This window comes from Bufo bufo, chromosome 1 (assembly GCF_905171765.1).
Source record: "Bufo bufo chromosome 1, aBufBuf1.1, whole genome shotgun sequence".
NCBI lineage: Eukaryota > Metazoa > Chordata > Amphibia > Anura > Bufonidae > Bufo > Bufo bufo.
In genome coordinates, this window is record NC_053389.1 from 18,995,922 (window position 1) to 19,068,010 (window position 72,089).

Sequence of the window (72,089 nt, forward strand, 5' to 3'; positions counted from 1 at the left end):
GGTGGGGTAGATGGGGGGGGGGGTCGAGGGCTGGTGGGGGGAGGGGGGGGTTAGATGATCTAACCCAGCCCCCTTCCCCCATCAGCCCTTGTCCTACCAGCTCCATCTACCAATACCCCCCCCCCCATCTACCCCACAAGACATTTAGATGTTATTTATTCTGCAATTCTAATGCTACTGATCAGTAGATTGACTCAATGTCAAGCCCTCAACCCCCCCCCCCCCAGCCATTTAGATGTGTATGTTATCAATCATCATCCCCCACCCCCCACCGCTGCCTTCCTTGTAATTTGCTGGCCCCCAATATCCATTGTGAATCACAATCCATAACACTGTCATCCACAGATCCCCCCATAACAGTGTCATCCACAGATCCCCCCATAACAATGTCATCCACAGATCCCCCCATAACAGTGTCATCCACATATCCCCCCATAACACTGTCATCCACAGATCCCCCCATAACAGTGTCATCCACAGGTTCCCTCATAACAGTGTCATCCACAGGTCCCCCCATAACAGTGTCATCCACAGATCCCCCCATAACAGTGTAATCCACAGATCCCCCCATAACACTCGTCATCCACAGATCCCCCCATAACAGTGTCCTCCACAGATCCCCCCATAACAGTGTCCTCCACAGATCCCCCCATAACAGTGTCATCCACAGATCCCCCCATATACAGTGTCATCCACAGATCCCCCCATAACAGTGTCATCCACATATCCCCCCATAACACTGTCATCCACAGATCCCCCCATAACAGTGTCATCCACAGGTTCCCTCATAACAGTGTCATCCACAGGTCCCCCCATAACAGTGTCATCCACAGATCCCCCCATAACAGTGTCATCCACAGATCCCCCCATAACACTCTGTCATCCACAGATCCCCCCATAACACTCTGTCATCCACAGATCCCCCCATAACACTGTCCTCCACAGATCCCCCCATAACAGTGTCATCCACAGATCCCCCCATAACAGTGTCATCCACAGATCCCTCCATAACATGTCATCCACAGATCCCCCCATAACAGTGCCATCCACAGATCCCCCCATAACAGTGCCATCCACAGATCCCCCATAACAGTGTCATCCACAGATCCCCCATAACAATGTCATCCACCAGATCCCCCATAACAGTGTCATCCATCATATCCCCCCATAACACTGTCATCCACAGATCCCCCCATAACAGTGTCATCCACAGGTCCCCCCATAACAGTGTCATCCACAGATCCCCCATAACAGTGTCATCCACAGATCCCCCCATAACAGTGTCATCCACAGATCCCCCCATAACACTCTGTCATCCACAGATCCCCCCATAACAGTGTCCTCCACAGATCCCCCCCATAACAGTGTCCTCCACAGATCCCCCCATAACAGTGTCATCCACAGATCCCCCCCATAACAGTGTCATCCACAGTCCCCCCATAACAGTATCATCCACAGGTCCCCCCATAACAGTGTCATCCACAGATCCCCCCATAACAGTGTCCTCCACAGATCCCCCCATAACAGTGTCATCCACAGATCCCCCATAACAGTGTCATCCACAGGTCCCCCCATAACAGTGTCATCCACAAAGGATTATGTTTATTTATATTAAGATTATGTGGTTATTGTCTTATATGACTTGTTTTTGCACTTTATTTCTATCTTTATATGGATCTAAAGAGGTTGTGCATTTGTTTACAGCTATAGTTAATTGGTACATTAAACTGTGCATATTTATGTGTGATTACAACAGTAAGTATTTAGTAAAGACTCCACAAGTATATATCCTCATAGACTGATGAAGCTTCTGAACAGGTAACTATTCTGTGCTGTTAGCTTCTTATCTTTAGAACAGTTTTCTGCTCCAAATTCACTGCATGGACACAGCTACACCATATCCTTCTGACCACCTCCAGCCACCACTAGGGGGAGCTGCATGCTGCTAATTATACATCGCCCTCAATCCTGAATCAGTATTTCCAGTGAGCTCCTCCTAGTGGTGGCTGGAGGAACTAAAACCGGTATCATTTAACTATTCTATGCAGAGAATTTGAAGCTTCGTATCAGCAACCAGTCCTCAAAACCCTATGAAGATGTATCAGCAAATTCTGTATCTAGAAACGGCCAGGTGGACATTCCCTTTAAGGCTGGTAAAGGGGTAGAGAAAACATCTTGTTTCTCACAAGGAACAACCTTAATCTGACATAGAAAAGAAACAGAAAATCTTAGCAGAAACATCTCAAGGCTGCAGCGAGTCCGACTATATTGTAAACATCATACAAAACGGACTTCTTTTGATTCCGCTAAGCTTTCAAGGCCAGTCAAGCCTTCGGGCGAAATGACGTCTTGAGTGAACTAGAATTCAACTCCTTCCATCTTGTCATCTGGCGCAGTCTTATCTCCAATGCATTGAATGTCTTTTTCTTTCCTGGTCCTCATCTATTTCTTCTCTTTTTCTCTTCCAGAACCCGGTTCGGCCCCCAACCACAGCGTGATGTACACGGTATCGCCTCTCCTCCTCGCCCTCGTGTCTTTCACGTTAGTCCTCCATCTTACGTACAATCTAAACTAGAGAAGAAGAAGAAGAAAAATAAATAAATTCTGGAAATTATTCTCGAGACGGGCCGTGAAAGAATATTAAACAAAAACAACAAAACAAAAATTTACATTGCGACAAAATACAAAAACATTTAAAAAAAACAACAAAACACAAAAATTTTCATTTTTTTTTTTTTTCTAGATGGAATCCAACACTGTGAGGGAACAAATTATGCATTTAAAAAAATAAAAATAAAAAACAAGGTGTCATTGACTTTCTGCACCAGGAAAGAGAGCGGTGGATTTTACCAGTGACTTCAAAATACCTTTGAGTGGGTCAATAAAAAAAATTAAAAAAATTGGAAAAAGGAGGCTTCCCCCCCCCCCACCAAGAGCGAGAAGACTGAAGATTGCCGATCGAGATGAACCTCATTAGTGTTTTAGAAGACGTTTTAAATTTACAATTTTGCCCCTTGCGGCACTGAAGAGACTGCAACCATCTTCAGCTCTGGGAGGGCAGAAGTCTTAAGTGTAGTTGCCCAATGTACCTCATTCCTGGTCATGAATGGATCTTCTCCAGCCACCCGAGTCCATGTCCCTTGCCTGACCTTGTGTTGCCATCGCCGTGTACATGACCCTCCCAACCCCTCACCAAACCAACGCCAATTCTTCCAGTGGAGTACGTGTGGAATTTATACCCTATTTTAGCCACCGCGGTGGACATCTCAACCCAAGAGAACATGAAAGTACAGTAGATGTCCTACTGGATAAGGGTCTTCTCCATTATTTCCAGGAAGACCCTCCGCAGCTTCGCACTACAACAAGTTGGATCAAATTAAGACTTAGCGGATGATCCTCCAAAACGCGTGGACATGACTAGAGCAAACGGATCCCCCGTTAGACCATGGAGAACCACAACCATTGGTTGGGTGATGGTGTCCCACCATATCAGGGACAGCAGGGAGAGTATGCAACTAGGAACTAAACTAGGAAAACCTTGAGATACGTAAAGGGGCAACGCACAGTCCCTTCTAGTTCCATATGCCTGTCATTCATCACCGGTGTCTGTGACATTCTTGTGGGTATTATACAGACCCTACGCCCCCTTTTATAGACGAAAAAAGAAGGGGATCAAAGGGCCTTGAGTATTGTCTGACTGTTAGCTGTCTGTCTGCATGGTCCTATCACTGATTGCAAGCCCCCGGGCCCACCCTTACTCCCCACCGCGTTATGCTGACATTGGAATGGACTCAACCTGTTAATGTTCGTACTTTGCACTGTGTGGAGATCGAAGGGGCTTAGGATAGCAAAATGATCAAGCTTCTGTTGTCCATTATTTTTTTTGTGTAATTCCCTGCCGAAAATGTTCAAAAAAAAAAAAAAAAAAAAGTAGGTGGTTCCCCTCACACCCCTAAATTCTTAAAAAATGTGGGCCTGCCCCGAGCGTGTCTTTGTCCCGGCGTCTGTTCGTCCCATTCACCTCTTCTTCATTACTGATACAAAGGAGGCCGATGAGCTACACAGCGGCCCCAAGAGCTTCCAAGGTGTGCGTCTGAGCAATGCATTCGGGGATTTCACCTTCTATGTTCCTGCGTGCGTGGGGGAGGGGCGTCTTATGGCTCATCGTTGGAAATTCTAGGCATATTTTTATTTTTATTTTTTTCATTTAGCTGGAATATTTTATTTTTTTTGCAAAATGATACAAAAAAAGTACTTGTGAATATCGGCAACAAATGTATAAAGTGTTATAATATAACAGAGAGAAAACTCTACTTCAGAGCGGGCTGAGGTTTTCTTTGAAGACTCGTCTGTGTGTTATGTTTGGTGGAAACGTCTCTTGTCTAGGTCTTCACATCTGGGGTCTGAGGATGGCTGGATGAATCCATACCTCCTAATACGGGTCTGCAGAAGAGAGGAGATGGTCTCTCCATCATTTTCTTCCTTCTGGAGGAGAGCTAATTTGCAGACCTGTTCCCAGGGGGCATTGCTCTACAGCTGGATCTCCACAAGGATGATCAATGCCTTCTGAGATATGGGTCCGAATTCTAGGGTCTTCGAGAAGTCCATCCCTGGACGCCATGAGCATTGACCTTCATCCTTCCCTTACCTTCTTAGGTGATCAAAAACTTCCAATGATTGTAAGTAGCTCCTCCTGGGCTGGTCCATGACTGCTGGTTATATGTGGCCAGCTTAAGGGGCTATGCCATGATTGATACATAAATGAAAATCAGACATCATATAGAACATGGCAACCTCTTTCTAACAAAGCTAGAACCAGCCCTGGACCTCACATGGGTCCAGAGATCTCCACATTCATTGCTCCAATTGTTCTGCTAGATTTATTTCAGGCTGGCAGCTCTGGGGGCATGTCCTTTCTGCTGCAGCTCAGGTGGCGTGTCCTTTCTGCTGCAGCTCAGGTGACGTGTCCTTTCTGCTGCAGCTCAGGTGGCGTGTCCTTTCTGCTGCAACTCTCTCCTCATCAAATCTTAGGGTCCATTCACATGTCCGTAGAATGGGTCCGCATCCGTTCCGTAAATTGCGGAACGGGTGCAGACCCATTCATTCTCTATGGGGCAGGAATGGATGCGGACAGCACACAGTGTGCTGTCCGCATCCGCATTTCCGGAGCGCGCCCCCCGATCTTCCGGTCCGCGTCTCCAGAAAAAATAGAACGAATAGAGCAATTGCGGACAAGAATAGGCAGTTCTATGGGGGGAATGTCGGCCGGGTGTATTGCAGATCCGCAATACACTACGGACGTGTGAATGGATTCTTAGGGTGTGTGTCCTTTCTGCTGTAGGTCAGTCGGTGTGTCCTTTCTCAGAGGGTTTGTCCTTGCTGCTGAAGCTCTTCTAACAAACAGTGACAGTTGAAGATTGAAACTGAGCATGTGCGACCACCTCAGTAAGGAGGACAAGAAATAAGAAAAAGAACAAACAGCAGGTGGCGCTATACAGATAGATTTTATTGAATAGCTCACTAGCTAGAATACATTTTTAATTCCATGCAATTACAAAAGTCTCCAGATCCATATTTTTTGTAGCACCTGTCTGAAGACCTGTGTTCCTATGACAACACTTCCTGCTTCTGAGCTCTGGTGGCTCTGTCTTATCATACAACATTCATTGTTTTTAGACTGGTCTGTGTACGCTCCATTGTTCCTATGATAGAACTGCACAGGAAGTGTTGTCATGGGGACGCAGGCAGAGATCCACTGTTCACAGACTCATCATTTTCTCTGCACAGGAATAAGAGAGTTGAAAAAAAAAATCCCCATTTTAAAACATGATGAAGATCCTCTAGTTCTCCTGCAAGGAAGAGAAGAACCTGATAGTGGCAGGAACAATGGAATGGATCGGGATGAGACTTGTGACGGTTCCGGCTGCATCTTCAATTCCCTTTTTATTAGTTACATATTTTCTTCTCCAATCACCTGGAAAGTCACAATTATAGTAGATTCCTGACTGCAATGCATTGTGGGAGCTGATATATTTTAAAAATGGATGGAGTTCCCCTTGACGCTGAACCCGTTTGAGTTTTCTCCCATATATAAAGCTCCTCGTGACCATCCTTACAATATATCCTCAATATTCCAGTTTCACAGTGATCACTGGAGCGCACACGATAGACTGACAGTTATGGCTTTCTGCAGCCGACCTTTCAGCTTTGCTGTGTAGACAGGACCAGAGTTTGCAGAGTCATCTCATCACCAGATGGCAGGGGCTGCAGAGTCATCTCATCACCAGATGGCAGGGTCTGCAGAGTCATCTCATCACCAGATGTCAGGGTCTGCAGAGTCATCTCATTATCATTGTTACAGATCCAGAGAGTGTGAACCCATAGGGGACAAGAAATAAGAAAAAGAACAAACAGCAGGTGGCGCTATACAGATATATTTTATTGAATAGCTCACTAGCTATAATACAACTAACTGGTTTGAGTTAGGGTGACCCTAAGGGCGTTATTCTAGCATTTCCCCAGTATTCACCCTTTCACCCTTATACAGGGATCTGGACTTTGCTGTGGGTTAGCAACCAGATCCCTATCTTCTGGGATAGTCGTGCCGTAGTTGGGGTCAGGGACTCTGGTGCAATCACCTGGATCTCTGGATTTAGAAAAAGCACCAAAATGCAGGAAAAGCACAGATACAGTCTGAACTGACACCAAGGCTTGAATGCTGGTTTTAGAAATCCAGACAGCACATAGTTAACATAGACAGAGATAAGACTTGTGAGCAGGGTAGTGGTGAGGCACACACAAGGCAGGGCCGGCTGGGACAAAGAAGACAGTCTGGGTTAACTCAAACAGAAGCTGAACTTGGACTTGTAGGAAGGAACCAGATAAAGCCAGGTAAATCTCAATACCACTATCAAAAACCCTTGCTGGTTACCAGGGAACCTAAAGCTCAGGCAGCCTCTGCCTGGACCTGACATGAATCTAATATGTATGGCCAGCTTTAGCTCTATGGCAGCGGTTCTCAACCTGGGGGTCGATAGGCCCTTTCCGGGGGGTCGCCTGAGGCTTCCTATTGGGGCTGCACGATTGTAGCGTTACATTACCCTACTTCGTGAGATTTCCCTACCTCCTGACTTCCTGTCGCACTGCTAATGACGTGAGGAGGCGTTCCTGAGTTTTGACGATCTGCGCATGCGCAAACCAACAGTTTATGGAAAATCTCAGCGGAGTTCAGCTTCACACCGGGACACTGCGCATGCGCCGGATGGAGTTAGCCGCGCTTGCGCACTGGGCCGTAATATTTCCCTACTAAGGCTCTCCTGCGCATGCGCAGTGTCCCGGTGTAAAGCTGAACTCCGCTGAGATTTTCCATAAACTGTCGGTTTGCGCATGCGCAGATCGTCAAAACTCAGGAACGCCTCCTCACGTCATTAGCAGTGCGACAGGAAGTCAGGAGGTAGGGAAATCTCACAAGGTAGGGTAGTATAATGCTACAAATAGCAGAGAGATTGTTTCACACAGGAGTAACATACTTTACACGCAAAGACAGTTATGTGCGCAGTTTAAGACACATGAGATCCCCCATAACTGTCATACCCAGCCGCGTCAGCGGCTCATATGGGAAAATGTAATGGTTGGGGGTCACCACAACATGAGGAACTGTATTAAGGGGTCACGGCTTTAGAAAGGTTGAGAACCACTGCTCTATGGTAACAGCCTCAGTATGCAGCTCCCCTGCAAAGTATTAGTCTATGGACACTTCTCTGACCAATAGCTCCCATTTATTGCAGCTGGGGCGCTCCGCATAGTGACAGAGGCAGACGATCCGCCAGCTGCGCCATAGTCATATTTTATCACATTTAGGGCTCGTTCACACGACCGTATGTCTTTTTCAGTGTTTTGCGGGCCGTTTTTCCCGGATCCGTTTTTCCTCTTTTTTTTTTTCAGTAGTGTTTCCGGTTCCGTTCCATTTTTCCGTATGGCATATACAGTATACAGTAATTACATAGAAAAAATTGGGCTGGCCATAAAATTTTCAATAGATGGTTCAGCAAAAACAGAACGGATACGGAAGACATACGGAGTACATTCCGTTTTTTTTGCGGACCCATTGACTTGAATGGAGCCACGGAACGTGATTTGCGGGCAATAATAGGACAAGTTCTATCTTTCAACGGAAAAACGGAAATACGGGAAATGGAATGCCTACGGAGTACATTCCGTTTTTTTGGCGGAACCAATGAAATAAATGGTTCTGTATACGGACCGTATATGGAACGCAAAAAAAACGTTTGTGTGAACGAGCCCTTACTGTGCTGTTACCTCTATCCAGGATTAGAGCAGAAGAGGAACCCAGGACCCTCCTCATGCCGGTTCCACTGTCTGACTCTACAGGTGCAGCAGTGCCGAATATGTCATTGAACACTGCGGCCGGGCTGACTCTTTTGTGCTTCACAATAATTCACCAAGCTAAGAGAATGATGCAGCTTTGCCTGTGATCCTATGGAAAACCACAGATATCACACAGTGATGTCATCAAAACCAAGTGACAAACTCAACTTTGCTACATCTCGGTGTTTAAAATGCCACACTTTCTTTCTGGAGGTTTAATTAGTTTGCAGTTTATCAGAATTTGTAATGGACGCCAACTCTCCATGTACAGACCTTCTGCTGAGCTATCAGTCTGAACAAGCAGTGCTGCAGTGTAAAGCAGAGGCATAACTTGAAGCTGCTAAGCCCCAATGTAAAATCTATCACAGGCTCCTATGTACTGTTTATTATACTGTTGTCACCATTTATGACAAATGGGCCTTTGGTTCCCCTCATACACCGGGGCACAGGTGATTGACTACTACCTCTGTAGCCCCTGGAGTGAAGCAGTGAGATAAGAAGAGCAAACATCCTATTAAAAAAATACACAAAAAACACTGCAGATTAAGATCTGAACCAGCGACAAACTCAGGTCTGCTACATCTCTTAGTTTACACATAATCACTGCTGGTTTTGTTGCTTGCAGTTTATGATTATTCTTTCATTGCTGTAATTGAAATCAGCTTCTGAATTCTTGCTGAGCTTCTGCTTCTATACATCAGCCACTCGCAAAAAGCAGAGCTGCAGGGTAAAGCATGGGGGGGATAAGGCAGCATCCTGAGCTTCTGATGAGATGATGAGGTGGATTTAAGACTAGGGACAATATTACAACTAAAATTAGGTCACATGGGGATGATAGACATATGTATGGGCTCCTGTCTAACCAATAGGAATAGAGATTATTATAGTCCAGCCAATCAGGGCTGACCCATCCAATAACAAAATGTTTTGGGGCCCTTGTGTGTTCAGAGGAAGTCACTGGATGACATCAATGGAACTCTAACAACCCTACCCCCCTAACCGAGATTGCCCCTTGGATTCCTCCAGTTTTAGCTCGAATAAAAAGCGACAGAATAAAACATTTTTAAATATTCAAAAAACCCTCTTTTCTACTTATCATATGAAAAAATAAATAAATAAACAAACAATGGCTATTGTCACATCCAATCTACTAAAACATCATGTTATGTAAAAGAAAATCTCAACACCAGAATTCCTTTCTTTCAGTCGCCTCATCTCATGGAATAAAAAATTATCAAAAAGTTGCATGTTCCTAAACTACAGCTCGCCCTGCAAAAATAAACTAGACCCCACAAAGCTTTATAAATAAATAAAAAAAAATCTTCTGGGTGTCAGACAGAAGACGGCAGGGACGTAAAATGGTTTTCCATTTTATAAGAGTGGTAAAACATAATAAAAACCATATAAATCTGGTATCAGCGGTGGCTGTGGTTGGGGTGGTCCCAACGCTACGCTGACTCCAACGGGTGCTGTCGAGGAAGGGATGGTAAGGCGTGGTTCACCGAGAAATAAGTCCAGAGAGTCGGGGTCTGCAGTAACCAGGGGGCTTCTTTACTGGAGGAATTCAGGTACAAAACAATACAGGCGAGGCATTGTCTTCTCCAGTCTCCTCCCTGGCAGAAGAAGGGTTTGATGCTGAGGAAAAGGCTGAGCTAGCTGTCCCTCTCTCTCTTCAGAAGGCTGGTTCCCTGGTCCAAGGCTGGCGATCCAGGGTCTGTGGCAGAGTATCCCCGTCTCAGCATCTTCTCCTGGTCGCTCAGTAGTCTGGCAGAGTCTCCTCTTCCAAGCACTGGTTCCTTCCTGCAGAACACTAGGGGCTCTGACTGCTCTCCTTATAGACCATTTCTATCTAGACTGGAACCTTCTAGTGGGAGGGGTGGAGTGGAGAAACTCAGCACAAACAAATACAATGTTACAACTCCCGTCTGTCATAGACTTACATTAGAGCTTCAATGGTACAGCAGGTTTTTCCAGACAAAAACATGTTTCCAGACATAACAACAGAGCTAAAACCAGACATTCAAAGGTCAGTCTGTCTGGTTTTGGTGGTGAACAACGTCTAGATTGTTTCCTTCAAGACCTGCTCTTCTTTAAACCTGTGGAAAATGACCAGTCCCAAATGTCTCTCAGCGTCCATTAACCCTTTCCACAGTGCTGTGTAAATGAACAGGGTACTGTATATATCACACACAGTATAAGTGATCGCAAGTTAACCCTTTAAAGTGAAATAAAGTTAGAAGTTTATAACTTTGCATAGGGGGAATAGGAAAATGTCCACAAATTTCCAGACTTCACAATACCCCTGCTCCAGGGCACTACACATTATGTAAAATAAGACGTTTCATGTGTGTGTAAATTACCCTGCAAGAGTCATAGAGGCGGAGCCAAGAAGAGTCACGATGGCCCTGAACACACCCAAAGCAATTTACGTCCCTGGAACAGATTACAACATTTCACACCCGAGCAAGCAGGAGCTGTTTTTGTCTAGTTCCAGTGCATACGCAGCGGCTTCATCAGCAAGCGGTATGCGCCGGAAACCGCCAGCCTGTCAGAAAAGTATATCAGTAGTAATAAATCACAACTGGTCATCCAACTGGCTTAGAAAGACTTGCACAAGAAACCTTCGGCATTAAATACCGGTGACTCTTGCTTCAGTCAGCATAATCTGTTTCTCATAATCAACACGGGGTCATAGAACTCATGGACGTAAGATGTCGATTGCGGTTACCATGACAATCTATTATGTGTTATAAAGCTGCCTCGGGGTGGGGGTGGGGGGGTTAGAACACGTCCTTGACCTCATATTGATTATGAGTCACCAGTATTTAATGCCAGAGAATTCTTGTACAAGTCATGCTGAGAAAGTCAGCAATCTTCAAGAGAAAATATAAGTCCACTCTCTCTGACTTATTACTACTGATATGCCATGAGCTGGGAGAATGAGGACCTCCACAGACCTGTCAGGAAAGGACTTCCAGTGCAAATACATCCGACTCCGCTGCGCATGCGCTGGAACAATATTAGATTATCCTTGAGATGAAGCTATATAGGGGAGTGCTTAGGACCTAGCCGCCGTGACTCTTCAGCCTTGTGGCTCCACCTCCATGACTCCTGCATGGCAATATACATACAATGGTGGCGGTTTAGAGGAGTTCCCAGGGATCATGGCTGTCACTAAGGTGCCCGCCAAGACAGGCAGCCTCTGCTCATGAGATAAGTGGAGCTCCTGTTACATGTAAGGTTAGTGCCCGTCAGCTGCTACCTAGTCATGTCAGGGTAGGTGGTGTAAGGAAAGAGCCACAAACCCGAAGGACACCCCTTCCTTTGGTAAGAACAGGGCTCCACGAGGACCCAGAACTATAAGGTGTAAGCTACATTGACTTTAATGATCTGCTCTGCAACTTTCTACTATACTGTGTGTTTCAGTTCCTCGCCATTCTCAAGACATCTGCTTTCTGTCCTTGAATAAGGACAGTCCTGTTATCAAAATAAGTAACTGAAAACCTCTACTTACTTAATACTTCCCACCACTGAGTGTTTGGTACAATTGTATCCAGTCTTGTAAACAATCCTTCTCTGGAGTTTGGCCCTGTTTTACCTGCACTGATACATTGTAGCAAACTATCAGAAGAGCAGAGAGGTTTGTGCTGCTGATGTATTTGTATCTAGACTGGATACAATTGTAGCAAACCTCAGCTGTGAGAAGGATGAGCTCTGTGTTTGTTTTGAAGGGATCAAGAATGATTCCACTTAATAACAGCAAGCGGAGATCTTGCAAATGGTGAGACATAGAAACAGAACGTACAATGTTAGAACTGCTGGATGTTGGCAGATTTGGGTGATGGTCCCGGGTCCTCAGGGGGGGAAGGGGGGTCCTTTGCCCGTTGTGTCATCTTTGGGGACATCTTGCTGCAGGTAAGTGACATCCGACAGACGTACACACACATTATGTTTTCTGATCCTGCCAAAAAGATGTGGCAGAGCTGGGATTGCTGTTGGCACAACCTACGTCACGATTTTAAGATCAAAGTTTGTATGTAGAAGATGTAAAAGTAATGACAGCGTCAGATGTAGCAGAGCTAATTTAGTCCTTTTGCCCATCTCTTCTGATATCACAATGGGCACTTAGCACTTAGGTCCAGATATAATCAAAAGTGATTTATACCATGATGTAGCAGAGCTGAATGTGTCATTTTGCTTGTGTTATATGTCTATGTGCCATCTTAGGTCCCAACTCATTATTAGAAGTGTTTTACGTATGGATGTAGCAGAGCTGAGTTTGTCATTGTGCCCAGCTCTTGTGATCTAATAATGCATTGCATAATCAGGGAGTCAGAACGTGGCAGCCCCCAAAGAGTTAACTGACAAACTCAGCTCTGCTACACTGGAGGTTGTGATCTGTGTCACTGTGTACGCAGTGCTGTGTGGTGCGGAATAGCAGAGTGTTTGTGCGTGTGGCGGGGATAGGAGGTGTTTTATGGACTGCCTGCTGCGTCTTATTAAAGGGCGAGGAGATGGGGCTGATTTATTTCTCGCTTTTCCTCATTTCCCTATTAAACTGCTGCAGATCACCCGCCACCCCCTCCCCCGCCCCCGCCAGCGCTATTTATTACGAATTAACAGATTGCAGCCAAATGAACGGTTAACATCCACCCTCCATATTTACCGCCCGTCACCAGCGCCTAATAAACTAGCTCGCACATAACTGGATTATTTACTCGCCCTCCTTGATTTGTATCTGATGTAAAACAATCCCAAACTCTTCTGTCCTTGAAAGTTACGGAGGAATCTGCACCGCCGCCGTTAAAGGGGCACACACCCTGTGCGGGCGACTTAAAGGGAACCTGCAAGTATCCTACAGTGAAGAGATCTGAACCGAGGCCTCTCACAGGAGAACCGTTATGAGGCATTAGAAGGTTCTGTGCGTATAAGCCCCGCCCCCCTGGCTTTTCAAGGGCTGGAAAATATAAGCTCCACCCACGAGGTCTTTAAGGGCGTGTCTCAGAGCTGTAGAGTATGATGTACGTCCTGGATCTTCAAGGGCATAATATCACTGAAAGGCCAAAACTAATAAACTTTATTAAAGCTATTAAAAACAGGGGATTGTTGCCTAATGTGTCGACTCGATTAGTGATTGCAAAGTGCAACAATTAAAATGATTATTACAGGATCGGAGGTGTCTGTGTCCTGGGTGAGAGAGAGACCCTGTAATAGTGAGTCTATCGTTACTGATAGATATCTGCCAGCTATCGATAGGAGACATGATCGTTATGTCCCAATGGATGAGCTGTATTCAATCTGAAAGTCCATTGGGCTTCTTTCTGAAGGACACGTTGGTCATAGTTTCCGCCTCTCGATGACGGTCTCACAATTTCTATTCCTTGAAAGGAAACAGAACGCACATCGCCGGCATGATGTGAATTAATATGACGCGCAATTGGTGGGGTGTCGGCAACTTTCTTGATGTCATTTATGAGTTCCCCAATTCTACAGCGAAATTCGTGAATCGTTTTGCCGACACGCTGTAGGCTGCATGTGCAGGCGGCCGGATAGACTAGGTCGGAGGATCTACAGCTAGCAAAGAGTTAGCCGTGGCTGTGCTCACAAACGTGGCACCCAACTTAATAAATTCACAACGCCACACAACCAATACATCTGAAGGTGCCTTAGGGAGGATTATTCAACCATGTGCTGGGGCTTGACGTCTGAAAAAAACTATGAACCAGACGGTCCTTTAAATTGCGTCCTCTGCGGTAGGTGATAGCTGGATAATCACCGACCAGACCTTCATCATTCTTGTCCATTTTTAAGACACTCCAGTGTCTGCGCAGAATCTCCCAAATTGCCCCATTGGCTGCATCAAATGTTGCTATTAAATGAATCTGCTCATTGTCTGACTATCTCTGGGATTCACGTGAGTGTCGATGAGTGTTGATATGCCGATGCAAGAGTTTTATGTGGGTATCCGTGTTTACGAAACCTATTCTCCAAGTCCCTGGCTTTCGATTTAAAATCTACAATGGAGGAACAGTTGCGGCGTACACGGAGGTACTGTCCCTTTGGAATCCCTCTTTTCAGAGGAAGAGGGTGGCAGCCGTCCCAATGCAATAGGCTGTTTGTGGCCGTCTTTTTGTGGAAGAGGCTAGTGTGAATTTTGCCATCGACCGTCTTAATGATAGTTAAGTCCAAGAACGTCATTTTAGTTGGAGTAGTCTCGGACGTAAAAAAGAGACCACGTGACGTGTATTAATGTTCAGGGTCGTTACAAAATCCTCTAATTGCTTCACTGTTCCTGTCCAAAATACAGCACGTCATCGATATATCTCAGCCATAATGAAATGTGGGACGACCACTGTAATAATTCATCTCCAAACACAACTTCCTTTAGATATAAGTCAGCGCACGTGGACTTCCCATGACAACGCCCCTGAGCTGGTGGTAGAAACGACGATCAAAAAGGAAGACATTGTGACGTAAGATGAATTTCAGCAAATAAATGACAAGATCGTTGTCAGGTGTGAACTCCCTTCCCCATGTTTGCCGAAAATAACGTACAGCCTCAACCCCCTCAATGTGAGGGATGGAGCTATACAGGGCCTCAACGTCGAGACTAGCGAGTAGGGTCTTATCTTCGAGGTAGAGGCCATCCAATTTCTTTACGATCTCCATTGAATCCCTCACATAAGAGGGCAATGACACTACAGAAGGTTTGAGAACCACCTCAACATAATTGCTGATCGGATGAGTGATACTGTTGGTACCCGATACAATGGGCCTGCCCCTAAGCGGCTGCGAACCCTTGTGTATTTTGGGCAGACTATAGAAGGAGGCCGGCTGTGGACACTTGGGTAGCAAGGCTTGATATTCCGTCTTACTGATGAGATTGGATGCCAGGGCTGGATTGAGGAGATTCATTCATAGAGGTACTGTTCAGTGGGATTTGATGCCTACAGCCCATAACAATTTCTCTCCATCACACGCCCTTGAAGAGCCAGGGGTTGAGTTTATATTATGCAATCTTCTACAGCCCTGAGATATCAAAATGTCCATGCACGTTGTTGTCCCAATACCACGATATTGCCCCCCTTGTCCGCTGCTTTAATCACAATGTTAGTATCTTTCTCCAAAGTGATATTGTTACTATATCTGGAACCCTCTAGCTGTGTCAGATCATCAGTGACTAACTTTAAAAAAAAACATCCATTGGAGTAGTGTCACTGATGGGGGGGGGGGGGGGGGGGGGGGGGGGGGTTCAGCTGGGGGCGTAAAAAGGGGCCCTCCCCTAGGGTTTTCTCATTTTTACGCATCAATTCCACCAAATTCCTCACATCCGCCAAATCCGCTGCATCAATGCCCTATTCATCACACTGACGTTTGTCCTGATTGGAGAAGAATTTCCTCCACTTTAATTTCCTCACGAAGAGATTGAGCTCCTTCTCCCAACCGAATAGGCTGTAGAAGATTGCATGATATAAACTCCACCCCCTGGCTCTTCAAGGGCGTGTCTCAGGGCTGTAGAAGATTGCATGATATAAACTCCACCCCCTGGCTCTTCAAGGGCGTGTCTCAGGGCTGTAGAAGATTGCATGATATAAACTCCACCCCCTGGCTCTTCAAGGGGGTGTCTCAGGGCTGTAGAAGATTGCATGATATAAACTCCACCCCCTGGCTCTTCAAGGGCGTGTCTCAGGGCTGTAGAAGATTGCATGATATAAACTCCACCCCCTGGCTCTTCAAGGGCGTGTCTCAGGGCTGTAGAAAATTGCATGATATAAACCATGCCTCCTGGCTCTTCAAGGGCATGTCTCAGGGCTGTAGAAGATTGCATAATATAAACCCCACCCTGGAGCTTCAAGGGCGTGTCTCAAGGCTGTAGTAGATTGCATGATATAAACCCCGCCCTGGTTCTTCAAGGGCGTGTCTTACGGCTACATAAAGCTGTATTATATGCCCCCTTTTTCACTTTATGGCTCAGGGCCTATGTGAGAAGCACTGGGCTGTCCTGGTGATCAGCGGTGACTCCAGGGATATGTAGGCCCCATGTTTCTGCCACCTTTGCCTTATTTACCCATTTTGGGGGCTCCAGTTTGTCCGGTGCCGACACTGGCCCCGCTGGTGACAGATTCCATTTATGTCTAGGGGTAAATCAGACAGTGGCCCCGGGAAGAGGATTATGGCGAAATATGCAGGAATCTTTATGTCCTGGACATTTAATCACTGAACCGGGTGCTGACACAAAGCCTGGCGTGTGCTGCCTTCATATAGTAGGACTCAACCTGATCTTGGATGCTAAGAGAAGGTGAATGTATAGATGGCTGGCAATTATATAGGTGCATGATACAGGAAGCAGTACCATCAGGCGGCCTCTAGGTGGAGCCGTGGACGGCACATTATGTATTGGGTTCAGCAGGTGGAAATATTCCTAGTTCTAAGAGAAAACAATGTAGTAAGTGATATATATATATATATACTGAGCCGAGCCAAAACCTCCACTCTCCTGCTACCTAGGTCTACAATGGAGACTTAGTCTAAAAGCTGGGCTGAAGAAATAACCTCTGAGTACAACTCTGCCCCCTACAGGAAGAACCACTTTTTTTTTTTCTAGAACTGAGGCTCCTACTAAATCTAGAGCAAATAGCTTCCAAGTCTCTGCTTCTGGAGGCAATGACTCCTTCTGCTTCTGAAAAGCAAGAGATTCTGTCTGTAGGAATCACACCGCCACCAGGGGTGCACCCAGACTTTCTGTTGCCTGGGGCGAAAAGGGTCCCCCACCTCTTTGCTAAATTCTCAATCCTCCCCCCTCCCCCACGGTCCTACTGTTATAGACATATGTGGATGAACATTACATGCAGAGCTTCCAAACATACAGCACCGCATCCTCTTACATCCAGTGACGTCTCCTCTGACGTTCTCTATCCTCGTCTTCTCCATACGGACCAGATCGCCATGACTAATTATTTCAGCCACGTCTCGTCTCTGCAGAGTTTGCTGCACATCTTAGGTTCTTCACTTTTCCATCATCTGCCCTTTCCAACATTGCTATCCTGCTGTTATACTGCGCCCGCTGTGCTCCCCACTGCCCCCAAATACTACACTGCAGGTATAATAGCACTAGATGCCCCCCCATAGTAATAGTGCTCCCAGACTGCCCTTAATAACAGTACCCCAATAGTGATAATGCTCCCTAAGAGCAGCTCAATTAGTAGTAATGCCCTCCATATTGTGCCCAATGATAATGCCCGCACTATACCCCAAGTACTAATAATGCCCCTACAGTACCCCCAGTAGTAATAAGGCACCCTACAGTGTCCCCAGTGGTTATAATGTTCGCTATAGTGGCTCCAGTATTTCTACAGGCCCCTGTAGAAGCTCCAAGTATTTATAAAACCTCTTTGTAGTGCCCCCTGTAGTGATCAGCCTGTATTGTGATGCCCCTCTATAGTGCCCCTGTATTATAATGCCCCTGGAGTGCCCCCTGTATTAAAATTCCCCCTGTAGTTCAGCAGCTTGTATTATAATGCCCCTTGTACTATAATGACCCCTGTAGCTTTCTGGCCATTATTCGAATTCCCCCATGTTGTGCCCCCTTTATTATAATGCCCTTTGTAATGCTACCCCCTGTATTATAACGTTACCCCTTCTCCCGCCGTAGTGCCCCACTAGTACCCACTGGAGTGCTCTAGTGCCTCCTGTAGTGCCCCCTCTATGATAATGCACCCTGTAGTGACCCCATAGTGCCTCCTGTAGTGCCCCTCTATGATAATGCACCCTATGGTGCCCCCATAGTGCCTCCTGTAGTGCCCCCTCTATGATAATGCACCCTATAGTGCCCTCATAGTGCCTCCTGTAGTGCCCCCTCTATGATAATGCACCCTATAGTGCCCTCATAGTGCCTCCTGTAGTGCCCCCTCTATGATAATGCACCCTATAGTGCCCCCATAGTGCCTCCTGTAGTGCCCCCTCTATGATAATGCACCCTGTAGTGACCCCATAGTGCCTCCTGTAGTGCCCCTCTATGATAATGCACCCTATGGTGCCCCCATAGTGCCTCCTGTAGTGCCCCCTCTATGATAATGCACCCTATAGTGCCCTCATAGTGCCTCCTGTAGTGCCCCCTCTATGATAATGCACCCTATAGTGCCCCCATAGTGCCTCCTGTAGTGCCCCCTCTATGATAATGCACCCTATGGTGCCCCCATAGTGCCTCCTGTAGTGCCCCCTCTATGATAATGCACCCTATAGTGCCCTCATAGTGCCTCCTGTAGTGCCCCCTCTATGATAATGCACCCTATAGTGCCCCCATAGTGCCTCATGTAGTGCCCCCTCTATGATAATGCACCCTATGGTGCCCCCATAGTGCCTCCTGTAGTGCCCCCTCTATGATAATGCACCCTGTAGTGCCCCCATAGTGCCTCCTGTAGTGCCCCCTCTATGATAATGCACCCTATAGTGCCCTCATAGTGCCTCCTGTAGTGCCCCCTCTATGATAATGCACCCCATAGTGCCTCCTGTAGTGCCCCCTCTATGATAATGCACCCTATAGTGCCCCCATAGTGCCTCCTGTAGTGCCCCCTCTATGATAATGCACCCTGTAGTGCCCCCATAGTGCCTCCTGTAGTGCCCCCTCTATGATAATGCACCCTATGGTGCCCCCATAGTGCCTCCTGTAGTGCCCCCTCTATGATAATGCACCCTATAGTGCCCCCATAGTGCCTCCTGTAGTGCCCCCTCTATGATAATGCACCCCTTAGTGCCCCCATAGTGCCTCCTGTAGTTCCCCTTCTATGATAATGCACCCTATAGTGCCCCCATAGTGCCTCCTGTAGTGCCTCCTCTATGATAATGCACCCTATAGTGCCCCCATAGTGCCTCCTGTAGTGCCCCCTCTATGATAATGCACCCCATAATGCCCCCATAGTGCCTCCTGTAGTGCCCCCTCTATGATAATGCACCCTGTAGTGCCCCCTATAGTGCCTCCTGTAGTGCCCCCTCTATGATAATGCACCCCATAGTGCCTCCTGTAGTGCCCCCTCTATGATAATGCACCCTGTAGTGACCCCATAGTGCCTCCTGTAGTGCCCCTCTATGATAATGCACCCTATGGTGCCCCCATAGTGCCTCCTGTAGTGCCCCCTCTATGATAATGCACCCTATAGTGCCCTCATAGTGCCTCCTGTAGTGCCCCCTCTATGATAATGCACCCTATAGTGCCCTCATAGTGCCTCCTGTAGTGCCCCCTCTATGATAATGCACCCTATAGTGCCCCCATAGTGCCTCCTGTAGTGCCCCCTCTATGATAATGCACCCTGTAGTGACCCCATAGTGCCTCCTGTAGTGCCCCTCTATGATAATGCACCCTATGGTGCCCCCATAGTGCCTCCTGTAGTGCCCCCTCTATGATAATGCACCCTATAGTGCCCTCATAGTGCCTCCTGTAGTGCCCCCTCTATGATAATGCACCCTATAGTGCCCCCATAGTGCCTCCTGTAGTGCCCCCTCTATGATAATGCACCCTATGGTGCCCCCATAGTGCCTCCTGTAGTGCCCCCTCTATGATAATGCACCCTATAGTGCCCTCATAGTGCCTCCTGTAGTGCCCCCTCTATGATAATGCACCATATAGTGCCCCCATAGTGCCTCATGTAGTGCCCCCTCTATGATAATGCACCCTATGGTGCCCCCATAGTGCCTCCTGTAGTGCCCCCTCTATGATAATGCACCCTGTAGTGCCCCCATAGTGCCTCCTGTAGTGCCCCCTCTATGATAATGCACCCTATAGTGCCCTCATAGTGCCTCCTGTAGTGCCCCCTCTATGATAATGCACCCCATAGTGCCTCCTGTAGTGCCCCCTCTATGATAATGCACCCTATAGTGCCCCCATAGTGCCTCCTGTAGTGCCCCCTCTATGATAATGCACCCTGTAGTGCCCCCATAGTGCCTCCTGTAGTGCCCCCTCTATGATAATGCACCCTATGGTGCCCCCATAGTGCCTCCTGTAGTGCCCCCTCTATGATAATGCACCCTATAGTGCCCCCATAGTGCCTCCTGTAGTGCCCCCTCTATGATAATGCACCCCTTAGTGCCCCCATAGTGCCTCCTGTAGTTCCCCTTCTATGATAATGCACCCTATAGTGCCCCCATAGTGCCTCCTGTAGTGCCTCCTCTATGATAATGCACCCTATAGTGCCCCCATAGTGCCTCCTGTAGTGCCCCCTCTATGATAATGCACCCCATAATGCCCCCATAGTGCCTCCTGTAGTGCCCCCTCTATGATAATGCACCCTGTAGTGCCCCCTATAGTGCCTCCTGTAGTGCCCCCTCTATGATAATGCACCCCATAGTGCCTCCTGTAGTGCCCCCTCTATGATAATGCACCCTGTAGTGCCCCCATAGTGCCTCCTGTAGTGCCCCCTCTATGATAATGCACCCTATGGTGCCCCAATAGTGCTTCCTGTAGTGCCCCCTCTATGATAATGCACCCTGTAGTGCCCCCATAGTGCCTCCTGTAGTGCCCCTCTATGATAATGCACCCCATAGTGCCCCCATAGTGCCTCCTGTAGTGCCCCCTCTATGATAATGCACCCTATAGTGCCCCCATAGTGCTTCCTGTAGTGCCCCCTCTATGATAATGCACCCTGTAGTGCCCCCATAGTGCCTCCTGTAGTGCCTCCTCTATGATAATGCACCCTATAGTGCCCCCATAGTGCTTCCTGTAGTGCCCCCTCTATGATAATGCACCCTGTAGTGCCCCCATAGTGCCTCCTGTAGTGCCCCTCTATGATAATGCACCCTATGGTGCCCCCATAGTGCTTCCTGTAGTGCCCCCTCTATGATAACGCACCCTATAGTGCCCCCATAGTGCCTCCTGTAGTGCCCCTCTATGATAATGCACCCCATAATGCCCCCATAGTGCCTCCTGTAGTGCCCCCTCTATGATAATGCACCCTATAGTGCCTCCTGTAGTGCCCCCTCTATGATAATGCACCCCATAGTGCCTCCTGTAGTTCTCCAGTGCCCCCCTCACTTGAATTATTTTCATCTGAGATGCAGGCCACAGACCTCTTCAGGCGGTTGCGATGACATCACTGTATTGGGCCTCAGGTGTTCGTGACCACGTGACTGTACCGCCTCAGACGGTAGTGTCTAAACTCCATGCGCCGTAAGGACCTTGTGACGTCACAGGGTCACATTACTTTTAAAGTGACCGTGCGCCTCACCCCAAACACCATCGTTAGGATCAATTATTAGTATTTTTGTATTATATTACTAATCGTTATTACCACAGTGAATGGGATGTAGATGTTACCCGCAGCCGCTAAGTTCAATCCCTTGTGACATCACAAGATCCTTATGACGTATGGCGTTTAGATACAACCTGCCTAAAACCCAGAACAGGAGGTTGCAGTCGTGACCTCTTGCGCTGCTCTATTAGTGGCCTGCGGCCCATGAGGCTGATCAGCGGGGACTGGAGCCATGGGCCCCTCAGAGGCAGGTTTGCTCCACCTGAGGCACGACCCTTATCTCGCCTCATGGCAGTTGCGGCCCTGACTGCCATCTAGAGGTAAGAAAAAATTGGTGGGATGTACCGAAACTGGTCGAGAGGAAACTGCTCTGAAAATAGGTACTTGGCCGTCTCTTAAACGCAAAACGCAACGATTCTAGGTATACCACAACTTACTGTATTACTATACTGACATGCAGTACTCATAGGTTCCAAGGATGACACTGCCACCTAGAGGCCAAAAATCATTACAATACTGAAATATGGTTCTCATAGCCTCCGAATATAACACTGCCACCTAGAGGCCAGAACTGATCTTTCGTTTGAAATGCAGTACTCAAAACATTTAGGAATGACACTGCCATCTAGTGGAAGTATAGCAGTATATACTCTAAACCAGTATATCCTCAACCTGCAGCCCTCCAGCTGTTGCAAAACTACAACTCCCATCATTCCCGGACAGCCTACAGCTTTCAGCCTACAGAAGGGAATGGTGGGAGTTGTAGTTTTACAACAGCTGGAGGGCTGCAGGTTGAGCATCCCTGCTCTAAACATTTTTGTGCATTTGCATGTTTAAGTTTTGGTGCAGGACAGTTGCAGTGTGTGTCCTGTGTGTCCTGTGTGTCCTGTGTGTTCTGTATTGAGTGTGCAAGGGCAGATTGGGAACCTAAAGTGGCCCTATTTGTAGGCAGGACTAAATTGATAGAAAACAGGGCAACATACACTCACCTAAAGAATTATTAGGAACACCTGTTCTATTTCTCATGAATGCAATTATCTAGTCAACCAATCACATGGCAGTTGCTTCAATGCATTTAGGGGGGTGCTCCTGGTCAAGACAATCTCCTGAACTCCAAACTGAATGTCAGAATGGGAAAGAAAGGTGATTTAAGCAATTTTGAGCGTGGCATGGTTGTTGGTGCCAGACGGGCCGGTCTGAGTATTTCACAATCTGCTCAGTTACTGGGATTTTCACGCACAACCATTTCTAGGGTTTACAAAGAATGGTGTGAAAAGGGAAAAACATCCAGTATGTGGCCGTCCTGTGGGCAAAAATGCCTTGTGGATGCTAGAGGTCAGAGGAGAATGGGCCGACTGATTCAAGCTGATAGAAGAGCAACGTTGACTGAAATAACCACTCGTTACAACCGAGGTATGCAGCAAAGCATTTGTGAAGCCACAACACGCACAACCTTGAGGCGGATGGGCTACAACGGCAGAAGACCCCACCGGGTACCACTCATCTCCACTACAAATAGGAAAAAGAGGCTACAATTTGCACGAGCTCACCAAAATTGGACTGTTGAAGACTGGAAAAATGTTGCCTGGTCTGATGAGTCTCGATTTCTGTTGAGACTTTCAAATGGTAGAGTCCGAATTTGGCGTAAACAGAATGAGAACATGTACCCATCCTCTGATGGCTACTTCCAGCAGGATAATGCACCATGTCACAAAGCTCGAATCATTTCAAATTGGTTTCTTGAACATGACAATGAGTTCACTGTACTAAAATGGCCCCACAGTCACCAGATCTCAACCCAATAGAGCATCTTTGGGATGTGGTGGAACGGGAGCTCCGTGCCCTGGATGTGCATCCCTCAAATCTCCATCAACTGCAAGATGCTATCCTATCAATATGGGCCAACATCTCAAAAGAATGCTATCAGCACCTTGTTGAATCAATGCCACGTAGAATTAAGGCAGTTCTGAAGGCAAAAGGGAGTCCAACACCGCATTAGTATGGTGGCACTAATAATTCTTTAGGTGAGTGTATATAGGCAGGGAGAACAGAAGTAGACAGGGCCTGCAATACTTTAGTGCAGAGCAGAGGCGCACCACCAATGAGGCCAGGTGAGGCCATCGCCTCAGGCAGCACCAGGTAGGGGCAAGAGGGGGGCAGCGGAAGGGCCATGGGCAATGAGCACTTTCATTGTGGCAAAGGGGATAGGTTAAGAAATTGGCATAGGGGGTGCTGTTTGAGTTTTTGCCTCAGAAAGCAGCAGAAAGGCTAGGAGCACCCCTGGTGCAGAGCAATGTACCGCCCTCTCCACAGTACACAACTGTATCATCAGATCATTATGTACCTGCAGCCATGAGGAGAGCTTGGGGGCCCCCTGGGCATCGGCCCTCTGGGAAATTTCCCTGTAGGGTCTATGGCCAATCCGCCCCTGTATGTGTATTATATGTTATGTATTATGTGTTACGTGTGTATTATGTGTGTTATATGTGTATTGTGTGTGTTATGTGTATTGTGTGTGTTGTGCATTACGTTGTATGTGACGCAATCTCTTGCCCCGCTTCCCGCAGGATGACGGTAACCTCTCCCCGTGACCCGCCAGCCGTGCACTTGTTGACATTTTTTGATGGCGTTTCGCCTCTGAATCATTTATTAATGCTCAGTAGAGAGTGCGGTGTCATTAGAAGAAGATGAGGCGGAAGAAACAAATCAACATCCCCCCACCTTCCGGATGGTCTGGGCTGTTGCCTGGCAACTGAGCCAAAGCTTTAAGAGTGCTGCATCGGGCTGTAGCCCTGGGGTTATAAAGACGCTGCGGCTCCATCCAAAATTTATAAGGGACCTGAGCGGCCATCATGTGTCTGACAACAACCTGAGCACAGGCCGCCTGGTATCAGGGGCCACATAGTGACTGCTCCCTCCAACCTGATAGCAATCATATAATATAAAGTACAACCCGGCCTGGTATCAGGGGCCACATAGCGACCGTTCCCCCAGCCAACCCTGCAAAGGATCTCCTGGGCCCCATAGTACTGCTGTCTTCTTATGGGGCAGAGGAGTTTTTACCCCTCCAACAGTGGCAGTTCCTCAGGGGAGGCTGCTAAACAAGGGGGTGGGGCCAACCAGTGTGGTGCTCCTCCCTATAAGGGCCCTATAGCAGCTACTTGTATGGTAGAAAAAAGGGTCTCTCCAGAAACAGCGCCTCTCTGGCCCATAGGCTGTGTCTGGTATTGCAGTTTTTAAGTTGAATGAAGCAGGCTGCGATACCAGACTTTTGTAGGTGGCGCTGTTTCCTGGCGTTTTGTAGGTGGCGCTGTTTCCTGCCGTTTTGTAGGTGGCGCTGTTTCCTGGCGTTTTGTAGGTGGCGCTGTTTCCTGGCGTTTTGTAGGTGGCGCTGTTTCCTGGCGTTTTGTAGCTGGCGCTGTTTCCTGGGGTTTTGTAGGTGGCGCTGTTTCGTGGCGTTTTGTAGGTGGCGCTGTTTCCTGGCGTTTTGTAGGTGGCGCTGTTTCCTGGCGTTTTGTAGGTGGCGCTGTTTCCTTGCGTTTTGTAGGTGGCGCTGTTTCCTGGCGTTTTGTAGGTGGCGCTGTTTCCTTGCGTTTTGTAGGTGGCGCTGTTTCCTGGCGTTTTGTAGCTGGCGCTGTTTCCTGGGGTTTTGTAGGTGGCGCTGTTTCGTGGCATTTTGTAGGTGGCGCTGTTTCCTGGCGTTTTGTAGGCGGCGCTGTTTCTTGCCGTTTTGTAGGTGGCGCTGTTTCCTGGCGTTTTGTAAGTGGCGCTGTTTCCTGGCGTTTTGTAGGTGGCGCTGTTTCCTGGCGTTTTGTAGGTGGCGCTGTTTCCTGGCGTTTTGTAGGTGGCGCTGTTTCCTGGCGTTTTGTAGGTGGCGCTGTTTCCTGGCGTTTTGTAGGTGGCGCTGTCTCCTGGCGTTTTGTAGGTGGCGCTGTTTCCTGGCGTTTTGTAGGTGGCGCTGTTTCCTGGCGTTTTGTAAGTGGCGCTGTTTCCTGGCGTTTTGTAGGTGGCGCTGTCTCCTGGCGTTTTGTAGGTGGCGCTGTCTCCTGGCGTTTTGTAGGTGGCGCTGTCTCCTGGCGTTTTGTAGGTGGCGCTGTCTCCTGGCGTTTTGTAGGTGGCGCTGTTTCGGGCACTTGGTGAGGACAACGCCTGAAAGTCCATGCTACGCAATAAACGTCCGGCAACCTGATCACATGAGTGAAATCATCCAGAGCAGAAATCGGCTACAAAGAGCGTCTCCCTCTCCGGAGGACCCGCCGCGTCCGTATATTCCAGGATAGGACAGTTCTACATCCGTCCACACCGCAGCCCACATTCTCTTCTCCGTTCATGACCGGGGCACCAGTATTTGATCAGACGTGGGTAAATATATTTGGCGTGACGAAAAATAAAAAGAGAAACTTGAAAATCCGGTTTAAGGACGTGAGGTGAAGACTCATATGACTCCTATCGTGCCTCAGGGTGGGGTGCAGAGCTTTCGTTTGGGCTCTGTGTCGCCCCCTATTGGGAATATAACTCGGCTGAGCTGTGAAGGGTAGTGGGGGAAGGAAAGTGACAACTGAAGAATTGGATGATCTACTGCCCCCTGGTGGTCAACCAGGAAATTGCTTCACCCCAGATGTCAATGAGCTCCATCTACTGGGCCGTCAGCTGAATATTGTGGGGACGACCCATGTTGACGTGATAGTTTTGTAATGATGGGGGGGGGGGGGGGAGAACTAACACCCAAAAGGGCAACAAAATGGCTAACACCCAAGAGGGTGACAGTCTCGGACACGATGGCTAGTCTGAACCAGCAGCATCCCGAAACAATGGCGGTCATCAATGAGGGTCTCTGGCCCATCAGGAATGAGTAGAGTAGCAGCGACCATCTCTCCAGTCACTGGAGGACACTAGATTTTGTAATTTGTCGGACCCCCACTGTTCAGACACTGATTACCTGTCCTGGGGTCTCCAGTGGCCCCCCACAGTCTGTGGCTCCGACTTCTCTAGTCTTATCAGCTCACCGGGCTACTTGCCACATGGAGGGCTCTAGACCATAACCTGATTTCAGGCCCCCACGGACGCTGCCACGCACTTTCACGTAGGTTCTCCAGTGTTACCCAAGTAAAGGGTTGCATTGCGTAGCGCTCATTACCCCCCCCCCCCCTTGTGTTAATAAAAATAAATAAATTAAATAAAGAAGCACTCACCTTCTCCATTTTCTCACGTCGCTGTGAACGCTCCCTGCTGACTGGAAGCTCAGGACAGGACCTGCCAGATGTCATCATGCCGGAACGCAGGACCTGTCCTGAGTCAGCAGTGAAGGGGGCACTAATGGGGGGCATTGTTCTTATTCTTCCTGGGGGGCACTAATGGGGCATTATTCTTCCTGGAGGAATTATTCTTCCTGGAGGGCACTAATTTTGGGGGGCACTATTCTTCCTGGGGTGCACTAATAGGGGCATTATTTTTCCTGGGGGGACTAATGGGTGGCATTAATTCTGGAGTGCACTAATGGGGGCATTACTATTACTGGGGGCATTACTATTACTGGGGGCATTACTATTACTGGGGGCACTAATGGGGGCATTTCTATTTCTGGGGGCACTAATGAGGGCATTACTATTACTGGGGGCATTAATGGGGGCATTACTATTACTGGGGGCACTAATGGGGGCATTACTATTACTGGGGGCACTAATGGGGACAGTATTAATTCTGGGGGGCGCTAATGGGGGCATTACTATTACTGAGGGCACTAATGGGGAAATTACTATTACTGGGAGCATTATTAATTCTGGGTGGCATTAATGGGGTTATTACTGGGGGGCATTAATATTATTGGGAGCCACAGTATGAAAGAGAATAAACACCCAGTGTTAAGCCACGCCCATGACCACCCCCCTTTAGGGTGTGGCTTAACTTGGCCGGTATTTTTTGTTGGGAAAGGTGGCTACCCTGCCCAAGGATCATGCTGCCCCCCTCCCCCCCCCCCCCCCCCCCCCCCCCCCCGATGGAAAATGAGGACCCTAAAGCAGGAGGTAGAGTGGAGAGCCTGAATGGAGATCTGAGGCTGTGCCACCATTAGAGGGCGCTGTAGCCATTGTCAGAGGCATAGCGCCAGCTGGAGAGAGGCGTGAGATGAATGAGGTCGGATGGCGCCTGGCCCAGCAATTAATCCACCATCTATATGTAAAAAGCAGAGTCCCTGGGCAGTCAGGGTGGCATCTCCAGACCTCCTCACCGATGCCAACCATGGGATTCACTTAAAGGGACAGGGACCACAGTGATGAGTGTGACCAGGACCTCTTAGCTGAGGCAGAACTACAACTCCTAGCATGTCCTGACAGCGGGAAGAACTCCACCTATTTTACAGCACAGCTGTGGGAGGGTACAGACTGAGGACACCATGATAGCTTAAACAGGGACCCCAGCAGTACAGAGGATTTCAGGAGGGGAATGTGCTTATCTTCTGAAAGGTCACAGACCTGGAAGGCGTAGGGTTCGCCAGCAGCACAAAGTATTTCAGCAGATGACAGCACATATCTTCTAAGAGATCAAGGACTGAGAATTGCATAGTGAATGGAGTGGGGTCAACAGCAGCACAGAGGATTTCAGAAGGAAGGGGGAGGTGCTTATGTGCCACAGACTGAAAATTACGTACTGAAGGTGCAGGGTCCATCAGCAGCACAGAGTATTTCAGAAGGGGAATGTACTTATCTTCTGAGAAGTCACAGACTAAGAAATACACAGTGGATGGGGTAGTGTCCACCAGCAGCACAGAGTATCTCAGAAGATGGGAGTACCTATCTTCTGGAAGACTGAAGCCCCTTTCACACGAGCGAGTTTTCCGCACGGGTGCAATGCGTGACGTGAACGCATAGAACCCCCACTGAATCCGCACCCATTCATTTCTATGGGTCTGTGCACATGAGCGTTGTTTTTCACGCATCATTTGTGCGTTGCGTGTTTTTCACGCAAAGCAGGCCCCATAGAAATGAATGGGGCTGCGTGAAAATCGCATTGCATCCGCAAGTAAGTGCGTTTTTTGACTGATGGTTGCTAGGAGATGTTGTTTGTAAACCTGAAGTTATTTATCACACGCGTGTAAAAAACGCATCAAAACGCATTGCACCCGCACATAAAAAACGGAACAACTGAACACAATCGCAGACAAAACTGACTGAACTTGCTTGCAGAATGGTGCGAGTTTCACTGAACGCATCCGGACCTAATCCGTGACGCCCGTGTGAAAGGGGCCTGAGAGGTACATAGTAGAAGGAGCAGGGTCTACCGCAGCACAGAGTATTTCAGGAGAGGAGTGTGCTGATCTTGTAGTAGCTCACAGACTGAGAGTTGCATAGTGGAAGGAACAGGGTCCCCAGCAGCACAGAGGATTTCAGAACGGGGTAGTTTGCTTATGGGTGATAGACTGAGAATGACATAGCAAAGTAGTAGGGTCCTGCAGCAGCACAGAGCATTTCAGCAGGTGAGAGAGATTACCTTTTGACAGATCAAAGACTGAGAATTGCATAGTGGAAGGAGCGGGCCCCCAGCAGCACAAAGGATTTCAGAAGAGGAAGGTGCTGATCTTGTGGCACCCAATAGCCACTGTTTCCGCACACGCTCAGTATCTGCCTGCGAAGGATGCGGTGGCCGTACCCTTCCATGGTCGGAGTGAACACCATCCACCGGTTATCACAGAATATATTATAAAATATACTATAAAAATACATATGACAGAACTGCACATTGTATACCTGTATACCTTCTGTAGCAGTATGATGTATATATCAGCGCTCTCGTCCTGTATACGCTCTTTAGCCGTATACTGTATATATAGGTATTTGGCATTAGTCTGGAAACCGGAACTTAGAACAAACAGAATCCCGTCAGAGAACTGGAACGGTCTGCGGCGTCCTAACAGACTTCGATCTTCACCTCTGGGACCTGCACCCGTCCTTAGAACCGACGGGGGTGCACCGCGCATGCTCGGCCATCCTCCATTCATTTCTATAGTGCTCGGCTATTTTCGGCAGTCCCATAGGAATGAATGGAGGGTGGCTGCACATGCGTGTTGCGCCCCTTCGTTACTTTGTGGGCTCAGTTCTAAGGATAGAAGCAGATCCCAGAGGTGGGACCAGCACCTATCAGACATTAGGCGCATATCCTAGCGATATGCCCCCCAATGTCCAAGGGTAGCCATGACCTACATAGCAGGTGTCTGACAAGGATCTAGACCACCCTGTTGGTATCTCCAGTTTTAATGTCTCTGAATATCCTCCTACCCAGGAACTTACGGAATCCAGACATTACAGTATTCACTCTACGATGACCATAATGCTTCAAGGTGCTCCAGGTGAAACATGACAGAAGCTCCAGGTCCACCATCCCTGGTGGTGCCTCTCCTCTGCTCTTCGTCTAATACCTCCATGTATGCCCAGAAGATTCAGTCTGCGTACATGGCAACACAACCAGCAGATGCTATGGGGCCCTATGGAGAGCCCCGACTCAGGTTCTATGGTGCACCATAATCAGAGAAGATGTCAACGAGGTCAAGAGAAACCAGAACACCAGAGATGTTCAGTGACCTCTACCATGAAAGGTCCATCACTGGTCCATGGGTTTGATCACAGTTACTCCTATCAATGGACTTTGACCTCCAACTCTTGTCCAGTTCCATACTCGTCATAGTCCACCATTGCTAGACTTGTGTGGCATGTTTGACTTTGGGTTGGCTTGGTGGAAAGCTGGGTGAAGAATTTCGGAAGCGATCGGATGTGTTGTCTCCAGAATTCTGCGAAATACCAAAGATAAATTTACATAGACTCAATGGGTTGGCATGGTCTAAGAGCAAATTTAGCTCTGCTACATCTGTATTTCAGAGGCAAACCTAGGAGGGGGAGACCTCATGAGATCTTACAACCACCTACAGTACATGGAGGCAAGCTCTGCATGTGATGGGGCCCCTGAAAGGTTGGACCCATATTTGGACTTCCCCTGACTAATTGAACCTCAAAGCATCAGAAGGGGAGCTTTAACCTGAACATGGTGCAGCGGGCCCCCTGGTGGCAGTGTCAGGTACAACTGTATCTGCATCCTATGAGGACAGGGGGCAGCACAGGTGTGTTGTTTAAGCGATGGCAAGTTTATGTAGAGGGTGGGGAATAGGTGGAACTCTGGAAAAGTGAAGATCCAAAGATGTTTAGGCAGCAAACTGTACGGAGACGGACCATGACTGGAAGACATTGTCATGGAGGTCTGGGCCGGATGGAAAAGAAAAGGGAAAGCAAATATTCCCAATCACAGTGTCCCCAAATAGACTGTGAAGACATAGGAAGATTGTGACTGATGTTGGGGGGTGGAGGCCCTCATGGGCCCACCAATGAGATAAGAGGGCCTGCTTATAAATACGGGCCCCTTCTTGTGCAGAGCGATCAACCAGAACCAGGGAAGGCCTGAGCGGATCACAGAGCATCAAGGTTCTGAACTTCTACTGGTGGCTGATATGTCTTCTGTAGATCCTGGTTCTGATTCTGAGGAACCCAGTCCTCATGACTGAACCCACCATGATGTAGGAGCCCATGGAGATGGACGAGCTGCGGTACATGATGTTATTCAGGGTGAAGTACGCCGGGTCATCGGGGGACAGGGTCGTTCCTGATACCTAGAACAGAGACACGATGAACGTGAAGAAATAGCCAAACAGAAAAGAAATCAGTTCCTCGCCACTTTAATATCTTTGCTTACTGACAGTGAATAGAACTGATCCCAGAAATGATTGCTCTCACAGCTGAGGATTGTATCCAGTGTGAACAGTCCTCAGACTGACACATTGTAACAAGCAGGACAATCGCTCAGCTGTGAGACGGAACAGGTCTGTACAGGATTCGAACAGTTCTATTCAGCAAGCAGAGATCTTGAATGTCACAAAGAAACAAAGCAGCAGAGTTCGGAGAGATGATACAGAACAGAAGGTGAGCCCATGTCGTACCGTGCGTATGGCTTCCTTATGGGGGGCGGCCGGAGTCTTCTCTTTTTTTCCTGAAGGAAACAAAATGATGTCACTGACTCCGCCCACTCCATGTCCACATACTGACCCCCCCCCCCCCCGACACATGGACATTATTGTACACTATGGACAGAATTATTGCAATTTGCACAAAATTTTAATCCAAGGTAGAAGGACATTTTAAGCCCCACCCCTGTTACACATAAGAACACCCCTCTTTATGCCATATTAGCATAAGCCCCGCCCCTAACCACTCCTTTTGCAGGACTGTCGCTCAAAAATTAGTTCCGGTGGAGTTGCCTTTTTTGAAGCATATTATTAGAGCTCAGTATGAAGAAAAATGCTGCAACTTTGTGTTTCAATATCATCATACCATTTTCAAGATCTCTGCTTGCTGTCAGTGATTATCAGGACATCAATAATGTTTGTATTCCTTGATGGCAAGCAGAGACACTGAAAATGTTGAGGAAACAAAGCACAAAACGTGTTAGAAAGCCGCAGAGCCGTTCATTATATGGCGGTTAAAGCTATATTTACTGACTGGGAAGAATCTTTAGGGAGTTAATAGAGCGGTAGCAGAGTTATTACTCAGTTAATAGACCGTGGTCTGCCATTTTGGACTCAACATGTCTATGTATTACTCTGGAGGACTCAACATGTCTATGTATTACTCTGGAGGACTCAACATGTCTATGTATTACTCTGGAGGACTCAACATGTCTATGTATTACTCTGGAGGACTCAACATGTCTATGTATTACTCTGGAGGACTCAACATGTCTATGTATTACTCTGGAGGACTCAACATGTCTATGTATTACTCTGGAGGACTCAACATGTCTATGTATTACTCTGGAGGACTCAACATGTCTATGTATTACTCTGGAGGACTCAACATGTCTATGTATTACTCTGGAGGACTCAACATGTCTATGTATTACTCTGGAGGACTCAACATGTCTATGTATTACATCAACTCCCTATTGATATCATTGACTGTGCAATCCTTCATCTCCCCAGTGGTGGCGCTGCAGGGAAATGGAACACTTGCTGACAGTTTCCCCCACAGATGGCAGCTGATCTCTGGGATGCCACCAGTTCATTGTCCACTGTCCTATTAGCAACACATGTAAATTGCAATGGACACCAGGGGGCGACAAAGAGCACAGGAGAAAACCCAGAAAATATGAAAGCAATGCTCCATCCTGTGTCACTGACATCAATATCAGGAGGGAATGGACTTGTCCTTTAAGAGTCACAGCCCTAAGTGCAGTAGAAGTAGTGCTGCACACAGTAGTAGTAGTAGCAGTGTGTACAGTAGTAGTGTTGCACACAGAAGCAGTAGTGTTGCGCGCATTAGTAGTAGTAGTAGCAGCGGTGCGCGCAGTAGTAGGAGTGTTGCGCACAGTAGCAGTGTGTACAGTAGTAGTAATGCTGCACACAGTAGCAGTAGTAGTAGCAGTGTGGACAGTAGTAGTAGTGATGCGCACAGTAGTAGTACCCTGTTTCCCCGAAAATAAGACATCCCTCGAAAATAAGACCTAGCTCTAGTTTTGCCTATTGCTGTAATATAAGGCATCCCCCCGAAAATAATGCCTCCCCGATTATAAAGCATCCGCCGAACATAATGACTCCCCAATTATAAAGCATCGGCCGGACATAATGCCTCCCCGATTATAAAGCAAGCCACCCCAGAATGTAAGGAGCTCACTGATTGGCCGCAGCCGCCGCCAGGACAAGCTGCCGCCTTCTTCCGCCCGCTGCTCGCTCTGCCCTGATGGAGTCTCACAACTTGTCTGGCACGGACACACAGGGGACGGGGTGACAGGTAGGGGGGGGAATATCTGATGGAAGGTGGGGGATGTCTGGTGAAGATGGGGGGGGAGACTAAAAACGGTAATTAAAATGACACAGGGTGATCAGAGGGGGGAATCAAAATGACACAGGAGGATCAGAAGGGGGTACTAAAATGCTATAGTAATCCCCCCCTCTGATTCTCCTGTAACATTTTGATTCCCTTCTCTGATCACCCTGTGCCATTTTAAGTGATCCCCCTCCCCACCCTGATTTCCTTTTTTTTTGTTTAACAATAAATGTGTACCCTATTTTTCTTCATGGAAAAATAAGACATCCCCTGAAAATAAGACCTAGTGCATCTTTGGGAGCAAAAATTAATATAAGACACTGTCTTATTTTCGGGGAAACAGGGTAGCAGTGCGTGCAGTAGTAGTAGCGGTGTGCAGAGTAGTAGTAGCGGTGTGCAGAGTAGTAGTAGCAGTGCATGCAGTAGTAGTAGTAGTAGTAGCGGTGCGTACAGTAGCAGTAGCGGTGTGCAGAGTAGTAGTAGCGGTGTGCAGAGTAGTAGTAGCGGTGTGCAGAGTAGTAGTAGCGGTGTGCAGAGTAGTAGTAGCGGTGTGCAGAGTAGTAGTAGCGGTGTGCAGAGTAGTAGTAGCGGTGTGCAGAGTAGTAGTAGCGGTGTGCAGAGTAGTAGTAGCGGTGTGCAGAGTAGTAGTAGCGGTGTGCAGAGTAGTAGTAGCGGTGTGCAGAGTAGTAGTAGCGGTGTGCAGAGTAGTAGTAGCGGTGTGCAGAGTAGTAGTAGCGGTGTGCAGAGTAGTAGTAGCGGTGCGCACAGTAGTAGTAGTAGTAGTAGTAGTAGTAGAGGTGTGTGCAGTAGTAGTCGAAGTACTAGTGATGTGCACAGTAGTAGTAGCGGTGCGCACAGTAGTAGTAGTAATAGAGGTGTGCGCTGTAATAGCAGAAGTAGTAGGGGTGCGTGCAGTAGTAGTAGTAGTAGTGGTGTGCGCAGTAGTGGTAGTAGGGGTGTGCGCAGTAATAGTAGTGGTGCATGTAGTAGTAGTAGTAGTAGCAGCGGTGCGTGCAGTAGTATAAGTAGTAGGGGTGTGTGAAGTAATAGTAGTGGTGCATGCAGTAGTAGGGGTGTGCGCAGTAGTAGTTGAGGTGTGCGCAGTAATAGTAGTGGTGTGTGCAGTAGTAGTAGAAGTAGTAGGGGTGTGCGCAGTAGTAGTAGTAGTTGAGGTGTGCGCAGTAATAGTAGTGGTGTGTGCGCAGTAATAGTAGTGGTGTGTGCAGTAGTAGTAGAAGTAGTAGGGGTGTGCGCAGTAATAGTAGTGGTGCATGCAGTAGTAGTAGTAGGGGTGTGCGCAGTAGTAGTTGAGGTGTGCGCAGTAATAGTAGTGGTGTGTGCAGTAGTAGTAGTAGGGGTGTGCGCAGTAGTAGTTGAGGTGTGCGCAGTAATAGTAGTGGTGTGTGCAGTAGTAGTAGTAGGGGTGTGCGCAGTAGTAGTTGAGGTGTGCGCAGTAATAGTAGTGGTGTGTGCAGTAGTAGTAGAAGTAGTAGTAGTTGAGGTGTGCGCAGTAATAGTAGTGGTGTGTGCAGTAGTAGTAGTAGTAGAAGTATTAGGGGTGTGCGCAGTAGTAGTGGTGCATGCAGTAGTAGTATAAGTAGTAGGTGTGTGTGAAGAAATAGTAGTGGTCCATGATGTAGTAGTAGTAGGGGTGTGCACAGTAGTAGTAGTGGTGCGTGCAGTAGTAGTAGAAGTAGTAGGGGTGTGCGCAGTAGTAGTAGAAGTAGTAGGGGTGTGCGCAGTAGTAGTAGTGGTGCATGCAGTAGTAGTAGAAGTAGTAGGGGTGTGCACAGTAGTAGCAGTTGAGGTGTGCGCAGTAATAGTAGTGGTGTGTGCAGTAGTAGTAGAAGTAGTAGGGGTGTCTGCAGTAGTAGTAGAAGTAGTAGGGGTGTCTGCAGTAGTAGTAGAAGTAGTAGGGGTGTCTGCAGTAGTAGTAGAAGTAGTAGGGGTGTCTGCAGTAGTAGTAGAAGTAGTAGGGGTGTGCGCAGTAGTAGTAGTGGTGCATGCAGTAGTAGTAGAAGTAGTAGGGGTGTGCGCAGTAATAGTAGTGGTGCATGCAGTAGTAGTAGAAGTAGTAGGGGTGTGCGCAGTAATAGTAGTGGTGCATGTAGTAGTAGTAGTAGTAGCAGCGGTGCGTGCAGTAGTATAAGTAGTAGGGGTGTGTGAAGTAATAGTAGTGGTGCATGCAGTAGTAGGGGTGTGCGCAGTAGTAGTTGAGGTGTGCGCAGTAATAGTAGTGGTGTGTGCAGTAGTAGTAGAAGTAGTAGGGGTGTGCGCAGTAGTAGTAGTAGTTGAGGTGTGCGCAGTAATAGTAGTGGTGTGTGCGCAGTAATAGTAGTGGTGTGTGCAGTAGTAGTAGAAGTAGTAGGGGTGTGCGCAGTAATAGTAGTGGTGCATGCAGTAGTAGTAGTAGGGGTGTGCGCAGTAGTAGTTGAGGTGTGCGCAGTAATAGTAGTGGTGTGTGCAGTAGTAGTAGTAGGGGTGTGCGCAGTAGTAGTTGAGGTGTGCGCAGTAATAGTAGTGGTGTGTGCAGTAGTAGTAGTAGGGGTGTGCGCAGTAGTAGTTGAGGTGTGCGCAGTAATAGTAGTGGTGTGTGCAGTAGTAGTAGAAGTAGTAGTAGTTGAGGTGTGCGCAGTAATAGTAGTGGTGTGTGCAGTAGTAGTAGTAGTAGAAGTATTAGGGGTGTGCGCAGTAGTAGTGGTGCATGCAGTAGTAGTATAAGTAGTAGGTGTGTGTGAAGAAATAGTAGTGGTCCATGATGTAGTAGTAGTAGGGGTGTGCACAGTAGTAGTAGTGGTGCGTGCAGTAGTAGTAGAAGTAGTAGGGGTGTGCGCAGTAGTAGTAGAAGTAGTAGGGGTGTGCACAGTAGTAGTAGTGGTGCATGCAGTAGTAGTAGAAGTAGTAGGGGTGTGCACAGTAGTAGCAGTTGAGGTGTGCGCAGTAATAGTAGTGGTGTGTGCAGTAGTAGTAGAAGTAGTAGGGGTGTCTGCAGTAGTAGTAGAAGTAGTAGGGGTGTCTGCAGTAGTAGTAGAAGTAGTAGGGGTGTCTGCAGTAGTAGTAGAAGTGGTAGGGGTGTGCGCAGTAGTAGTAGTGGTGCATGCAGTAGTAGTAGAAGTAGTAGGGGTGTGCGCAGTAATAGTAGTGGTGCATGCAGTAGTAGTAGAAGTAGTAGGGGTGTGCGCAGTAATAGTAGTGGTGCATGTAGTAGTAGTAGTAGTAGCAGCGGTGCGTGCAGTAGTATAAGTAGTAGGGGTGTGTGAAGTAATAGTAGTGGTGCATGCAGTAGTAGGGGTGTGCGCAGTAGTAGTTGAGGTGTGCGCAGTAATAGTAGTGGTGTGTGCAGTAGTAGTAGAAGTAGTAGGGGTGTGCGCAGTAGTAGTAGTAGTTGAGGTGTGCGCAGTAATAGTAGTGGTGTGTGCAGTAGTAGTAGAAGTAGTAGGGGTGTGCGCAGTAATAGTAGTGGTGCATGCAGTAGTAGTAGTAGGGGTGTGCGCAGTAGTAGTTGAGGTGTGCGCAGTAATAGTAGTGGTGTGTGCAGTAGTAGTAGTAGGGGTGTGCGCAGTAGTAGTTGAGGTGTGCGCAGTAATAGTAGTGGTGTGTGCAGTAGTAGTAGAAGTAGTAGTAGTTGAGGTGTGCGCAGTAATAGTAGTGGTGTGTGCAGTAGTAGTAGTAGTAGAAGTATTAGGGGTGTGCGCAGTAGTAGTGGTGCATGCAGTAGTAGTAGAAGTAGTAGGGGTGTGCACAGTAGTAGCAGTTGAGGTGTGCGCAGTAATAGTAGTGGTGTGTGCAGTAGTAGTAGAAGTAGTAGGGGTGTGCGCAGTAATAGTAGTGGTGCATGCAGTAGTAGGAGAAGTAGTAGGGGTGTGCGCAGTAATAGTAGTGGTGCATGCAGTAGTAGTAGAAGTAGTAGGGGTGTGCGCAGTAATAGTAGTGGTGTGTGCAGTAGTAGTAGAAGTAGTAGGGGTGTGCGCAGTAGTAGTAGTAGTTGAGGTGTGCGCAGTAATAGTAGTGGTGTGTGCAGTAGTAGTAGAAGTAGTAGGGGTGTGCGCAGTAGTAGTAGTAGTTGAGGTGTGCGCAGTAATAGTAGTGGTGTGTGCAGTAGTAGTAGAAGTAGTAGGGGTGTGCGCAGTAATAGTAGTGGTGCATGCAGTAGTAGTAGTAGGGGTGTGCGCAGTAGTAGTTGAGGTGTGCGCAGTAATAGTAGTGGTGTGTGCAGTAGTAGTAGTAGGGGTGTGCACAGTAGTAGCAGTTGAGGTGTGCGCAGTAATAGTAGTGGTGTGTGCAGTAGTAGTAGAAGTAGTAGGGGTGTCTGCAGTAGTAGTAGAAGTAGTAGGGGTGTCTGCAGTAGTAGTAGAAGTAGTAGGGGTGTCTGCAGTAGTAGTAGAAGTAGTAGGGGTGTCTGCAGTAGTAGTAGAAGTAGTAGGGGTGTGCGCAGTAGTAGTAGTGGTGCATGCAGTAGTAGTAGAAGTAGTAGGGGTGTGCGCAGTAATAGTAGTGGTGCATGCAGTAGTAGTAGAAGTAGTAGGGGTGTGCGCAGTAATAGTAGTGGTGCATGCAGTAGTAATAGAAGTAGTAGGGGTGTGCGCAGTAATAGTAGTGGTGCATGCAGTAGTAGTAGAAGTAGTAGGGGTGTGCGCAGTAATAGTAGTGGTGCATGCAGTAGTAGTAGAAGTAGTAGGGGTGTGCGCAGTAGTAGTAGTGGTGCATGCAGTAGTAGTAGAAGTAGTAGGGGTGTGCGCAGTAGTAGTAGTGGTGCATGCAGTAGTAGTAGAAGTAGTAGGGGTGTGCGCAGTAGTAGCAGTTGAGGTGTGCGCAGTAATAGTAGTGGTGTGTGCAGTAGTAGTAGAAGCAGTAGGTGTGTGAGAAGTAATAGTAGTGGTCCATGATGTAGTAGTAGTAGGGGTGTGCACAGTAGTAGTAGTGGTGCATGCAGTAGTAGTAGAAGTAGTAGGGGTGTGCGCAGTAGTAGTAGAAGTAGTAGGGGTGTGCACAGTAGTAGTAGTGGTGCATGCAGTAGTAGTAGAAGTAGTAGGGGTGTGCGCAGTAGTAGTAGAAGTAGTAGGGGTGTGCGCAGTAGTAGCAGTTGAGGTGTGCGCAGTAATAGTAGTGGTGTGCGCAGTAATAGTAGAAGCAGTAGGGGTGTCTGCAGAAGTAGTAGTAGCAGCGCTCACAGTAGTAGTAGTAGCGGTGCGGCCCATATCTAGGGCACGTCTTATTGTGGACTCACCTTTCCTCCTTTTCCGTATACAGAATATCACAAGGACGATGAGAGTGATGAGTAATAACGCTCCGAAGACTGAACCGATTACTATGCCGGCGATAGCTCCCCCGCTGAGTGACTGCGCAGCATCAGAGTCTGCAGGGAAGATATGAGGCACATACTGATATAACTGTTAATATCTCTACTTCTGTATGAGATCTAACGCAAACAACAATTGATCTAACCTGATCTAACAAAGATCTAACCAACTGCATATGTTTTGTTCAAAAATTTTGATATGGGGGGGCTAACACGGCTGAGGTGGCAGATAGTGGGGCAACGCCCCAACAGGCCACACCAACCACCAGGGGGCGCAGCGCGCTCTCTAGTGACAGAGAGATAGCTATTTCAAAAACTTTATTTAAACACAAATTGCTCACAGCAGGAGTTAGGAGGCCTTCGGGCCCCCTGGACTATGGGGCCCCACTAGAACTGTGGGTGTTGTAACCCCTGTAGTTAAACCACTATAAACAGGCGCCCAGGGGCCCGAGATTTAGGCTACTATATGTAGGCTCCGGAGACGGATGGAGATGTAAAAAGCCCTTTAATATAGATAAAAAATGTGAAAACCGCCCTTTAGCATCTTGTTTCTAGGCTGAGATACGACCCAGTAAAGATACAGGCCCAAAGCCTCAGGCTGCACTGCACGTCCCATAATCATTTCAGTCAGGCGCAGTGTTGTCATAGCGACCCGGATGGTGTGGCCTCATCCACCTGTGTTATATGGACACGCATGCACTATACACGGAAGCAGTGATGAACATAGAGGAGAACTGATCAAAACTGGTGCGAACCGAGTGGTCGCCCATAGCAACCAACCACGAGGGGTCTTTGAAAATGAAAATTGGAAGCTGATTGGTTGCTGTGGGGAAGTACCACGGTTTTGGTTTCCATGACAACACTACACCTGGGGATATGTTGTCATCAGGGTCTCTGTAGTGCAGCCTCAGGCTTTAGGCCTGTAACTTTATATAATCATATCTCAGGCTTGAAATAAGATATTAAAAGGCGTTTTTTCACATTTTTATGTCTTTTTAACATCTCCCTGGTGTAAGGCCTTTACATACAGCAGCCAAAACCTGAATGTGAATGTAACTTGGTAGGGAGGAGCGGTGAGTTGGGCTTAGCTCCTATGAAGGCTCTGCCCAGCAGTGGGAGTTCGACGGGGCCCCTTGGCCCTGTGGTACCCCAGGCGGCGTTCACTCACATGAAACGTTCAGCATCCGGGTGGCGGATTTCCAGTCGACGGGATTGGACACGTTGCAGGAGTAGCTCCCAGAGTAGCTCCGGTTCGGCCGGCTGATCTGCAGGGTCTTGCCTCCATCTAATGTGACGTAGCTGCCATTAGCCAGCAGTGGCGCTCCATCCCTCGTCCACGTGTAGGTCACCCCTCCGCTGGACGCACTGCAGGTCAGGTTCACAGCAGGGGTGCCCTCATCTACTGCGTCGGGAGACTGCCACACCGAGGCATTAGTCACCGGGTCTGCGGGGACATCAAAAGAGGGACTGATAGCAAATCACGTGCAGGACCGGGACAAGGGGCCGGCAGGGGGACGCCATAGGGGGGCAAGCAGGGTCCAGAGATATGATACACTGCGCAAAAACCGCAATGTGATGTGAAATGATCCCAAATGTGGACCGGACCTGTTAGTTCTGAAAACTCATGTCCCCATGATAACATTTCCTGTCACCATGTGAGGACAGTGCAGTGTTATCATAGGGACACCAAAGAAAGCCATGGATCCACTATGGAACCATACATTATGGATGCATCAGATGACAGGGCAGGGAGTGTTGTCATAGGGACACAAAATCCAGCATCACTCTGGATCTATACAGCATGGATCAGTCAGACAAAAGAGCATGGAGTTTTATCATGGGGGACACCGGATCCAGTGTCACTATGGATCTGTATAGAATGGATCAGTCAGATCACAGGACAGGGAGTGTTGTCATAGGGACACAAAATCCAGAGTCACTATGGATCTACACTGAACAAAAATATAAACGCAACACAAAATACCCATTACTTTTAAATATTGTTCACAAATCTGTCTAAATCTGTGTAGTGAGCGCTTCTCCTTTGCCGAGATAATCCATCCCACCTCACAGGTGTGGCAGATCAAGGTGCTGATTAGACAGCATGAATATTACACAGGTGTGCCTTAGACTGCCCACAATAAAAGGCCACTCTGAAATGTGCACAGTTTTGCCTTACTGGGGGGAGGAAGGTTAGAGTACCAGTCAGTATCTGATGTGGCCACCATTTGCCTCATGCAGTGCAGCACATCTCCGTGGCATAGAGTTGATCAGGTTGTTGATTGTGGCCTGTGGAATGTTGGTCCACTCCTCTTCCTCTGTGCGAAGTTGCAGAATATTGGCAGGAACTGGAACACGCTGTCGTATACGCCGATCCAGATCATCCCAAACATGCTCCATGGGTGACATGTCCGGTGAGTATGCTGGCCATGCAAGAACTGGGATGTTTTCAGCTTCCAGGAATTCTGTACAGATCCTTGCAATATGGGCCCATGCATTATCATGAGGTGATGGTCGTGGATGAATGGCACAGCAATGGGCCTCAGGATCTCGTCACGGGATCTCTGTGCATTCAAAATGCCATCCATAAAATGCACCTGTGTTCATTGTCCATAACATATGCCTGCTCATACCATAACCCCACCGCCACCATGGGCCACTCGATCCACAACGTTGACGTCAGCAAACCGCTCACCCACACGACGCCACACATGTTGTCTGCCATCTGCCCTGAACAGTGAAAACCGGGACTCATCCGTGAACAGAACGCCTCTCCAACGTGCCAGACGCCATTTAATGTGAGCATTTGCCCACTCAAGTCGGTTACGACGACGACCTGCAGTCAGGTCCAGACCCCGATGAGGACGACGAGCAGAGGAGCTTCCCTGAGGCGGTTTCTGACAGTTTGTGCAGAAATTCTTTGGTTGTGCAAACCGATTGTTGCTGCAGCCGTCTGGTGGCTGGTCTCAGACGATCATGGAGGTGAACATGCTGGATGTGGAGGTCCTGGGCTGGTGTGGTTACACGTGGTCTGCGGTTCTGAGGCCGGTTGGATGTACTGCCAAACTCCCTGAAACGCCTTTGGAGACGGCTTATGGTAGAAAAATGAACATTCATTGCACGGGCGACAGCTCTGGTAGACATTCCTGCAGTCAGCATGCCAATTGCACGCTCCCTCAAACCTTGCGACATCTGTGGCATTGTGCTGTGTGATCAAACTGCACATTTCAGAGTGGCCTTTTATTGTGGGCAGTCTAAGGCACACCTGTGCAATATTCATGCTGTCTAATCAGCACCTTGATCTGCCACACCTGTGAGGGGGGATGGATTATCTCGGCAAAGGAGAAGTGCTCACTAACACAGATTTAGACAGATTTGTGAAAAATATTTGAGAGTAATGGGTCTTTTGTGTATGTAGAAAATGTTTCAGATCTTTGAGTTCAGCTCATGCAAAATGGGAGCAAAACCGAAAGTGTTGCGTTTATATTTTTGTTCAGTGTATATAGCATGGATCAGTCAGATAAAAGAGCATGGAGCTTTATCATGGGGACATAGGATCACTATATAGCATGGATTAGTCAGATCACAGGACAGGGATTGTTGTCATAGGGATACATAATCCAGTGTCACTATGGATCCATATAGAATGGATCAGTCAGATCACAGCGCAGGGATTGTTGTCATGGGGACACAGACAGTAAATAGACTTTCTGCTTTGCTTCCTCCTCCTCTGCTTGCTGTCAGTAAATTGGCACATTGTTGTTTATATTCAGAGGCTAATACCTGTGTAAACTTCTTCTCACAGCAGAAGGTCTGTTACAATTGTAACAGTCTATTCAGTCCATTCTGAGTAAGGGCTCTTTCACACTTGCGTTCTTGTCTTCCGGCATAGAGTTCGGTCGTCGGGGCTCTATGCCGGAAGAATCCTGATCAGGATTATCCTAATGCATTCTGAATGGAGAGAAATCCGTTCAGGATGCATCAGGACGTCTTCAGTTCCGGAACGGAACGTTTTTTGGCCGGAGAAAATACCGCAGCATGCTGCGCTTTTTGCTCCGGTCAAAAATCCTGAACACTTGCCGCAAGGCCGGATCCGGGATTAATGCCCATTGGAAAGCATTGATCCGGATCCGGCCTTAAGCTAAACGTCGATCCGACGTTTAGCTTTTTCTGAAGGGTTACCATGGCTGCAAGGACGCTAAAGTCCTGGCAGCCATGGTAAAGTGTAGTGGGGAGCGGGGGAGCAGCATACTTACGGCTCCGTGCGGCTCCCCGGGCGCTCCAGAGTGACGTCAGAGCGTGATCCATGCGCATGGGGCGCTCTGACGTCACTCTGGAGCGCCCGGGAAGCCGCACGGACTGTAAGTATACTGCTCCCCCGCTCCCCACTACTACTACGGCAACCAGGACTTTAATAGCGTCCTGGCTGCCATAGTAACACTGAACGCATTTTGAAGACAGATCCGTCTTCAAATGCTTTCAGTTCACTTGCGTTGTTACGGATCCGGCGGGCACCTCCGGCAAATGGAGTACACGCCGGATCCGGACAACGCAAGTGTGAAAGAGGCCTAAAACACGTCAGTTGCACAAATGTCTCCCCTGAGAGTTTGTTACAATGTATCAGGCCATAGTAAACACTCAGTTGTGAGAAGTCGGGACAGGTTTTCAGCATGTGGAGCAGCATGTCAACAATAAATATTCTCATTCACTGACAGCAAACAGACATCTTGAAAACAGTGAGAAATTCAAACGAACAAACAAAAAAAAGATTGAAAATCTGCAGTCAGGGCCATATCTGCCATGAAGCGTGATGAGCATCTCACCTCAGGTGGCAGCCAACCTGCCCATGGGTGGGGGCGGCAGGTTACAGTATGGGCACGAGAGCCTATGGCTCCCTTCTCTGCCGTTAAGTCTCATGGGCCGCATTGCCATGATGATGTCATTGCGCTGCCTGAAACCCGGTGTGGGGTGATGTCATTGTGACTGCCTGCATCCCAGCGGAGGCAGAGAACACGACTCAGGGGAGTATATAGACTTTTTTTATATGAGAGGGAGGATTACAGGCTGGAGCACTACAGGGGGGACATTACAGGCTGGATCACTACAGGGGGGACATTACAGGCTGGAGCACTACAGGGGGACATTACAGGCTGGAGCACTACAGGGGGGGACATTACAGGCTGGAGTATTACAGGGGGGACATTACAGGCTGGAGCACTACAGGGGGGACATTACAGGCTGGAGCACTACAGGGGGGACATTACAGGCTGGAGCACTACAGGGGGGACATTACAGGCTGGAGCACTACAGGGGGGACATTACAGGCTGGAGCACTACAGGGGGACATTACAGGCTGGAGCACTACAGGGGGACATTACAGTCTGGAGCACTACAGGGGGGACATTACAGGCTGGAGCACTACAGGGGGACATTACAGTCTGGAGCACTACAGGGGGGACATTACAGGCTGGAGCACTACAGGGGGGACATTACAGTCTGGAGCACTACAGGGGGGACATTACAGGCTGGAGCACTACAGGGGGACATTACAGGCTGGAGCACTACAGGGGGGACATTACAGTCTGGAGCACTACAGGGGGGACATTACAGTCTGGAGCACTACAGGGGGACATTACAGTCTGGAGCACTACAGGGGGACATTACAGTCTGGAGCACTACAGGGGGACATTACAGGCTGGAGCACTACAGGGGGGACATTACAGGCTGGAGCACTACAGGGGGGACATTACAGGCTGGAGCACTACAGGGGGACATTACAGTCTGGAGCACTACAGGGGGACATTACAGGCTGGAGCACTACAGGGGGACATTACATTCTGGAGCACTACAGGGGGACATTACAGGCTGGAGCAGTACAGGGGGGACATTACAGGCTGGAGCACTACAGGGGGACATTACAGGCTGGAGCAGTACAGGGGGGACATTACAGGCTGGAGCACTACAGGGGGACATTACAGGCTGGAGCACTACAGGGGGGACATTACAGGCTGGAGCACTACAGGGGGACATTACAGTCTGGAGCACTACAGGGGGGACATTACAGGCTGGAGCACTACAGGGGGGACATTACAGGCTGGAGCACTACAGGGGGGACATTACAGGCTGGAGCACTACAGGGGGGACATTACAGGCTGGAGCACTACAGGGGGACATTACAGTCTGGAGCACTACAGGGGGGACATTACAGGCTGGAGCACTACAGGGGGACATTACAGTCTGGAGCACTACAGGGGGGACATTACAGGCTGGAGCACTACAGGGGGACATTACAGGCTGGAGCACTACAGGGGGGACATTACAGTCTGGAGCACTACAGGGGGGACATTACAGTCTGGAGCACTACAGGGGGACATTACAGTCTGGAGCACTACAGGGGGACATTACAGTCTGGAGCACTACAGGGGGACATTACAGGCTGGAGCACTACAGGGGGGACATTACAGGCTGGAGCACTACAGGGGGGACATTACAGGCTGGAGCACTACAGGGGGACATTACAGTCTGGAGCACTACAGGGGGACATTACAGGCTGGAGCACTACAGGGGGGACATTACAGTCTGGAGCACTACAGGGGGACATTACAGTCTGGAGCACTACAGGGGGACATTACAGTCTGGAGCACTACAGGGGGACATTACAGGCTGGAGCACTACAGGGGGGACATTACAGGCTGGAGCACTACAGGGGGGACATTACAGGCTGGAGCACTACAGGGGGGACATTACAGGCTGGAGCACTACAGGGGGACATTACAGTCTGGAGCACTACAGGGGGACCTTACAGGCTGGAGCACTACAGGGGGACATTACAGGCTGGAGCACTACAGGGGGGACTTTACAGGCTGGAGCACTACAGGGGGACATTACAAGCTGGAGCACTACAGGGGGACTTTACAGGCTGGAGCACTAAAGGGGGGACATTAGAGGCTGGAGCACTACAGGGGGGACATTACAGGCTGGAGCACTACAGGGGGCCATTACAGGCTGGAGCACTACAGGGGGACATTACAGGCTGGAGCACTACAGGGGGACATTACAGGCTGGAGCACTACAGGGGGACATTACAGGCTGGAGCACTACAGGGGGGACATTACAGTCTGGAGCACTACAGGGGGGGACATTACAGGCTGGAGCACTACAGGGGGGACATTACAGGCTGGAGCACTACAGGGGACATTACAGGCTGGAGCACTACAGGGGGACATTACAGGCTGGAGCACTACAGGGGGACATTACAGTCTGGAGCACTACAGGGGGGGACATTACAGGCTGGAGCACTACAGGGGGGACATTACTGGCTGGAGCACTACAGGGGGGACATTAGAGGCTGGAGCACTACAGGGGGACATTAGAGGCTGGAGCACTACAGGGGGACATTACAGGCTGGAGCACTACAGGGGGACATTACAGGCTGGAGCACTACAGGGGGGACATTACAGGCTGGAGCACTACAGGGGGGACATTACAGGCTGGAGCACTACAGGGGGGACATTACAGGCTGGAGCACTACAGGGGACATTACAGGCTGGAGCACTACAGGGGGACATTACAGGCTGGAGCACTATAGGGGGGACATTACAGGCTGGAGCACTGTGGGGTGGTGACTTTTTAATACAGGGGAAATTATAGTACAGGGGTCATTATACCTATGGGCACTACAGGGGGCATTATAATACAAGGGGCACTACGGCGGGGATAAATGCTGGGACACTATAGGGGATCTTATTGCTTTTGGGGGCACTATAGAGGTGCCTTATACAGGGGCCTTGTTACTGCTGGGGGGCACTATGGTGGAAGTACAGTGGGGACATTATTATTGGGCACAATATGGAGGGCATCGCTGCTTGAGAGGGGTGCCCTTGGGGAGCATTATCACTATTGGTGGTACTATAGGGGGCACTATTACTAATGAGGGCACTCTGAGAGAATTAATTCTATTGATGGGACTTTGGGGTTCACTATGATTTTTACGGGGGGTCTATTCGTACAGCAGTATTATTTCTGCAGTATACTATTTGGGGGCACTGGGGAGCGCAGTGGGCATAGTACTGAGGGTAGCAGCAGGATGACGATGTTAGGGCACCAGGGTGAAGAGTATGATGGAAAAGTGAGGGACCTAATATGTATGATAAACCCTGCAGAGACAAAACGCTGCTGGAAGAAGTCGTCATGGTGGTCTGCTTCCTATGGGAAGATGAGGAAAGAGAACATCAGAGGAGACATCACTGGATGTAAGAGGTAAGTGGCCCTGTATTCTCCTGTATGTTCTGTAGCGCTGTATGTCCATCCACAGTAGGGCTGGGGGGGTTTGAATTGAGAATTTGGTATTGGGGGGGGGGAAATGAGGGTCAACATTTCAGTTTTCGTCTTCGGCTTTAGAGAGGCTGGGATCACCCCTGGCCCTATCTGGCCGGCCCTTTGTAATATGTAGAATTAACTCTTTCTTGGACTCACCGTAAATTTTCACCGGAAATGTCACTAAGCTCTCGGCTTGTCCGGGCACCGAAGCCGATACCGTGTAATCTCCGCTGTCATTCTTGGTGCTGTTGGATATGAACAGGGATCCGTTGTCAGTGACGTTCAGTCTTCCGCTGTATTTAGCATCTTGACGAATGATCTTTTGGTACCATTCGACCAGCACCGTATCATTTATTTTCCATTTGATAGATGGGTCCTGACCGGTTTCATACGAGATGGACAAGATGATGTTTCTCCCAACCAGGAAATCGCTGGATGAATCTTTCGTCAGTGTAATTGCCGCGGCTTCCCGGCCTGTGGAGAGTAACATGGCGGAGGAGGGTCAGTACATAGATGGGGGTTATAGGCACCATGATAGTAAAAGCTGTGCAATCGTCTGTCAGTGGGAGACAGTAAGCAAGAAGGCTCTGCAATGGAAGGGTGCCCATGGTGCTGACCCCCCCGATCGGCTGCATATACAGCATTTGTGGAGCTCACGAGGCAATTCCTCCTGGTCAGGTGGGTAGCCATAGGGAAGTGTGGAGGTAGGAGTCGCACACAGGCCCTAGGGTGTGAGGCCCCACCAGGTGGCGCTGTTACAGGGCTTGTGTGCTTGGTCAGTGACTGGGGGTCAGTGCAGTGGCGTAACTACCGGGGAAGGCCCCCTTGCTAATGTGATCTAATCTTACTGTCTCTTAAAGTCTTCTGATGTGTCTGGGATTCGAACCCACAACCTCCAATGTATCAGAGGCAAAGCATTTACCCTGACAGCCATAAAGGCTGCATTACAACTGATTGAAAAAATATGAGACTTCTACTGTTATAGCTGGCTAAGTGTACATCTATACACATGACAGCTGCCCCAAGACACCCAGCACTGCTATATCTCTATATGACAGCTGTCCCAGCACACTCAGCTCTGCTATATCTCTATATATGAGCAGCTGTCATGTGTATAGATGTACACTTAGCCAGCTATAACAGTAGAAGTCTCATAATTTTTTCAGTCAGCAGCAAGGCATCTCTTATGGTCTTGTGGTTAGATGCTTTGCCTCTGATACAGAAGGTCGTGGGTTCGAAACCCAGCAGAAACTTTTCTGAAATACAAGCACTGACTCCATATATGGACATACAGGGCGGGACACAGGAAGAGGCTGCATCGCATCGCTGACATGGAGGTAAGTAGAAGTGTTTATTTATGTTTTTTAATACGCGACTGTTACTGCCATGGGGGGAGCGGGGGGCACTTGATACTGGCACATGGGGGGAGGGTTGGCACCTGATACTGGCACATGGGGGGAGGCACCTGATACTGGAACCTGGGGGGGAGGGGGGGTTGGCACCTGATACTGGCACATGGGGGGAGGCACCTGATACTGGCACCTGGGGGGGGGGGGTTGGCACCTGATACTGGCACATGGGGGAGGCACCTGATACTGGCACCTGGGGGGGGAGGGGGGGTTGGCACCTGATACTGGCACATGGGGGGGACAGGCACCTGATACTGGCACATGGGGGGTGAGAGGGGTTGGCACCTGATACTGGCACCTGGGTGGGGAGGGGGGGTTGGCACCTGATACTGGCACATGGGGAAGGGAAGAGGCACCTGATACTGGCACATTGGGGGGGGGGGAGATGGCACTATGATACTGGGACATGTGGGGGGGAGGAGAGAGGCACATGAAATTGGCACATGATGGGGGGCATCTATGGGGACACTTACTGGCACATTATTGGGGGGCATTATGGGGGACACTAGGCCGGCAGCCTATCAGAGGTCAGACACTGGGGGGCATCTACTGGGGCACTATATATGGGGCATTTTATACTGGTACATTATGGGGGGTACTAGCAGGAAGGGGGGAGAGGAGCACTATGGGGGGATTTACTGGGGGCACTATATAGGGGTATTTTATACTAGGACATTATGGGGGCACTATGGGGACAATAGCTCAACTGGGGGCATTACAAGGGGGTATTATAAGGTCACATTATAAGGAGAATTATTACTACTGGGGGGGGGCATTATGGTGGGCTTTATTACTCCCCCATGGTATGACCCCCTAGTAGCAGCACCAGCCTCTCCCTGCTCTGCTATCCCTCTGCCCCTTCTCCAAATCCTTATTATGAAATCTTTCTCATTAGGATAAAGCACAACATCAGCTCCGCCGAGCCCCCGTCCAAAGTGTTGAAGTGGTGTCCGAGATCCCCAGGGGCCAAGTCATGTAACTAAGTTTTTATGTGAAATATGTTTGTTATACACATATAGCATCCACTGTGCCACACAATATACAGTATACCGCTACACTGTGCCACACAATATACAGTATACCTCTACACTGTGCCACACAATATACAGTATACCTCTACACTGTGCCACACAATATACAGTATACCTCTACACTGTGCCACACAATATACAGTATACCGCTACACTGTGCCACACAATATACAGTATACCTCTACACTGTGCCACACAATGTACAGTATACCGCTACACTGTGCCACACAATGTACAGTATACCTCTACACTGTGCCACACAATGTACAGTATACCTCTACACTGTGCCACACAATATACAGTATACCTCTACACTGTGCCACACAATATACAGTATACCTCTACAATGTGCCACACAATATACAGTATACCCCTACACTGTGCCACACAATGTACAGTATACCTCTACACTGTGCCACACAATATACAGTATACCTCTACACTGTGCTACACAATATACAGTATACCTCTACACTGTGCCCCACAATATACAGTATACCTCTACACTGTGCCACACAATATACAGTATACCTCTACACTGTGCCACACAATATACAGTATACCTCTACACTGTGCCCCACAATATACAGTATACCTCTACACTGTGCCCCACAATATACAGTATACCGCTACACTGTGCCACACAATATACAGTATACCTCTACACTGTGCCACACAATATACAGTATACCTCTACACTGTGCCACACAATATACAGTATACCTCTACACTGTGCCACACAATATACAGTATACCTCTACACTGTGCCACACAATATACAGTATACCTCTACACTGTGCCACACAATATACAGTATACCTCTACACTGTGCCCCACAATATAGAGTATACCTCTACACTGTGCCACACAATATACAGTATACCTCTACACTGTGCCCCACAATATACAGTATACCGCTACACTGTGCCACACAATATACAGTATACCTCTACACTGTGCCACACAATATACAGTATACCGCTACACTGTGCCACACAATATACAGTATACCTCTACACTGTGCCACACAATGTACAGTATACCTCTACACTGTGCCACACAATATACAGTATACCTCTACACTGTGCCACACAATATACAGTATACCTCTACACTGTGCCACACAATATACAGTATACCTCTACACTGTGCCACACAATATACAGTATACCTCTACACTGTGCCACACAATATACAGTATACCTCTACACTGTGCCCCACAATATACAGTATACCTCTACACTGTGCCACACAATATACAGTATACCTCTACACTGTGCCACACAATATACAGTATACCTCTACACTGTGCCACACAATATACAGTATACCTCTACACTGTGCCCCACAATATAGAGTATACCTCTACACTGTGCCCCACAATATACAGTATACCTCTACACTGTGCCACACAATATACAGTATACCTCTACACTGTGCCCCACAATATACAGTATACCTCTACACTGTGCCACACAATATACAGTATACCTCTACACTGTGCCCCACAATATACAGTATACCTCTACACTGTGCCACACAATATACAGTATACCTCTACACTGTGCCCCACAATATACAGTATACCTCTACACTGTGCCACACAATATACAGTATACCTCTACACTGTGCCCCACAATATACAGTATACCTCTACACTGTGCCACACAATATACAGTATACCGCTACACTGTGCCAAAGGAGTGGGGTTTACACAGGAGGAGGGAGGTGCGAAGCGCGCTGGAGGGGCCCTTACAAATGTTTGCTGTGGGGCCCAGTCACTTCTAGTTACACCCCTGGGTCAGCGGATACTTTGTATACAGGATGCACAGAAACATGGCAGGGCATTATCACAGGGCCCGGGCCCCAGGAAGGAATACGCCCTCATCTACTGCTCATAGCTTCCATGTCACCCTTTACCCCAGAAATGACGCCCTGCAATGAAACCGATCCACAGCGGCCAATAAAATCCTGAGTCAGATGTGTCCGTCCTCACCTTCCTCTTGGCTCGAGCTGAGAAGACCAACCCCGAAATATACCTCTGCCCGGAGAATGTGAGTGAGGAAAGATAGATAGATGGATAGATAGATAGATAATAGATAGATAGATAGATAGATAATAGATAGATAATAGATAATAGATAGATAATAGATAGATAGATAGATAATAGATAGATAATAGATAGATAATAGATAGATAATAGATAGATAATAGATAATAGATAGATAATAGATAGATAATAGATAATAGATAGATAATAGATAGATAATAGATAGATAATAGATAATAGATAGATAATAGATAATAGATAGATAGATAGATAGATAGATAGATAGATAATAGATAGATAATAGATAGATAATAGATAATAGATAGATAATAGATAGATAATAGATAATAGATAGATAATAGATAGATAATAGATAGATAATAGATAGATAATAGATAATAGATAGATAATAGATAATAGTCTAGTACAGTGCAGTCAGGGTACACGGTGACCTCCTCTCTGGGGTTACTTGTATTTACTCAGCTTTTCCAGAAACAGATACAACTGAAGAAACATCTCACAGGTATGACAGAAGGGAACGCCCCAGGATTTCCATGGGGACCGGCAGCCCCCCCTCTGCTTCCCATTCCTATAGATCCCTGGTGTAATGTCACTTACCAGTGTGTGCCAGCAGCAGGGCGCAGAGCAGGGCGCGGAGCAGGGTGGCACCGCCGTCCATTGCCCAGACACCTGTGGACAGGTGACACCGGTTACAGGTGTATTTCCTGTTATTCCCTGGAAGAAGTAAGAGGCGGAGGAGGGGAGGGGAGAGGGCGACAGGTAGAGGACACACCTCTATGGCCGGCTTCACATTACAGAGCCCCGGGTGTGATACCGAGGGCAGCAGCAGGGTCACCGTCCTAGATACAGAGCTGCAGTCCTAAATCTCATATACATTAACTTCTCTGTGGACAATGCCTTTTGGTTAGAAGGGTCCCCAATGAGGAGCAGAGTCTGGGGAGTCCTTCTGCCCGAACCCCTGATGATCGGCTGTTTCCCTACAGCGCCACCACAGGGGAAGTGGGCTCTCCGAGACCCCCACCTCTATTAACTCTATGATGGGCTCTCCGAGACCCCCACCTCTATTAACTCTATGATGGGCTCTCCGAGACCCCCACCTCTATTAACTCTATGATGGGCTCTCCGAGACCCCCACCTCTATTACCTCTATAATGGGCTCTCCGAGACCCCCACCTCTATTAACTCTATGATGGGCTCTCCGAGACCCCCACCTCTATTAACTCTATGATGGGCTCTCCGAGACCCCCACCTCTATTACCTCTATAATGGGCTCTCCGAGACCCCCACCTCTATTACCTCTATGATGGGCTCTCCGAGACCCCCACCTCTATTAACCCTATAATGGGCTCTCCGAGACCCCCACCTCTATTACCTCTATAATGGGCTCTCCGAGACCCCCACCTCTATTAACCCTATAATGGGCTCTCCGAGACCCCCACCTCTATTACCTCTATAATGGGCTCTCCGAGACCCCCACCTCTATTACCTCTATAATGGGCTCTCCGAGACCCCCACCTCTATTAACTCTATAATGGGCTCTCTGAGACCCCCACCTCTATTAACTCTATAATGGGCTCTCCGAGACCCCCACCTCTATTACCTCTATAATGGGCTCTCCGAGACCCCCACCTCTATTAACTCTATGATGGGCTCTCCGAGACCCCCACCTCTATTAACCCTATAATGGGCTCTCCGAGACCCCCACCTCTATTACCTCTATAATGGGCTCTCCGAGACCCCCACCTCTATTAACTCTATAATGGGCTCTCCGAGACCCCCACCTCTATTACCTCTATAATGGGCTCTCCGAGACCCCCACATCTATTAACTCATTAATGGGCTCTCCGAGACCCCCACCTCTATTAACTCTATGATGGGCTCTCCGAGACCCCCACCTCTATTAACCCTATAATGGGCTCTCCGAGACCCCCACCTCTATTACCTCTATAATGGGCTCTCCGAGACCCCCACCTCTATTAACTCTATAATGGGCTCTCCGAGACCCCCACCTCTATTACCTCTATAATGGGCTCTCCGAGACCCCCACATCTATTAACTCTATAATGGGCTCTCTGAGACCCCCACCTCTATTAACCCTATAATGGGCTCTCCGAGACCCCCGCCTCTATTAACTCTATAATGGGCTCTCCGAGACCCCCACCTCTATAATGGGCTCTCTGAGACCCCCACCTCTATTAACTCTATAATGGGCTCTCCGAGACCCCCACCTCTATTAACTCTATAATGGGCTCTCCGAGACCCCCACCTCTATTAACTCTATAATGGGCTCTCCGAGACCCCCACCTCTATTAACTCTATAATGGGCTCTCTGAGACCCCCACCTCTATTAACTCTATAATGGGCTCTCCGAGACCCCCGCCTCTATAATGGGCTCTCCGAGACCCCCACCTCTATTAACCCTATAATGGGCTCTCCGAGACCCCCACCTCTATTAACTCTATAATGGGCTCTCTGAGACCCCCACCTCTATTAACTCTATAATGGGCTCTCTGAGACCCCCACCTCTATTACCTCTATAATGGGCTCTCCGAGACCCCCACCTCTATTAACCCTATAATGGGCTCTCCGAGACCCCCACCTCTATTACCTCTATAATGGGCTCTCCGAGACCCCCACCTCTATTAACTCTATAATGGGCTCTCCGAGACCCCCACCTCTATTACCTCTATAATGGGCTCTCCGAGACCCCCACCTCTATTCCCTTTATAATGGGCTCTCCGAGACCCCCACCTCTATTAACTCTATAATGGGCTCTCCGAGACCCCCACCTCTATTACCTCTATAATGGGCTCTCCGAGACCCCCACCTCTATTAACTCTATAATGGGCTCTCTGAGACCCCCACCTCTATTAACCCTATAATGGGCTCTCCGAGACCCCCGCCTCTATTAACTCTATAATGGGCTCTCCGAGACCCCCACCTCTATAATGGGCTCTCTGAGACCCCCACCTCTATTAACTCTATAATGGGCTCTCCGAGACCCCCACCTCTATTAACTCTATAATGGGCTCTCCGAGACCCCCACCTCTATTAACTCTATAATGGGCTCTCCGAGACCCCCACCTCTATTAACTCTATAATGGGCTCTCCGAGACCCCCGCCTCTATAATGGGCTCTCCGAGACCCCCACCTCTATTAACCCTATAATGGGCTCTCCGAGACCCCCACCTCTATTAACTCTATAATGGGCTCTCTGAGACCCCCACCTCTATTAACTCTATAATGGGCTCTCCGAGACCCCCACCTCTATTACCTCTATAATGGGCTCTCCGAGACCCCCACCTCTATTAACTCTATAATGGGCTCTCCGAGACCCCCACCTCTATTACCTCTATAATGGGCTCTCCGAGACCCCCACCTCTATTACCTCTATAATGGGCTCTCCGAGACCCCCACCTCTATTAACTCTATAATGGGCTCTCCGAGACCCCCACCTCTATTACCTCTATAATGGGCTCTCCGAGACCCCCACCTCTATTAACTCTATAATGGGCTCTCTGAGACCCCCACCTCTATTAACCCTATAATGGGCTCTCCGAGACCCCCGCCTCTATTAACTCTATAATGGGCTCTCCGAGACCCCCACCTCTATAATGGGCTCTCTGAGACCCCCACCTCTATTAACTCTATAATGGGCTCTCCGAGACCCCCACCTCTATTAACTCTATAATGGGCTCTCCGAGACCCCCACCTCTATTAACTCTATAATGGGCTCTCCGAGACCCCCACCTCTATTAACTCTATAATGGGCTCTCTGAGACCCCCACCTCTATTAACTCTATAATGGGCTCTCCGAGACCCCCGCCTCTATAATGGGCTCTCCGAGACCCCCACCTCTATTAACCCTATAATGGGCTCTCCGAGACCCCCACCTCTATTAACTCTATAATGGGCTCTCTGAGACCCCCACCTCTATTACCTCTATAATGGGCTCTCCGAGACCCCCCCCTCTATTAACTCTATAATGGGCTCTCTGAGACCCCCACCTCTATTAACTCTATAATGGGCTCTCTGAGACCCCCACCTCTATTAACTCTATAATGGGCTCTCCGAGACCCCCACCTCTATTAACTCTATAATGGGCTCTCCGAGACCCCCACCTCTATTAACTCATTAATGGGCTCTCCGAGACCCCCACCTCTGTTAACTCTATAATGGGCTCTCTGAGACCCCCACCTCTATTAACTCTATAATGGGCTCTCTGAGACCCCCACCTCTATTAACTCTATAATGGGCTCTCTGAGACCCCCACCTCTATTAACTCTATAATGGGCTCTCCGAGACCCCCACCTCTATTAACTCATTAATGGGCTCTCCGAGACCCCCACCTCTATTAACTCATTAATGGGCTCTCCAAGACCCCCACCTCTGTTAACTCTATAATGGGCTCTCCAAGACCCCCACCTCTATTAACTCTATAATGGGCTCTCCGAGACCCCCACCTCTATTAACTCATTAATGGGCTCTCCGAGACCCCCACCTCTGTTAACTCATTAATGGGCTCTCCGAGACCCCCACCTCTGTTAACTCTATAATGGGCTCTCCGAGACCCCCACCTCTATTAACTCTATAATGGGCTCTCTGAGACCCCCACCTCTATTAACTCTATAATGGGCTCTCTGAGACCCCCACCTCTATTAACTCTATAATGGGCTCTCTGAGACCCCCACCTCTATTAACTCATTAATGGGCTCTCCGAGACCCCCACCTCTGTTAACTCTATAATGGGCTCTCTGAGACCCCCACCTCTATTAACTCTATAATGGGCTCTCCGAGACCCCCACCTCTATTAACTCATTAATGGGCTCTCCGAGACCCCCACCTCTATTAACTCATTAATGGGCTCTCCGAGACCCCCACCTCTGTTAACTCTATAATGGGCTCTCCGAGACCCCCACCTCTATTAACTCTATAATGGGCTCTCTGAGACCCCCACCTCTATTAACTCTATAATGGGCTCTCTGAGACCCCCACCTCTATTAACTCTATAATGGGCTCTCTGAGACCCCCACCTCTATTAACTCATTAATGGGCTCTCCGAGACCCCCACCTCTGTTAACTCTATAATGGGCTCTCCGAGACCCCCACCTCTATTAACTCTATGATGGGCTCTCTGAGACCCCCACCTCTATTAACTCTATAATGGGCTCTCCGAGACCCCCACCTCTATTAACTCTATAATGGGCTCTCTGAGACCCCCACCTCTATTAACTCTATAATGGGCTCTCTGAGACCCCCACCTCTATTAACCCTATAATGGGCTCTCCGAGACCCCCGCCTCTATTAACTCTATAATGGGCTCTCCGAGACCCCCACCTCTATAATGGGCTCTCCGAGACCCCCACCTCTATTACCTCTATAATGGGCTCTCCGAGACCCCCACCTCTATTAACTCTATAATGGGCTCTCCGAGACCCCCACCTCTATTACCTCTATAATGGGCTCTCCGAGACCCCCACCTCTATTACCTCTATAATGGGCTCTCCGAGACCCCCACCTCTATTAACTCTATAATGGGCTCTCCGAGACCCCCACCTCTATTACCTCTATAATGGGCTCTCCGAGACCCCCACCTCTATTAACTCTATAATGGGCTCTCTGAGACCCCCACCTCTATTAACCCTATAATGGGCTCTCCGAGACCCCCGCCTCTATTAACTCTATAATGGGCTCTCCGAGACCCCCACCTCTATAATGGGCTCTCTGAGACCCCCACCTCTATTAACTCTATAATGGGCTCTCCGAGACCCCCACCTCTATTAACTCTATAATGGGCTCTCCGAGACCCCCACCTCTATTAACTCTATAATGGGCTCTCCGAGACCCCCACCTCTATTAACTCTATAATGGGCTCTCTGAGACCCCCACCTCTATTAACTCTATAATGGGCTCTCCGAGACCCCCGCCTCTATAATGGGCTCTCCGAGACCCCCACCTCTATTAACCCTATAATGGGCTCTCCGGGACCCCCACCTCTATTAACTCTATAATGGGCTCTCTGAGACCCCCACCTCTATTACCTCTATAATGGGCTCTCCGAGACCCCCCCCCCTCTATTAACTCTATAATGGGCTCTCTGAGACCCCCACCTCTATTAACTCTATAATGGGCTCTCTGAGACCCCCACCTCTATTAACTCTATAATGGGCTCTCCGAGACCCCCACCTCTATTAACTCTATAATGGGCTCTCCGAGACCCCCACCTCTATTAACTCATTAATGGGCTCTCCGAGACCCCCACCTCTGTTAACTCTATAATGGGCTCTCTGAGACCCCCACCTCTATTAACTCTATAATGGGCTCTCTGAGACCCCCACCTCTATTAACTCTATAATGGGCTCTCTGAGACCCCCACCTCTATTAACTCTATAATGGGCTCTCCGAGACCCCCACCTCTATTAACTCATTAATGGGCTCTCCGAGACCCCCACCTCTATTAACTCATTAATGGGCTCTCCAAGACCCCCACCTCTGTTAACTCTATAATGGGCTCTCCGAGACCCCCACCTCTATTAACTCTATAATGGGCTCTCCGAGACCCCCACCTCTATTAACTCATTAATGGGCTCTCCGAGACCCCCACCTCTATTAACTCATTAATGGGCTCTCCGAGACCCCCACCTCTGTTAACTCTATAATGGGCTCTCCGAGACCCCCACCTCTATTAACTCTATAATGGGCTCTCTGAGACCCCCACCTCTATTAACTCTATAATGGGCTCTCTGAGACCCCCACCTCTATTAACTCTATAATGGGCTCTCTGAGACCCCCACCTCTATTAACTCATTAATGGGCTCTCCGAGACCCCCACCTCTGTTAACTCTATAATGGGCTCTCTGAGACCCCCACCTCTATTAACTCTATAATGGGCTCTCCGAGACCCCCACCTCTATTAACTCATTAATGGGCTCTCCGAGACCCCCACCTCTATTAACTCATTAATGGGCTCTCCGAGACCCCCACCTCTGTTAACTCTATAATGGGCTCTCCGAGACCCCCACCTCTATTAACTCTATAATGGGCTCTCTGAGACCCCCACCTCTATTAACTCTATAATGGGCTCTCTGAGACCCCCACCTCTATTAACTCTATAATGGGCTCTCTGAGACCCCCACCTCTATTAACTCATTAATGGGCTCTCCGAGACCCCCACCTCTGTTAACTCTATAATGGGCTCTCCGAGACCCCCACCTCTATTAACTCTATGATGGGCTCTCTGAGACCCCCACCTCTATTAACTCTATAATGGGCTCTCCGAGACCCCCACCTCTATTAACTCTATAATGGGCTCTCTGAGACCCCCACCTCTATTAACTCTATAATGGGCTCTCTGAGACCCCCACCTCTATTAACCCTATAATGGGCTCTCCGAGACCCCCGCCTCTATTAACTCTATAATGGGCTCTCCGAGACCCCCACCTCTATAATGGGCTCTCTGAGACCCCCACCTCTATTAACTCTATAATGGGCTCTCCGAGACCCCCACCTCTATAATGGGCTCTCTGAGACCCCCACCTCTATTAACTCTATAATGGGCTCTCTGAGACCCCCACCTCTATTAACTCTATAATGGGCTCTCTGAGACCCCCACCTCTATTAACTCTATAATGGGCTCTCTGAGACCCCCACCTCTATTAACTCTATAATGGGCTCTCCGAGACCCCCACCTCTATTAACTCATTAATGGGCTCTCCGAGACCCCCACCTCTGTTAACTCTATAATGGGCTCTCTGAGACCCCCACCTCTATTAACTCTATAATGGGCTCTCCGAGGCCCCCACCTCTATTAACTCATTAATGGGCTCTCCGAGACCCCCACCTCTGTTAACTCTATAATGGGCTCTCCGAGACCCCCGCCTCTATTAACTCTATAATGGGCTCTCCGAGACCCCCACCTTTATTAACTCTATAATGGGCTCTCTGAGACCCCCACCTCTATTAACTCTATAATGGGCTCTCTGAGACCCCCACCTCTATTAACTCATTAATGGGCTCTCCGAGACCCCCACCTCTGTTAACTCTATAATTGGCTCTCCGAGACCCCCACCTCTATTAACTCTATAATGGGCTCTCTGAGACCCCCACCTCTATTAACTCTATAATGGGCTCTCTGAGACCCCCACCTCTATTAACTCTATAATGGGCTCTCCGAGACCCCCACCTCTATTAACTCATTAATGGGCTCTCTCAGACCCTCACCTCTATTAACTCTATAATGGGCTCTCCGAGACCCCCACCTCTATTAACTCATTAATGGGCTCTCCGAGACCCCCACCTCTATTAACTCTATAATGGGCTCTCTGAGACCCCCACCTCTATTAACTCTATAATGGGCTCTCTGAGACCCCCACCTCTATTAACTCTATAATGGGCTCTCTCAGACCCTCACCTCTATTAACTCTATAATGGGCTCTCCGAGACCCCCACCTCTATTAACTCATTAATGGGCTCTCCGAGACCCCCACCTCTATTAACTCATTAATGGGCTCTCCGAGACCCCCACCTCTATTAACTCTATAATGGGCTCTCCGAGACCCCCACCTCTATTAACTCTATAATGGGCTCTCTGAGACCCCCACCTCTATTAACTCTATAATGGGCTCTCTCAGACCCTCACCTCTATTAACTCTATAATGGGCTCTCCGAGACCCCCACCTCTATTAACTCATTAATGGGCTCTCCGAGACCCCCACCTCTATTAACTCATTAATGGGCTCTCCGAGACCCCCACCTCTGTTAACTCTATAATGGGCTCTCCGAGACCCCCACCTCTATTAACTCTATAATGGGCTCTCTGAGACCCCCACCTCTATTAACTCTATAATGGGCTCTCTGAGACCCCCACCTCTATTAACTCTATAATGGGCTCTCTGAGACCCCCACCTCTGTTAACTCTATAATGGGCTCTCCGAGACCACCCCCCTCTATTAACTCATTAATGGGCTCTCCGAGACCCCCACCTCTATTAACTCATTAATGGGCTCTCCGAGACCCCCACCTCTGTTAACTCTATAATGGGCTCTCCGAGACCCCCACCTCTATTAACTCTATAATGGGCTCTCCGAGACCCCCACCTCTATTAACTCTATAATGGGCTCTCGAGACCCTCACCTCTATTAACTCTATAATGGGCTCTCCGAGACCCCCACCTCTGTTAACTCTATAATGGGCTCTCCGGGACCCCCACCTCTATTAACCCTATAATGGGCTCTCAGAGACCCCCACCTCTATTAACTCTATAATGGGCTCTCTTGGCTACTTCTTGGGTCCCTGCATATAACAACATTGCTTTAGGTAATTGCTATGTAGGCGATTTTCCGGGGATTTCCTTTTCTTTCCAGTCAGCAAAAAGTTTCTTTATTTTCTACAAAAAAAATTAACATTTTCGCCTCCATCATTACTGACAATTTCTGGCTAAACAGGTTTTTCTTTTAGACTCTTCTGTCACAGGCTGTGCGCCATATTAACGTCCCGGCAACAAGTGCCTCATTACATGTTCTACTCCTGTCACATCCAAAGCAATAACTTTTCCTGCCTTGCAACTGATTTTACTGAGTATTTCATTACGTGATCTACTCCAGTCACATCCAAAGCAATACAGTGTTTTGTAATGTAAATAAATGTTATATGCGTCATTAACGGTATGACTCCATTCACATCCAAATCAAAATGTTGTCATTGTATGTATATAATCCTATTAGGGCTTCATTCCATGTTCTACTCTAGTAACATATAAAGCAAAACTTTGATCTGTACTGTAAATATTTATATTTAGTATCTCATTACATTATGTACTCCAGTCACATCCAAAGCAAAACTGTTTTGTAAATGCTTAGTTGTTTTTCACATGTTCTACTCTAGTTACAAGAAAAGCAAAGCATTGTCCTGCACTGTTATCATTACATGTTCTTCTCCCGTCACATCAAAATGTCATTTTATGGAAGCAATTTTATAATCTTCTTCATGTCGTGTTTTACACAAAACATTTATATTAAGTGCCTTGTTACATGATCTACTCCAGTCGCATCCAAAGCAAAAGTTTGCCCTTTTCTTTCAATACTGTCAAGTGCCATTGCATGATCCATAAATACTTTTCTCAAGTGCTTTATTGCATGTTCTACTCCAGTCACATGTGAAGCAAAACTTTGTTCTGCACTGTCAGCGCCTCGTTACACGTTCTACTCCAGTCAACTCCGAGCTGAAACGTCTCATTTTGTAATTATATATTAGATAATTATATTAAGTCATTTCTCACACGCCCTGCTCCAGTTATATCCAAATGAATTTTTTTTTTACTCCAGTCACACTTAAAGCGGCATATGGTGCTGTTATGGAAATCATTATAACAAACACTAAAGTCACATCCAAAGCAAAACTATGTCCTGTACATTCTGCTCCAGTCACATTCAAGGCAAGGCATTCTGTTAATTATTAGCAGATTTAGTGCTTCCTTAGGCATTTTACTCCAGTCACAACCAAAGCAAAGCTTCTACTGATAGATACTCAGAATGCATTTATATTTTCTTTGTGTGCTGCAGACACTGTTGCCTCCTAATAACCCTACTGCATAACTCTTATATGTGTTATAGTTGCTGGCAGAATTCAGAATACAGCTTTGGATGTGACTAGAGGATAAAGACATGATTCAAAACTCTGAAACGTAGCTAAAAATTCACATTTGTCCCGTTATTACACTACTCATAAAAAGTTTGGGATATTTGGCTTTTGGGTGAAATTTATGGAAAACGTAAAAAGTTCCCGCTCCGGTGGTATTATATCATGACAGTCGGGCATTAAGTAGAAGCAGCAATGGTGATTTCCTTTAAACAAAAGCCCACCCCAGTGCTGGGTATACCGCCACAAAATGTCAGTGTCTCTATAACTTGTCCTGTGGCCTTAGGCATCAATTCCAGCTTCACGACGACGTCTCCTGCTCTTCACAAGGTAACTTATTCTCTGCTGAGGCATGGCATCCCACTCTTCTTGAAGGGCATCCCTCGGGTGATTGTGGGGCACAGAGTTACGAGCCTCTACACGGCGACTCAGCTGATCCCATAGGTTTTCAATGGGATTTAGGTCTGGAGAAAGTGCAGACCACCTCCATTTGAGGTCCTACAGTCTCCAGCAGCCGTTCCCTAATGATGCGACCTCGATGAGCTGGAGCGTCGTCCTCCATGAAGATGACATTAGGCCTGTGTTGTTCATGAAGAGGACAATGACCAGATTAATGATGTTCTTCAGGTAGTATTGGCTGTCACTGTGCCATTCACAAAGTGTAGGGCAGTTCTGTACTGACTAGACCCTCCTGCCCATACTGTAAGACCACCACCACCAAAGGCTCATCTGGTGACCACAGTGGCTGATGCATAGCGCTCTCCATGACATCTCCAACATCGTTGGCGGCCATCATTTGTGCTCAGCATGAATTGACTTTCATCAGTGAACAGCACTGAGGCCCACTGGTCCCTCATCCAGAGTAGATGCTCCCTGGCCTATGCAAAACGATGACGCCTGTGGTCAGGTACCCTTGCAGGTCGTCTAGCACGCAGACCACGCTGATGTAAACGGCTTCGAATAGTCTAACATGACACTTGGGTGCCTCTCACCTCCATTAAATGTGCCTGGAGATGTGTGGCATTCATCATCCGGTTCCACGGGGCGTCATTCACAATGAAGAGGTCATCAGTGTGGGATGTGGCCAAAGGACGTCCACCTCTCTGCCTTTCTGTGACTCTTCCAGTCTCTCTGTATCTCTGATACAACCTGCTGATGACACTCTAAGCTCAGGGGCCACTTCCGTCTGAGAACATCCTGCTTGAAGCCTCGCAATGGCGAGGTAGTGCTGATCAGATGTTAGGGGTCGTCTTGGTCTCATGATGTCAAAATGTGAACAGCATGATGAGGAGGAGGACTGCTTAAGAGAACATCCTGCTTGAAGCCTCGCAATGGTGAGGTAGTGCTGATCAATTGTTAGGTGTCGTCTTGGTCTCATGATGTCAAAATGTGAACAGCATGATGAGGAGGAGGACTGCTTAATTACCAATTCTGATTGAACCAAAAAATGTATTAGGCGATTCATGGATCAAACACCTGTTGTGAATTTTGCAGTTAAGCTCCTTGTTAGAGAACAGCAAGTTGTGCAAAAAGTGGTGAAACATTGAACAGTTGGACATGTGCATTCAGAAGGTTAGAGGAGGTCACATTAAGTTCACCTGTTAAAGTTAGAATGCATATTAGGTTCATCTAGAAACTTCACCCACAAGACAAATATACCGAACTTTTTGTAAGTAGTGTATGCCATTCCCCCAGTAAGAGTGTGAAGTGTAGAAACCAAAACCCTGCCAGGAATGCGGGCGAGTAAAGGACGGGCTCTCTCTGTTATACTGCATTTTTTTACGCAACATGACAACAAGCAAGAAAAACAGGCCCTGCTTCAAAAGTATTCACGCCGTAGCTGGACAGTGGGTGTAACATTCTGCCTGTACACAGGATCCAGGCGTGGTCACAGGTTCATGGACAGGAATCTCCTAGAACATACAGGTCACTGTATTTATATAATATAGACACAGCCACAGTGATATGGATCATGCTGGTATAACCTGGGCATCTCTTGTATATAACTGTAAACCGTGCCTTGAAAAAGTATTCACACCCCTCGAACTTACTTAACCGTATTTTATTGGGATTTTATGTGATGGACCAACACAAAGTTGCAAGTATGTGTGAAGTGTGGCGTGCATTTGTAGTCACCCCCCGAGGCAGTACGTTGTAGGACCAACTTTCACTGAACTTACAGCTGCAGTTTTCTGGTTTAGGTCTCTACTAGCTTTGCACACCTAGAGGTTTACATTTTTGCCCGTTCTTCTTTGCGAAATAGCTCAGTCAGATTGGATGGAGAACGTCTGTTCAATTTTCAAGTCTGGCCCCAAATTCTCAGTGGGATTTAGGTCTGGACTATGACTGGGCCGTTCTAAGACATGAGGATGCTTTGATCTAAACCCTTGCATTGTACTTCTAGCTGGATGTTTAGGGTCATTGTCCTGCTGGAAGGTGAACCTCCGGCCCAGTCTTTTGCAGCCTCTACCAGGTTTTCCTCCAGGATTGCCCTGTATTTTGCTCCATCCAACTTCCCATCACCTCTGACCAGCTTCCCTGTCCCTGCTGAAGACAAGCCTCCCCCCAGCATGATGAGGCCACCATGTTTCACCGTGGGGATGATGTGTTCAGGGTGATGTGCAGTGTTCGTTTTCCACCACACATAACGTTTTGCATTTTGGCTAAAAAGTTTGACTTTGGTGTCATCTGACCAGTGCACCTTCTTCCACATATTTGCTGTGACCCCTACATGGCTTGTGATAAACTGCAAACAGGACTTCTTATGGCTTTCTTCTTGCCACTCTTCCATAATGGGCAGATTTGTGGAGTCTACAACTACTAGTTGTCCTGTGGACAGATTCTCCCACTTGAGCTGTGGATCTCTGCCGCTCCTCCAGAGTGACCATGGGCCTCTTGGCTGCTTTTGTAATCAGTGCTCCTTGCCTGGGCTGTTAGTTTAGGTGGCCACGTTGTGGTAGGTTTGCAGTTGTGCCATACTCCTTCCATTTTCGGATGATGGATTGAACAGTGCTCCGTGAGATGTTCAGAGGTAGGATATTTTTATTTTATGCAAAAGTATTTATACCCCTTGAACTTTTCCACATTACACCTACAAACAAATATATTTTCCTGGGATTTTATGTGATAGACCAACACAATGTAGCAAGTATGTGTGAACCGAAAAGAAAACAATACATGGTATTAAACATTTTTTATAAATAAAAATCTGAAAAGTGCAGCTTGCATTTGTATTCAACCCCCTGTACTCTCATACCCCTAAATAAAATCCAGTGTGACAAATTGCCTTCAGAAGTCGCCTAATTAGTAAATAGAGTCTGTGTGTAATGTATTCTCAGTGTAACTACAGCTGTTCTGTGAAGACCTCAGAGGTTTGTTAGAAAATATTAGCGATCAAACAGCATCAAGAAAACCAAGGAACACACCAGACAGGTCAGGGATAAAGTTGTAAAGAAGTGTAAAGCAGGGTTACATTATAAAAATATCCCGAGCTTTAAAAATCTCACTGAGCACAAATCTATCATCTGAAAATGGAGGGAGTGTGGCACAACTGCAAACCTACCAAGGCATGGCCGTCCACCTAAACCGACAGCCCTAATTAGAGCAGGCCTATGGTCACTCTGGAGATGCTGCAGAGATCCACAGCTCAGGTGGGAGAATCTGTCAACAGGGTAAGTTGTGTACTTACAAAAAGCAGGCTATAAGAAGTCATGTTTGCAGTTTACCACAAGCCATGTAGGGGACACAGCAAACATGTGGAAGAAGCTGCTGTGGTCAGACGAGACCAGCTACATTTATACTCTGCAGAAGCCACCCTGACACCTGGTAGATGGGCCCGACACATGTTCGATCAAAAATGTGAGCAAAGAGCTTCTATTTTCTCATTTACAGTATAATACCACTCTAGTATAATCCCAATTTCCCAGTTTTATTGATTGTATGTGAAATGTTGGGAACTGTATTTTGACAACAGCTGGAGTAACAATGGTTGCTGATGCCAGGTCTATGGCATAAAATCCATTTAAGTTTGTGGGTGTAATGTAAAAAAAAAAAAAAAAAAAAAAAAAAAATTATATATATATATATATATATATATATATATATACATATACACAGTGGGGGAAATAATTATTTGACCCCTCACTGATTTTGTAAGTTTGTCCAATGACAAAGAAATGAAAAGTCTCAGAACAGTATCATTTCAATGGTAGGTTTATTGTAACAGTGGCAGATAGCACATCAAAAGGAAAATCGAAAAAATAACTTTAAATAAAAGATAGCAACTGATTTGCATTTCATTGAGTGAAATAAGTATTTGAACCCTCTAACAAAAAAAGACTTAATACTTGGTGGAAAAACCCTTGTTTGCAAGCACAGAGGTCAAACGTTTCTTGTAATTGATGACCAAGTTTGCGCACATTTTAGGAGGAATGTTGGTCCACTCCTCTTTGCAGATCATCTCTAAATCCCTAAGGTTTCGAGGCTGTCTCTGTGCAACTCTGAGCTTGAGCTCCCTCCATAGGTTTTCGATTGGATTAAGGTCCGGAGACTGACTAGGCCACTCCATGACCTTAATGTGCTTCTTCTTGAGCCACTCCTTTGTTGCCTTTGCTGTATGTTTTGGGTCATTGTCGTGCTGGAACACCCATCCACGACCCATTTTCAGTTTCCTGGCAGAGGGAAGGAGGTTGTCGCTCAGGATTTCACGATACATGGCTCCGTCCATTTTCCCGTTTATGCGAATAAGTTGTCCTGTGCCCTTAGCAGAAAAACACCCCCAAAGCAAAATGTTTCCGACCCCATGCTTGACGGTGGGGACGGTGTTTTGGGGGTCATAGGCAGCATTTTTCTTCCTCCAAACACAGCGAGTTGAGTTAATGCCAAAGAGCTCTATTTTGGTCTCACCAGACCACAGCACCTTCTCCCAGTCACTCTCTGAATCATTCAGGTGTTCATTGGCAAACTTCAGACGGGCCTGCACATGTGCCTTCCTGAGCAGGGGGACCTTGCGAGCCCTGCAGGATTTTAATCCATTGCGGTGTAATGTGTTTCCAATGGTTTTCTTGGTGACTGTGGTCCCTGCTAATTTGAGGTCATTAACTAACTCCTCCCGTGTAGTTCTAGGATGCTTTTTCACCTTTCTCAGAACCATTGACACCCCACGAGGTGAGATCTTGCGTGGAGCCCCAGAGCGAGGTCGATTGATGGTCATTTTGTGCTCCTTCCATTTTCGAACAATCGCACCAACAGTTGTCACCTTCTCTCCCAGCTTCTTGCTAATGGTTTTGTAGCCCATTCCAGCCTTGTGCAGGTCTACAATTTTGTCTCTGACATCCTTGGACAGCTCTTTGGTCTTTCCCATGTTGGAGAGTTTGGAGTCTGCTTGATTGATTGATTCTGTGGACAGGTGTCTTTTATACAGGTGACTAGTTAAGACAGGTGTCCTTAATGAGGGTGACTAATTGAGTAGAAGTGTCTAACCACTCTGTGGGAGCCAGAACTCTTAATGGTTGGTAGGGGTTCAAATACTTATTTCACTCAATGAAATGCAAATCAGTTGCTATCTTTTATTTAAAGTTATTTTTTCGATTTTCCTTTTGATGTGCTATCTGCCACTGTTACAATAAACCTACCATTGAAATGATACTGTTCTGAGACTTTTCATTTCTTTGTCATTGGACAAACTTTCAAAATCAGTGAGGGGTCAAATAATTATTTCCCCCACTGTATATATAAAATAATATTGAAAAGTTCAAGGGGTATGAATACTTTTTCAAGGCAGTTGTAGCTGGTGTAAGTTATACCTCTTCTTGTATATAGTGATATGGAGCATGCTGGTATAACCTGGGGGATAAGTTCAGCAGATATCAATATATCTACAGAACGCATTCGGAAAGTCTTTAGACCCTTTCACTTTTTTATGTAGTGGCCTTGTGCTAAAATAAAAAATAATAAAGTTTTCCCATCAATCTGCCCTGAATAACCTGTAGTGAGAAAGTTAGAAATCTTTACTAATTTATTGAAAAGGAAAAACTAAAATATGACATGGACATTAGTCTTCAGCCCCTTTACTCAGGGCATAAGTATTCACACCCTTTACTCAGGACTTAGAGTTCATTCACACGTCCGTTGTGTATTGCGGATCCCCTATAGAAATGGCTATTCTAATAGGACATGTTTGATTTTTTTCGGGAGCCACGGACCGGAAGATCGGGGCCGCGCTCCGGAAATGGGGATGCGGACAACATACTGTGTGCTGTCCGCATCTCTTCCGGCCCCATTGAAAGTAAATGAGTCCGGACCAGTTCCGCAACGTTGCAGAAAAGATCCGGACCCATTCTTTTGGATATGTGAATGAACCCTAAGTTGAAGCCCCTTTGGCACCGATTCCAGCCTCCAGTCTTCTTGGAGATGATCCCACAAGGTTTGACTCCTGGATTTGGAGATTTTCTGCTGTTCTTCTCTGCAGATCCTCTCCAGCTCTGTCAGGTTGGATGGAGGCCGTCGGTGGCCATTTCCAGAGATGTTCCATTGGGTTCAAAGCTCTGGCTTAGTCACTCAAGGACATTCACAGCCTGGTCCCTGAGCCGCTCCTGGCCGTGTGATTAGGGTCATTGTCTTGTTGAAAGGAGAACCTTCGGCACAGTCTGGAGGTCCAGAGCTCTGGATCAGGTTCTCATTAAGATTATCTCTGTACGTTCCTCCATTCAGCTTTCCCTCCACCCTGACCAGTCTCCCCCCCCCCCCCCAGTATGATGCTGCCCCCTCCATGCTTCACTGTAGGGATGGTTTTGGACAGGTGATGAGCAGGGCCGGTTGTCCCCCAGACGTGACACTTAGAATTGAGGCCAAAAAGGTTCAATCTTGGTTTCATCAAAGCAGAGAATCTTGTTTCTCACAGTCCATTATGTGCTTTCTTATAAACTCAAAGAAGCTTCCATGTGTCTTCTACTGAGGAGAGGCTTCGTTTTGGCCACTGTGCAATAAAGCCCAGATTGGTAGAGGCTGAAGTGATGGTCGACCGTCTGGAAGTTTCTCCCATCTGCACACAGGATCTTTGGAACTCAGACAGTTACGACTGGGTTCCTTGTCACGTTCCTCACCAAGGCCTTTCTCCCCTAATTACTTAGTTTGGTGGGGCGCCTAGCTCTAGGAAGAGTCCTGGTTGTTCCAAACCTCTTACATGTAATAATTATGGAGGTCACTGTGCTCTTGGGAACTTTCAGTGCAGTAGAAATGTTTTTGTCCCCTTTTCCAGATCTCGGCCTCCACACAATCCTGTCTCTGAGCTCTACAGGCAGTTCTTTCCTCCTCATGGCTTAGTTTTTGCTCCGATACGCATTGTCAGCTGTGAGACCTTATATAGACAGGGCTGTGTCTTTCCTAATCATCTCCAATATCCTGAATTTACCACAAGTGACTCCAATCAAGGTGTAGAAACATCTCAGAGATGATCAAGAGAAATGGGAGGAACCAGAACTAAAAGTCAATGTCACAGCAAAGGGGCTGAACACGTCCAGGCAAAATTTTAGTTTTTCCTTTTTAATAAATTTTCAAATGTTTTTTAAATTCCGCTTTCTCTCTCTCATTATGGGGTAGTGAGTGCAAACCGCTGAATATCAACACTTGGAACATTCTCCGCTGATATAAACAAAGATCATAATAATTAATATTTTAAAAAAAAGAAACATTGTAACATTTCTGAAATAGGAATTTCTAGGTTCTCTCCACGGTAAATATGCACCAGAAAAAAAATATATAATTGAAGCTGAAATCTTAAAGCCCGGGAGCTGATAAGCAGCTTTGAAGCAAGAAAAAAAAATCTTAATTACTAAAGCAGCAAATAATAATTTGAGGTGAGATTTTCTGTATTATTCAGTCTGCTGTTAATGAGATTGACCTTCAGCAGATAGCAGAAAATAGTGGGGATAGCAGCGATGGCGCAGGATCCGGGCAGGCGGTGCATTATACTACTGGACCAACTAGAGCAGTTTTATCTTTTTGCAAAAAAGGCTTAAAAGGCATCTGTCAGCAGTTTTGTCCCTATGACACTGGCTGACCTGTTACATGTGCGCTTGGCAGCTGAAGGCATCTGTGTTGGTCCCATGTTCATGTGTGTCGGCATTGCTGAGAAAAATTATGTTTTATTATATGCAAATGAGCCTCTAGGAGCAAAGGGGGCGGTGCCGTTACTCCTAGAAGCTCTGCTCTCTCTGCAACTGCCACGACCTCTCCACTTTGACTGACGGGACCAGGCAATGTAAACGTCATCACACCTGGCCCTGTCAAAGAGCAGAGGGCGCAGCGGTTGCAGAGAGAGCAGAGCTTCTAGGTGTAATGGTAACGCCCCTGTTGCTCCTAGAGGCTCATTTGCATATATCAAAACTTCATGTTTCTCAGCCATACGGGCACATATGAACCTGGGACCAACACAGATGCTTTCAGCTGCAAAGCGCACATGTAACAGGTCAGCCAGTGTCTTAGGTAAGAAAACTGCTGACAGATGCCCTTTAATGTCAGTACTGGAAACACATGTAGGGCTACGTCCACACGTCGCAGAAATGCTGCTGTCCAGATCTGCAAAAATTAAGAGTCCGGAAAATGAGATGTTGACTAAAAATCCACTTCACAATGCGTGCGGATTCTGCAGCAAAGTCTGCAAAAGATTTTTTTTTTTTTGGGGGGGGGGGGGGGGGGGGGGGGATTGTTAAGCACTTTTATTGGTTGACGCAGACGTGATACAAAGAAGTTTCAGCAAATAGTTGACCATGGGCCTGCCAATCTGGCTTTTGGAAAAGGAGTCTCAGCGGAGAGCGCCAGACTGGCAGAAAACCCACGGGTTGGAGCATTAGGATTACATTCCATAATCAGCTCTTCATGATTTCTGATACACAGCTCCAAATCCACTGCACAGACAGTGACATGACAAAGCTCAGGCTTCCTGCAGCCACCACAAGGGGGAGCTCAGCGCGTACAGTTTTACAAAAGAATCCAATGCATTACCAGTACGCAGTGAGCTCCCTCTAGTGGTGACCGCTAGTAGTCAGAATGTTAGCGGTCTATGTAGGAGATTTGGAGCTCTGTATCAGGAAATCGATAATATATCTTTATAGCAATAATAGCTTAAGAAAATAATCAGTGTAGAGATTTTGGATCTACGATTTCCCACTAATACAGGTCTCGTGGTCGTAGATAATTACATGGATCCTGCGGACGCTGGGACATTAACAGACTGATAATTTCGTGCGAGTCACTGACTTCCTCAGGATCCAAGGGAGAGGGTCACACATGGCCGCACTTGCACTGTAGCTCCTTTATCTTCTCCGCACGGTTCACGTCCCCCACAGGGCGCCATTATTAAATAATCACAAGGAAGCCGCGCTCCGGACGTACAAAGGAGGAACGTTTATTTATAGACAAAGCTTAATTACAGCTGAGAGAAGAAAAAACAAAAAACAAAAAAAAACCTGATTGATCTCCATTTGCTTCTCCTCTGCCCGTCTCCCGCTTATCGAGAGGCTGCTACAGTCGTAACCGGCGGCGGCCGGCAGTGATCCGGCAAGGCATCGATGGGTGATGGGGACGGTACAGCCGGATGTGACGAGTCCCGCTCCTCTGGCATCTGCAGCAGAAGTCACAGCAGTAGCTGGAATCTGGAAGACAGCAGGGTTACTTACAAAGCGTCAGATCCCGGGAGATCTGGGCGATCGTGTACGTATCTGCAGCCGGGCCACTGGGGACTCGGACATAAACCTTCCCTCGGTCGCACACATTCATTCTCTCTCTGCTGTGGGCCACAGGGTATACTGGCATTATTCCCGGGGGGTAAAGGGCATAG

The 72,089-nt window shown here is 47.8% G+C and overlaps 3 protein-coding genes across 3 annotated transcripts in view; 1 reads left to right on the top strand and 2 right to left on the bottom strand.

Moving 5' to 3' along the window:
- IGLON5 (IgLON family member 5) overlaps positions 1-4,313 on the top strand; it is a 416,339-nt gene extending 412,026 nt beyond the window's left edge. The window contains exon 8 of the mRNA XM_040420787.1: positions 2,469-4,313. Coding sequence (XP_040276721.1) covers positions 2,469-2,575 — 107 coding nt within the window. The 3' untranslated portion in view covers positions 2,576-4,313. The remainder of the gene's footprint in view (positions 1-2,468) is intronic.
- A 25,178-nt stretch (positions 4,314-29,491) lies between these two features.
- LOC120986791 (carcinoembryonic antigen-related cell adhesion molecule 1-like) lies at positions 29,492-52,316 on the bottom strand. Its single transcript, XM_040415497.1, has 7 exons — positions 52,214-52,316; positions 47,262-47,579; positions 39,955-40,230; positions 38,715-38,843; positions 31,606-31,655; positions 31,180-31,278; positions 29,492-30,408 (listed from the first exon to the last, which is right to left on the bottom strand). Exons 1-7 carry the CDS (start codon positions 52,272-52,274, stop codon positions 30,316-30,318), a joined length of 1,026 nt encoding a protein of 341 aa, XP_040271431.1. The 5' UTR covers positions 52,275-52,316; the 3' UTR covers positions 29,492-30,315.
- Positions 52,317-71,633: 19,317 nt separating this feature from the next.
- ETFB (electron transfer flavoprotein subunit beta) overlaps positions 71,634-72,089 on the bottom strand; it is a 28,939-nt gene continuing 28,483 nt past the window's right edge. The window contains exon 7 of the mRNA XM_040420843.1: positions 71,634-71,904. Within this exon, the coding sequence (XP_040276777.1) occupies position 71,904 (1 nt within the window). The 3' untranslated portion in view covers positions 71,634-71,903. The remainder of the gene's footprint in view (positions 71,905-72,089) is intronic.

Bases quoted from the DNA above. Each gene is read 5' to 3' on its own strand.
- LOC120986791 (XM_040415497.1), bottom strand. From the start codon at position 52,274: ATGGACGGCGGTGCCACCCTGCTCCGCGCCCTGCTCTGCGCCCTGCTG. The intron at 31,656-38,714 runs GTGAGTCCACAA...TGTTTCCTTCAG, and splicing joins TATACGGAAAAGGAGGAAAG to GAAAAAAAGAGAAGACTCCG. The intron at 30,409-31,179 runs GTGGGTTCAGTC...GGTATTTCGCAG, and splicing joins CCATGGGCTCCTACATCATG to AATTCTGGAGACAACACATC.